At 39.3% G+C, this 72,089-nt stretch overlaps 2 protein-coding genes and 1 long non-coding RNA gene across 3 annotated transcripts; 2 read left to right on the top strand and 1 right to left on the bottom strand.

Moving 5' to 3' along the window:
* The first annotated feature begins 13,046 nt into the window (after nucleotides 1-13,046).
* On the top strand, nucleotides 13,047-13,345 carry LOC118485567. Its single transcript, XR_004876677.1, has 2 exons — nucleotides 13,047-13,136; nucleotides 13,277-13,345. It is a non-coding gene; the product is annotated as an uncharacterized LOC118485567 (long non-coding RNA).
* A 33,462-nt stretch (nucleotides 13,346-46,807) lies between these two features.
* Nucleotides 46,808-51,701, top strand: LOC110898918 (organic cation/carnitine transporter 4). Its single transcript, XM_022145767.2, has 2 exons — nucleotides 46,808-47,353; nucleotides 50,383-51,701. The coding sequence occupies exons 1-2, from the start codon at nucleotides 46,921-46,923 to the stop codon at nucleotides 51,537-51,539; spliced, it is 1,590 nt and encodes a 529-aa protein (XP_022001459.1). The 5' UTR covers nucleotides 46,808-46,920; the 3' UTR covers nucleotides 51,540-51,701.
* Nucleotides 51,702-54,248: 2,547 nt separating this feature from the next.
* LOC110898917 (organelle RRM domain-containing protein 2, mitochondrial) lies at nucleotides 54,249-60,597 on the bottom strand. The gene is made up of 4 exons (XM_022145766.2): nucleotides 60,356-60,597; nucleotides 55,141-55,209; nucleotides 54,949-55,055; nucleotides 54,249-54,570 (listed from the first exon to the last, which is right to left on the bottom strand). Exons 1-4 carry the CDS (start codon nucleotides 60,513-60,515, stop codon nucleotides 54,478-54,480), a joined length of 429 nt encoding a protein of 142 aa, XP_022001458.1. The 5' UTR covers nucleotides 60,516-60,597; the 3' UTR covers nucleotides 54,249-54,477.
* Between the last annotated feature and the right edge of the window lie 11,492 nt (nucleotides 60,598-72,089).

The following is a 72,089-nucleotide window of genomic DNA, read 5'->3' as shown; positions in this document are numbered from 1 at the left end:
GCATCCTTGATGTGGAAAAAGTAGTTCAACTAATTAAACTAAAATTACCCTAAATTAAGACTCAAGTAATAAAAATCTAGACTCTTTAACCTGACTAAACTACTCACCGGCAAGTGTACCGGTCGACTCTAGCACAGAAAAGTAAGTCCGGATGTCGAACCCACAAAGACTCTAATGAATTACGTTAACGACTCTATTTAGACTAGATACTGACACGATTAAACAATTGTTGTATTTTAGGGGGGGGGGGTTACTAAAATCCTAAAATTGCACTTAAAATGAAATTAAACTAAAGTACGAACGTAGACTAGGGTTTTAATTCAGATGAGATTAAGGACTACGTAGACTTGAATCCAGTTTAACTATGAATGGACTTCTAACGGTTTTATTGTTGTATGGAGCCGGGATCGTAAAGTACTAAACCTTAAGGTATTTCAATGCTAAGACTTCCCGACCCTTCTCAGGAAGAAACCTAGGAATCCTACAAGGCTGTTGTGTATACCGACTGTTAAACTTCCTCTCAGTCCTATAACGATTCTGAAAGTGCCCTAATACGACTATCTACCTCTCAGCGTGACAATCTAAGGCAATTCTAGGTTCTGACTTGGTTTACTAGACACAAATGCAATTAGGGAACTAATGTCGACTTCTCTCAAAATCTAATTTAGCTATATACTGCACCGCGACCTAATAACTAACTCGAGCCTCTCAGCGACAAGTTAAGCAGAATACTTACTTCTAATTATATTTTAATTACTGTTTCTAAGGCTATCGGACGATTCACCCAAAGATCACCCGAACCCGCAAGGATGCAAATAATCAACACATATCTATTATGTGAAAGACATCCACCAAAATCTATGTGAAACAGTAAACAATCCACAATCAAAAGTAAATACGCACACGCACCAAATCAAAAAATCTAGAACACTTTACTTTCAGAAGTCAATCCATAATCAATCAATAAAAACCGTTAAAAGATCCAAACATGAATTAAACCATCATCAAATCTAGGTAGTATCTTAAGTTTAGCCAGGAAACATGATGTTCAAAATAAACAAAGCAAGTTCAAAACAAGAATTCATCGGAAAGTATTGAAAGCACGAAATTAAAGAACACCGGGAGATAGAACCCGAACAATCTTCACTTCCACGATCCAAGCTTCAACCGATTGATTCCCGCAAGATAAAGCACTACAGAGTACTCAAAATCACCTCCGAAATTCGTCCTAGGGTTTCTTGATTCGTAATTAGAATTGTGTTCAGTTTCTTGGAAATCAATTCTTCAAAACCCTAATTTTCCCGGAGTTATAGGGCCTCGCGTGACGCCTAGGGGGGGTCGCGTGACGCGGCGCCTCCCTATTCAATTTTTATTATTTTTTTATTCAATTCAACTTCCAGCTTCTCCGACGCGCGTACGAATCCCGGTTTTCTTACAAACTACTCGATTTTACTCGTTTTTCATCACTTTAAGCTACGGGACCTGAAATCAAAGCTTAACGTCAGCAGTATCGAAGTTCTAACCTAAACTAGACTCTAAAGGACTGAAAACTGACCAAAATATACACTATAAACATATGTACTTTTCAAGACATCAATCCTCCCAAAGCAAAATAGAGAAGGCAGAAGACTGAACACGCCCCGTGCTCAGCCAGCACGGGGCCGTGCCCAAGAAGCAGCAGAAAAGACAAACCTATAGAAGCTTCTATTGCCCACCACGGGGCCGTGCCCAGTGAACACGGGGGCGTGGCGAAAGTACAGTAGGCGCATTAATTGTAATTGCGAATTACAATTGATGAAGAGAGAGAGTGTCAGACAGGCACGGGGCCGTGCCCAGCCTTCTGTTCAGCCTATAAATTGGAGTGCTTGGTTTCATTGCAACTCATCCCTTGGCACACCACCTCTCTCACACTTCATCCACCACCCACCATCATCACAACACCATCATCCACCACCATCATCCATTGTCCATCATAGAGTGTGTGAGTCGTCTCGGGATCCAAGATTGATCGTAAGAGTTCTTGACAATCAAGGCCATGTTTGCCTAAGTCTCTTACATCACTTGGTGAAGACAAGTGTTTAGTATAATACTTTTTATTTTCAATCTTTTGCACTTTTTATTTGGTTTTGTATTAATGACTTTAATAACTAGTTGCTTATGTTGAAGGTGATCTTTCCTTATCGTTTGTCCGTGGTGTCTTGGCATTATTTTACTGTCTATATAAAATAAAAGATTTTCACCATTCATATCTCCACGGTCTATATGGAGGTATGTTGGCTACCTGGTCGGGAGTTAAGGGAATGGTTTGGTAAGGGTCTTGCCCTTGTTCAACGTTTAGAGGTCCTGCAAGGGACCTGGGTCAAATTTAGTAGGATCTCCTTCAATGCCCATAGGTATTGGATGGCGGGGATCCAAACTCTTTGACCCCTCATAAGTTAACTACTATTAATACTATAACCCGGCTATTTAGGACTGTATCCCTGCTGACTCAGACTACTTAGTCGAGGGTAACGTCACCTCTAAAAGAGGGGCCTACCATAATTTGCATTAATAACTTAATTCATTATCTTTCAATAATCCGACCCTTTAGGATTGTATCCTTGCTGACTCAAACTACTGGGTTGAGGGTAACGTCGCCTTCAAAAGAGGGGCCTACTACAATAACTAAGATAATCTCTTAAACAAGTGCAAAAGTGCGAAAATCATCAAAGGTTATACTAATACACGAGTCGGATCCAAGTGATTCATCTTGTCTATCTGTTTTTATTTTTATTTTATTTTCAGCATTTATTTAGTTTTTATTTTCTTAGTTTAAAAATCTTTTCTAAAATTTTGATTTGGTTAGACGTTGAGGATAAACCGGTACTAAAAGCTCTTGTGTCCTTGGACGACCTCGGTATCTTACCAACACTATACTACGTCCACGATGGGTGCACTTGCCCATATGTGTGTTTAGTGTTAGTAAATATCGTGTTTTATAGATTTAAAACTTGGCTAAAAGTGTAAATAGGGCTTAAATATACATCTAAATTATATTACACCTAACGCACATCAAGTTTTTGGCGTCGTTGCCGGGGACACAAGGATTTTAAGAAAGTTAGGAATCAACGGCCTAATCATAGTTTTATTTTTCTTTTTAATTTTTTAGGATTTTCTTAGTTTTTCAGCTTCTTCAGAGCTCAGCACGGGCCGTGCCCGCTGAACACACCCCCGTGCTCAATAATTGAAACTGGCAATCCTGTTTTAAGTTAGACAGTAAGCTGAACACGGGGCCGTGCTCACTCAACACGCCCCCGTGCCCAAGATTCACTTACTGAAAACAGAACCGTTAGATCCCGGCGGTTGGTAATTTCTGACATAAACATGAGTGATAGTAATTCTTTTTACTTTCGGCACTCTTATGGTACGTGGTGTAAATTATGTGGAGGCGAACATAAAGAATTAGAATGTTACTTTCTAAATTATAGGCCCCACTACATAGACCCACCGATTCCTTATAACCTTAAGAGGGGCGAAAGTAAAAATCATCACTATCTCTCCCTCGAATGCGCCCAGCCAGATATTCTAGGAGAAATGCTATTTGACGAGTTATTTCAACTAGAAGAGCTAATTTTAAATTGGTCAAAAGAGCTTAGGAAGGATTTTATTGATCCACCCCAAGACGATGACCATGAAGAAATGTTGGGATCGCATTCCGACAACCTCGTTGCTCCCAAAAATACCTTCATACCTAGTGAAGACTTGGACGATAGTCGTCCCTGTGCCGATTGTTCCGTGAAGGACTCTCCATCGACTTCGTTCGGTGCATACATAGACCTGAGCGATTCGGCATACACCATCTTTAACGAGAGCCCGGGAAAGGGTTGGACTTGTCCACCTAGAATGAAAATAGGAATTACCCTGACCGACAACCTCTTGCGTTCTCGCGTTGGTCTAGGACAATTAAGGTATCTTAGGAACTTTGGGGTTGTTCCAACCAGTCAGGAGCCACCCGATACTATTAGATTCCTTAAAAATTAGACAAACTTCATAAAACAGTCTCTCGACATGGGGCAGTGTCTAGCCAACACGCCCCCGTGCCCACCAAAAGATTCCCTTCTGATCCTTACGTCAGAATACGGACAAACTGTGTCAGAATTCCATCTGCACACGGGGCCGTGCCCACTGAACACGGGGCCGATGCTGTCGTTTTCTATAAATGCAGCCAAGAATTCTGCACATTTGGACCAACTTGGGACAGAGATTTGAAGGAATCTTCTCTCAACTATCCTAGGTAAGTTCTAAAAGAAGGTTCCAACAACCCATCTTGTCCTTTCCTCTCTTAACCATTTCCTTCTTCTTCATCTTTCTCCAAGAACCTCCATTAAAGTTTGAATTTTTCAAGCTTTGTGGTAGGGATTGATGAGTTTTGTTCAAGGAATCTTAGTAAAAATATGTTGTATAACATTGTTTTAAGTTACTAATGTTTAAAAAGCCCCCACAAGTTCAGAAAATAACTTAAAACTTCAAGTTTCCTTGCTCCAAAACTCTGCAGAAAGATGAACACGGGGACGTGCTCATTGAGCACGGGGCCGTGTCCGGTCTACTGTGTCGGCAAATAAACTATCTTTAGTTTGTTTTTCGTAGAATGTCAAGTGAAAACAGCGAAACATCTTCCGTGCATTCGTCAGACAACCGAAGAGGAAGGAGGCCCTCCATTGAAGCTACACTTGTGCATTATGTAATAGCATTAAGGGAGGCTCTCGACGAAATGACGTCAGTAGAGGAGGTCTTAATCGACCGTATTAACGATCTTACGGTGGGACTCGAGAGTAGCTTCCAAGAGATTAACCTCTTGCACCAGAGGTTAAATATTCTTGTAGCACCCCCGATGGAACCGGTCCTCCCTCAACAGGATTGGAACCTGGCGCTCGGAGTTAACAACCCTACCGAGTGGGACGACTTTCCGGTGGAACCTCCCATGGAGCACCAACAAGAGATCCCGGTGGAAATCGCAACTCCTCAAACTGACGCTAATGAGCCCTCTTTTCTCCTTCCAAGGGAGGTGGAGGAGTGGCTCGCCGACATATGAGGAAAACCACACCCGGAAGAAGGAGTTCTATAAGGCCATATCTAACCAAGATTACTAGCTTCTTGGAAATTTTGCTAATTAAAATAACGTGTAGGCTAGAACTCCATGGTTTAATGCTTCTTTGTTTTCTTATCTAGCTTAATATAAATTTAGGACTATGTAAGATCTCTCTATGGTTTTAATGGAATGATGGTTTTAAGGTTTGGATGGTTCATAATAAATAAAACACAATCATGGTGGTAAAGGATGATAAGGGAAATGAGAAACATGGCCCCATGCACAAGAACAAGGCCACACGTCGACGATTTCTCCGTTACAGTAGGTTCAACACGGGTCGTGCCCAGCCAACACGTCCCCGTGCTGAACCCCCTGCAAGAAAATGCCCAGTTCAGGTAACTGGACACGAGCCGTGTTCACCAGACACGCCCCTGTGTCCAGGCTTCTGTTTCTTTTTCTTAATTATCGTTACTGGCACCTGAACACGGGGCCGTGCCCGGTCCCCACGGGGCCGTGTCCAGGCTGCCAGTAACATAAATTTTTGCTTTTAAACAGCATGTTACACATTCAATCAACCTAAAAAATTATTTTTGGGACACATTGAGGACAATGTGTAATTTAAGTGTGGGGGGGATGCTAAAACCTTGAAATTTTGCAAGTCCAAATAACAAGCCTTACACAAAACTCTATTGGAACCGCTAATCACCCCAAATTTTTTTCAAAAAAAAAATTTACTTGTCTAAAGTTTAAGTTGGGAATTCTAAGATTAATAAGGTTATATTTTTGCAAGTTTACAACCGATAACGTCGTGATAAAAAGAACTAACATAAGAAAATTATGAAACGGCATGACAAGCTTAGTTAAAATTCGATTATATATACTTGATCACATAGAAAAACCCATTCCCATAAAAAGTGAGTTTTGAGCCTTTATTGAGCATACAAATACACATCTTTAGACTAAATGCTCATTTTTCGTTTCTTGTGTGAATAGCCGCTTGGTTCTTACGACTCTAGAACTTGCCACGACGATTCATTCCCGGTCCTTACCAACTTAAACCCAAGTAAGTAAATGATGGAGGCATTAGGACTAACCCTTTTTCTTTCAAAACCATTATTTTTATTTTTCTTTTCACCTACCCAAAAACTCCCCCTAGTTAACCCCTTTGAGCCTAAACCTTTCATTTCTTTACCCTAAAACCCTTTTACCCACCAAAACCCTTTTTATTTTTACCCTTTATTTTAGTAACAAGCTCGGTTTTCGTGTGACTGAAAAAAAATGATGAAGTTAGAAATAAACAAACAAAGCTCTTAAAACAAAAGCTTGTTTGAAGAAATACTTCATTAAGAATAAAAAGTCACTAAAACAAAATGTTTTACGAAAACCGACGTCTTTTACGCTTTTCGCCCTTTTCTACTAACCACTAACCCAACTACCCACCTTTAGCCCAAGCCTTTACCCAAAAAGTCCTCTTGATATTTACAAAGGTAACAAGTTAAAAAGGAGGAGGATTGATTGCTTGGCAAGCCTATGGTAGGGATAAGTTCCACGCCGCTCTCGAGTGATTCACTAAAAATACACCTTCGGCCGAGTGTGAGTGATTTCTCCCGTGAGGTATGTAAACTTGTATATAAATGGAATTTTAAAAAGGCATGCTATGCCCAAATAAGTAATTTCTCCTATGAAACGTTCTAAATAAATGATAACGAATAGGATTGTAAATAAATAAAAATAAAACCAAAAAGATCTTGGATTCCCGACACTCTATGATAAGCCAAAACTTCTCTTCTACCCATTCCATTTGGGAGTGTAAGCCACGTATTAAAGAGTTTTGCTTGAGGACAAGCAAAAATTCAAGTGTGGGGGTATTTGATGTGTGTAAAATGCAACATATAAATTACATCAAATGAGGCATAAAACTAACCCTTTTTAAGTACTAATGTTGGAAAAAGAGTGTTTTTGTCTTCCTTTTGTATTTTCAGGATTAAATGAGCTCAAATTCACAAAAGAAGCAAAAAGACAACTAAATCTAACATAAATACAAGAAAAGGAACATAAGTGGATTGCCCGACCCCTCAACAGCATCCTCCCAAAGCAAAATAGAGAAGGCAGAAGACTGAACACGCCCCGTGCTCAGCCAGCACGGGGCCGTGCCCAAGAAGCAGCAGAAAAGACAAACCTATAGAAGCTTCTATTTCCCACCACGGGGCCGTGCCCAGTGAACACGGGGGCGTGGCGAAAGTACAGCAGGCGCATTAATTGTAATTGCGAATTACAATTAATGAAGAGAGAGAGTGTCAAACAGGCACGGGGCCGTGTCCAGCGGACACGGAGCCATGCCCAGCCTTCTGTTCAGCCTATAAATAGGAGTGCTTGGTTTCATTGCAACTCATCCCTTGGCACACCACCTCTCTCACACTTCATCCACCACCCACCACCATCACAACACCATCATCCACCACCATCATCCATTGTCCATCATAGAGTGTGTGTGACGTCTCGGGTTCCAAGATTGATCGTAAGAGTTCTTGACAATCAAGGCCATGTTTGCCTAAGTCTCTTACATCACTTGGTGAAGACAAGTGTTTAGTATAACACTTTTTATTTTCAATCTTTTGCACTTTTTATTTGGTTTTGTATTAATGACTTTAATAACTAGTTGCTTATGTTGAAGGTGATCTTTCTTTATCGTTTGTCCGTGGTGTCTTGGCATTATTTTACTGTCTATATAAAATAAAAGATTTTCACCATTCATATCTCCACGGTCTATATGGAGGTATGTTGGCTACCTGGTCGGGGGTTAAGGGAACGGTTTGGTAAGGGTCTTGCCCTTGTTCAGCGTTTAGAGGTCCGGCAAGGGACCTGGGTCAAATTTAGTAGGATCTCCTTCAATGCCCATAGGTATTGGATGGCGGGGATCCAAACTCTTTGACCCCCTCATAAGTTAACTACTATTAATACTATAACCCGGCTATTTAGGACTGTATCCCTGCTGACTCAGACTACTTAGTCGAGGGTAACGTCATCTCCAAAAGAGGGGCCTACCATAATTTGCATTAATAACTTAATTCATTATCTTGTAATAATCCGACCCTTTAGGATTGTATCCTTGCTGACTCAAACTACTGGGTTGAGAGTAACGTCGCCTTCAAAAGAGGGGCCTACTACAATAACTAAGATAATCTCTTAAACAAGTGCAAAAGTGCGAAAATAATCAAAGGTTATACTAATACACGAGTCGGATCCAAGTGATTCATCTTGTCTATCTGTTTTTATTTTTATTTTATTTTCAGCATTTAGTTAGTTTTTATTTTCTTAGTTTAAAAATCTTTTCTAACATTTTGATTTGGTTAGACGTTGAGGATAAACCGGTACTAAAAGCTCTTGTGTCCTTGGACGACCTCGGTATCTTACCAACACTATACTACGTCCACGATGGGTGCACTTGCCCATATGTGTGTTTAGTGTTAGTAAATATCGTGTTTTATAAATTTAAAACTTGGCTAAAAGTGTAAAAAGGGCTTAAATATACATCTCAATTATATTACACCTAACGCACATCAAGTTTTTGGCGTCGTTGCCGGGGACACAAGGATTTTAAGAAAGTTAGGAATCAACGGCCTAATCATATTTTTATTTTTCTTTTTTATTTTTTAGGATTTTCTTAGTTTTTCAGCTTCTTCAGAGCTCAGCACGGGCCGTGCCCGCTGAACACACCCCCGTGCTCAATAATTGAAATTGGCAATCCTGTTTTAAGTCAGACAGTAAGCTGAACACGGGGCCGTGCTCACTCAACACGCCCCCGTGCCCAAGATTCACTTACTGAAAACAGATCCGTCAGATCCCGGCGGTTGGTAATTTCTGACATAAACATGAGTGATAATAATTCTTTTTACTTTCGGCACTCTTATGGTACGTGGTGTCAATTATGTGGAGGCGAACATAAAGAATTAGAATGTTACTTTCTAAATATGTATATTGTAGAGAAAGAATATTTTAGACAAATGAATTAAAATATATTTTATTAAGTTGGACTTGATAATATATTTTTGGGATTATAAGAAAATGCACATGTATTAAAACCCCCATCCTTAGGAAGGAATATAATTAATACAAAATTACGAAGTGTAAACACGAAATAATTGTCTAACTATTTCCCAAAAACGTTAAACCTTAAGCCAAGACACGGCCGTCCGTCTAATAGAAGTTAGTACGTGTAGGTTGTCATGCAGCAGGTTGACTGGGAGATTACTATTTCGAGACGCACTTCAGTGAGTTCATGTCCCCCTTTTCTCTTAACTGTTTTCAGTTTTTATACTTCGAGGGTGAAATACATGTTACTATGATTTACGAATACTTTTTACATGGTATGGTTAGCGTAAGAAGGGTTACTACTTAGATCATGTGAGTGGGTAGGCGGGAACTGGAGGCCATTAATCCTCATTGTAGGACCGAGGGTCTTTAGCGGTAGATCTATATGGGTGTAGCGAGCCCAGCCCCAGGCCCAACAGTACGGACCTTGGGGTGACTTGGTACCCGGCGCAAAAATCTGCTAGGTTTGAGTCTTCCTACTGCACTTCACACATATCAATGGCCTTGCAAACCATTGGTGATCTCTTTTGTTTCCTTAATTGCTACATACCAGGGTTTTTATACTTACAAAGGTTTTACATACTCTCCTACACATGAACTCGCTCAACATTTTTGTTGATTTTTCCAATTTACATGTATTTCAGGGAATTAAGGATCTGGCACGGTATGCTACGTTTTCACGCTGCGTAAGAGTTATGGGGTCATCCAAGTTTAGGGGTTGTGGCTTTTACCTGGACGGGTCACAGTTCTTAAACTGCGTCTGTTTTATGTTTGTGGTTATGCTTTCTGAACAATGTTTTTATTTTGTTATGTTGTAATTCTGTTGCATGTGTCAACATTTTAAAATTATGTTGTGGTACTTTTATTTTAAAACATGAACCAATGGATGATCTGCATGGTTTTACTTTCATATAGCTTTGTTGTGATTTAGCTATGGTATTAAGAAGTCACACCATATAAACCCACGCTTCCGCAAAGCCAGGGTGTGACATAGGTAAAAAAGATAAACCAGTGTATTATCAAACAATTGAGGAGCCTGATATGTGGTTTACACCTAAACTGGTGTGGGAGCTACGAGGTGTTGATTTCACTAAACGTAACCCTTTTTGCAGGTAATTTTTTTTCTGTTTTAGTGGGATTGAATTAAAAAGGTTTATTCGATATGTAGTAATCTTTCATGAATCTCATTGTAGCATATACTAACTGAATACTGAATTACTGATAATAGGCATTTGTTGGGGTTGTAGTCATTGTATTCGTTGGTATAAGTCGTGGATATCTTCCAGCAACAAGGAAGATAAGGACACTAATCTACAGTATTTAGAAAATATCAATAAATTTCATAAAGTTAAGCAACCATTTCAAACTTGTGTAGAGATTTTGTACAACAAGTTCTTCTCTCTTTTGTACAGCAAATCCCCACCGATTCACTAAGCAGGTTCGATACTTTGTACAGTTTTTTATTTATTTAATTTCTCATTTATTATATGTTCTTGAGATTGTTTGGATTTTGTTGAAGATTATATGCGTGTTTCGAATGGACGTGATGAAATATTCCAGTTCCGATGTGGTGGTTTTCTTCAGAAATATTGGTTCTTTTACTGAATCTCTTTTGGTTGCTCAAGTTTCAGTTGCTAGCTTTGTCATTATAATTGAATTTGAATCATTTGTTATTCATTCTTAGATTTTGTGGGTTTTGATGGAAATTGTGCATTTGATTTGTTGAATTGTTGGTTTAATTGAGTGGTTTTGAAGGTCTAATAATTTTCAAAGATGACTATGACTTGATAAACATATATTATAACATATTATTTAAAGCAACTAGCCAAATATAACAATTAAAAGCTCCAACAAAGATAGTTAGCTGCTACTAGAATGAGGAGTTGATTTGGTCTCGAATCGATTAGTTAACATTAGGAACTTGATGGCTGGTGATGGTGTTGTCTCTTTATGATGTCTATGTTGCTCCTCTATGAGGTTGACTTTTTTTTCTTATGGCGCCCGCAGATGACAAAACTACCCCACCAAAGAAAGGCAAGAATCATGGACTAGGCTCGATGCTATAGCTTCAATTTGATGATTCACTTTTAGGGCTAGGATCGATGCCTTTTGGTGTATCGTTGTTGGCTGTGATCGTTGATGTGCGCAAAATGTAACATATAAATTACATCAATTGCGGCATAAAACTAACCCCTTTTTAGTACTAATGTTGTAAAAAGTGTGTTTTTGTCTTCCTTTTGTATTTTCAGGAATAAACGAGCTCAAATACACAAAAGAAGCAAAAAGGCAGCTAAATCTAACATAAATACAAGAAAAGGAACAAACGTGGCATGCTCGACCCCCCGACAGCATCTTCTCAAGCAAAAACAAGAGAACAGAAGGCTGAACACACCCCATGCTCAATGGGCACGGGGGCGTGCCCAAGTGTCTGCAGAAAAGACAAAGTTGTAGAAGCTTCTATCGCCCACCACAGGGGCGTGTCCAGCAGACACGGGGCCGTAGTCAACTCTAAGATTCGCAGAATCTGGGGAAATCTTGATAGTACATATACGCTTCTACACACAGGGTCGTGCCCGGCGGACACGGGGGCGTGGTCAACTAATGCAGACAAACTGCAATTAATGAAGAAAGAGAAGATGGGTGGACACGGGGCCGTGTCCGGGCTTCTGTGCAGGCTATAAATAGGGGTGCTTGGCTCATTTGCAAACTATCCCTTGGCACACCATCTCTCTCACACTTCACCCACCCACCACCACCATCACAACCCACATCCACCACCATCATCCATCATCCATCATCCATCATAGAGTGTGTGAGTAGTCTCAGGATCCAAGATTGATCGTAAGAGTGCTTGACAATCAAAGGCCATGTTTGCCTAAGTCTCTTACATCACTTGGTGAAGACAAGTGTCTAGAGTAATACTTTTTATTTTTAATCTTTTCGCACTTCTTATTTGGTTATGTATTAATGACTTTAATAACTAGTTTCTTATGTTGAAGGTGAATCTTCCTTATCATTTGTCCGTGGTGTCTTGGCATTATTTTGCTGTCTGTATAAAATAAAAGATTTTCACCATTCATATCTCCACGGTCTATATGGAGATATGTTGGCTACCTGGTCGGGGGTTAAGGGAATGGTTTGGTAAAAGTCTTGCCTTGTTCAGTGTACAGATCCTGCAAGGACCTGGGTCAAATTTAGTATGACCTCCTTCAATACCCACTGGTATTGGATGGCGGGGGTCCAAACTCTTTGATCCCCTCATATGTAAGCTGCTATTATAACTTTAACCTGGCTACTTAGGACTGTATCCCTGCTGACTCAGACTACTTAGCCGAGGGTAACATCACCTTCAAAAGAGGGGCCTACCACATTACACATTAATAACTTAATTAATTATCTTTCAATAATCCAACCCTTTAGGATTGTATCCTTGCTGATTCAAACTACTGGGTTGAGGGTAACATCACCTTCAAAAGAGGGGCCTACTACAATAACTAAGATAATCTCTTAAAAAGTGCAAAAGTGCGAAAATAATCAGAGGTTACACTAAACACGAGTCGGATCCAAGTGATTCATCTTGTCTGTCTGTTTTTACTTTTATTTATATTTTCAGCATTTTTAGTTTTTATTTTCTAGTTTAAAACATTTTTCTAAACTTTTGATTTGATTAGACGTTGAGGATAAACCGGTATTAAAAGCTCTTGTGTCCTTGGACGACCTCGGTATCTTGCCAACACTATACTACGCTCACGATGGGTGCACTTGCCCATATGTGTGTTTGGTGTTAGTAAAATATCGTGTTTTATAAATTTAAACTTGACTAACGTGTAAAAAAGGGCTAAAAATATACTTAAAAATATATCACACCACACACACATCAATCGTCGTGTGGTTTTTGTTGCTACCACATGGCTACCAGCAACAACCGAGTTGGTCATGAGATTTCATGTGGTACTGAGTTTCTGAGCCTCATAAGGTAACTTGGATTTTTTTATTAATTTTTATAACTATTGTTGACATGGATCTTTGCACTTTACAACTTATAGTTGTCTTTGATTTTTTTTATTTGAAATAACTAACTATCAATGGCTGCCATTGCTTTATACAATTTCACAGAATACTTGGAGAAGGCTTTGATGATTGGGTAGAATTTATGCAAGGATGAATTTTTATTGTGTTGGCGGCCAAAAGAGAGGGTCATTTGAATGGCTTTACCTTCACTTGGCAACCAATAAGTGTACAACTGTGGCGCTTTCATTCTCTTTGTTTCATTGCTTCTATGAGCCTTATTGTTCATTCTTCATGTCTTATGATGATGTACTGTCTACCCAATTTTACTCTTTTTTTAGTGGACATATGTAGTATCATGATAATGGGATTTCATTTTATTTAAGGGGCTATGATGATGAAATATTTTTATCTAATGTTGGTATTTAATTGTCTTTGCCTTTTTTATCTGTCTCTTGAGTATGCAATCAGGGTGGACTTATCCTCTTCATTTTGAAGATAAAGTATTATGCATTTTGGTAGGGCAACCGGTATGGTGCTTTTTGTTAGGGATCCTATACGTGTCAATCAGTGAGCATTTTTGCTGTTCACGATTGCTAACTTGACATATTCTTCCCGTGTGATTCGTTTTGCTGACAAAAGGCATTTGCGATGGTCATGTGATTGTAGTGAATTGCTTTACAATATTAGTAACTTGACGAAGGTTGGAGCAAATAGTCATGCTATGTTACTGGACTTGAATGCCTTTTCATGTGAATCTGTTTCCTCACAAAAGGCAAGTCTTGGCAGCTTAGATGGTCATATGATATCACATGGCTATCGGTTAATTTATAATCTATTTTGAAAAAATTGACTGCCATGGATTTTTTTATTACTATTTGTATGTTTTTAACAGCACTTGTATTAAGAAAAGAAACAGGGCAGGGGCCCTCCAGCTATGAGTTGGATTACAAAACGAGAAGTAAAAATAAACACATTACAAACATTGATTTAATTTTTAGATTTAATTACACAAATGGGTCTTGTGGTTTATATCTATTTTCGCCTTTGGGTACTAACTTTTTTTTAATAGGTTTAGGTTTTATGGTTTCTGTAACACCCTTGTTTGTTTTATACAATATTTTATATAAGTTTCGTATAAATACATGTTTATACGATTACACAAACGTATGACAATACGAGTTTACTAAAACTTTTACAGTTTAAAAATAGTACAACATAAGGTAATTGAGTTCGTCGTTTAAAAGTTATGAAGTAACGTCGTGCGGAAGCTTTTATCTCGTGTGTTCGGTTCTTCTTCGAGCTTGATATTCATCCGGGCACTCTTGCCTATCACCTATGACCAAAACCAACTTAAAAGTTAGCTTTGATAGTTAAATAACAAGTTTAAACAAGTTATATGGGTCAAACAAACAAAAATTAAACAATTTTCGGAATTAGGGGGCTAGGCGCTACACCTAGCCCCTTTTTTGACAGCAAGTTACTTAATTGCTGCTGCAAAATTCCCAGCCAACCCAAGTTTCACAAAAACGTACATAACTCATTCGTTATTGATCCGTTTTACACGATTCTTTTTCCTACGCATCCGTAATTTAATTCTCCATCACATGGAGTTAAAATCCGACATCTGAATTTATAAAATTTTAGGTTTCAAGTTCTCGGCTTGAAATCAATTATTACTCTTTTTGACCCATTCACGATTTTATCAAACAACTTGTGTCCAAACCATTTTAAAACCCTGGTTTACTAGTTATTTCAAATCCTTGGCTCGTAAACATAGCTTTTATGAAATATGTGACTATTACACAAGCTATACGCATAACCCATATTGACCCGTTTTGGGAATTTAACAATTTAATCTAACACTTGCTCTTTTCTTTTGACACTTCAAGATTCTATATCAAATTAACTACATATATTCCACCACAACTATTTTGTGATGGATTTAACATAATGAACCCCTTCTTCTCAATTTTACCCTTCGGCTAGTCCTTTTTCGCAAATGTCTATTTCTAGGCATCCGTCCCACCGATGTTTTTGCCTAGAACATTTATACGCATCTAAGGGTTACGAAATCATAATATAAGTTTCTAAACAACCTCTAAGGGTTGTGTACCCGGTTTACCCATCAAGGGCTTAATGGTCATTTTTAATCCTTCATTCTTTTACGATGAAGGACTTCACAAATATTCGACCTTACTTGCACTTTTAACTATAAATTCATATAAGCGTACCTGGCCCGGGTCAAAAAATAGACTCGATTTATACCTCGCTTTTATTATCACACAATCTATGGCGACGCAATTATCCGATTTGCTAATCGCTCCTGTCAACATAAGACTTGACAACCACATTAGTCGATATTGTCAAATGATGTTAACACCATCATTCGACCCGTTTGGCCTATATGCCCAACGTTACCTATTTAATCCAAAAACGTGGTTTTTGATTTCCAAATTCATACATCCATCCCATCCCGGATTTTTATTACCCAATCCTTTTTCCTCATTATTAGATTACTCTACAAGGTAATCTTAACGGAAATCCGTATTTTCGACATTATCGCTATCGCAATTATAACACATAGAATAAACAAGTATTTTACATAACTGTGTAAGTTTCACTTACCTCACATCCAAATTACGCTTTTCTTTTCATACTTGCTTCGATCGACCCGCTTTCTCCCCAAGCTTCACCTAGCTTGTTAAGCGCCAACTATCATTCATTATTCACAAGGTTGTTAGAATAATCATTCTTGATCATGATTTTCACACCTTATGAATCTTTGACTACTTTTCTTATTGAACTAAATCATAAGTCAAGAGTTTAATTCTTGTGTCAAGACCCACTTTTAATCAATTATGAACTCTTAACAAAATCTCTATTTTGTTCAAGTAGTTCATTCATATGAGTTAGTATGATGTTTATAAACACCAATACAACATCAATTTCATTAAATCATCAAAACCCATTTTTCTATCATGCAAGAACAAGTACTAAATCATGTAATTTGTACAAGTGCTTATTTCTACTATCAAGTATGATGATTTTAAACATGTGTATATCATCATCTTCACTCCTTAATCAAAACCCACTTGTCTAAGTGTGGTAAATCATCAATTTATTCAAATCATAACAATTTTACTTCAAATTTCTACTTAGGGTTTGTTCCTAAGCAATCACACTTCATTAATTCGGCCATAGCCTCTACGACTCATACATAGATCGTATCATGCAAAGTTAACTAATTTTCACAACTTCATAAATATTAAAAATCTGACATACCTTACGATCCCCTCACTGAGGTGATCACTAATCCGTGCTTGAATTTCAATTTGGGTGTGATTTGCCCTTCCAATTTCTTGAATTTAGGCTAGTTAGGGTTTGAACATGAGAGCTCCCTGGCTCTTCTGGAAGTCTCGACCAGAACACACACTTAGGGTGTGTGTTTTGGTGTTAGTGTTTTAATTAAATAAAAACTAGTTTTCTAGTTTACCACTTTTAGTCCCTCAAGGTTTCAAGTTTTATAAAAAGTTTAACTAATTCATGTTTCCTTTATTACTTTAACCTCACTTGACTAACTAGGTTGATTATTCCTAGTTAACTTAATTTGTTCGGGAAGTTATACCCCGTTATATTTTAAGTCCCGTTACCTCGGGCCTTTTATAAGCTTTATTTTCTCAGAAGCTTTTATTCACTTTCTTATTTAATATTATGTTTATTTATCTAAATCCTAACATTCACCGGGTTTACTTTTAGCACTTACGGCATTTTACCCATTTATTTTCGGTTACTTTAATATAATTAATAAACCCGTTTTTGGGGTGTTACAGTTTCAATTTTGTAATACCTTTGGGTACTCAAAATTAGTTAATTAATGACTAAAATACATTGCATATTTTTTAAGTTTATCAATGTAACACATTTGGGTACTAACACTTAATTTTATTTAAATTTAAATCAATTTTACAAAATCTATTTATTTTTTTTCATTTTCATCTTTTTATTATATCTCTTAATTAACATAAAATTTATTTATTTTTTTTTATTTTCATATTTTATTAAATTTCTTATTTAACATAAAATCTACTTGTTACACTAGTATTTTTTTAAATAGATTTTTTAAATAAATCTACTAGCTATATAGTTTTATGTAAATTAAATTTCTTACTCGTTTTAAATAACTTAAACCTTACTCATCTTCAATTTTGGATAGATATGATTGCCCTTTGAAACACCTCCTGCGTTGATGATGATGATGATATCCTTGATTTCTCACTCGATTTCGACTTATAAATCCCCCTATGTTGCTGCGATGATGATCAATCGTTGTCTAATGTCTGATGATGATGAACGACGACTGAACGTGAATCCCACAGGCCCCAAGTCGACATTATGTTTTCCCATATAATTTTGAAAAACTTTTGTTTATTAGCCAATTGGGTTTTGTGGCTGGGCTTATTATTGTTAATTGGGTTTATAAAACTTTGGGCCTTATTTACAAAACTTTTAATTCGGTTTTAAACTTGTTATACAAAGGCCTTATTTATAAAAACATCCAGATTTCTAAATATAAATAAAAAATTTTAAAAAATTTTCAGGCCCTATATTCATTTGGGCCCTGATCGCAGGCCCACCCTGCACCTGCTTGTAGCCGGCCCTGTCAATCGGTGTTAAACACATGTCGATGTACCTATATGGCTATACCATACATAACAAACTAACTCATATAGACCGAAACCGAATTCCTGGTGCATCGTGGAGAATTCCACTAGCTGACAATAGCATACCATCAAACGGAATTCCTGGTGCATCGTGGAGAATTCCACTAGCTGACAATAGCACACCATCTTCTTCCATATCATATCTGCTTCGATCACCTTTATCATTTCCCGGTCATCAGATACAAACAATCTATAATCATATTCTTCTGTAAATTCAAAATATCTCAGATAATTAACATGAATGTTTAAATCAAGTATCACTTTCTTGAATAAAAAAAGGCTAAATTGCACTTTTCGTCCTTTATGTTTCAGGATTTCTGCAGGCGCTGTCCTTTAAGTTTAAAAATTACACTCTATGTCCTTTATGTTTGCAACCTATAACGGGCGGTGTCCTTTCTCATAAACCCAGTTAACTTTTAATGTTAAAACCCCTTGTCTCTCTCAACTTCAAACATGAGGGACCTGTTATGTAAAAACGTGAAACTACTATTGTCACACCCCAACCGATGGCGGAATCATCGGGGCGCGGCACTGAGCGAAACAGATTGTTCAAAGAAATTCCATAACAACTATTATTACCGAATAGTTTAAATATCACGTCCCATACCGTGACCCATAAGATAAATTTAGTTATTACGGACATAGGTATCCTTCAAACAAAACATGTTCCGACAACTCAAATTTAAACATATAAATATAAATTGTCTTGGTTTCTAGACTCTTTCCTAGCCTCGATTTCACAGCATGGAAAGCAAGTAAGCATCCTAAACACCTGTCACATACGTTAAAATAAAGTCAATACATATAATGTAGAGGTGAGCATACAAGTTTGATAGTAGCATATAGATTTCGAATAGTTTACACATAACCAGCACGTACACAGAGGAAAACGAAGCATGTTAATTATCGACATGGACCTATCGATACCAATGACTGCGGGTTGACCGTCCGAGACGGTTCGCAATACATGATTACCACCGTAATCCATGCAAGTAATTGTCCTTAACAACCCCCGTGTGAACGGGTGCTAAGTCCAAACTATAGTACTACGTCGTTAAGGCAGGTAGACAGCATTCCACGTGTAAACACAATCAACAAGCATTCATTAAGTCATGTAATACATGCATATTGGTTAGCGTTCAAATAGTTTGAGTAGTGTGATCGTTTGTGTTTTGATATAAGCAACGTATGTAACACCCAAAAGTGCTCAAAGCAAAAAGGGATCGAGTATACTCACAGTGATTGATTGTGGATTGAAGGGAGCGCTGAGAGTAGGGTTAGCCTGAATAGTTCGATAGCACAACAATGAATAACGTGGAAAATAAGACAAGTGTGAATGGATCGAATAGGCTAGTCGATCGAACGGCAGGATCGATCGAACGGTCTGTTCGATCGGCTGGTATATCCGATTGGACAGTCCTGTTCGATCGGCCGGTAGGCTCGATCGGCTGGGCCATTCGAGTGGATTGCTTCTTCCTCTGGTGTGTTTGTGTTTGAGGATTTGAACTTTTGAAGTTTTCGTTGTAGTATATGAGAACACAAAAATGTTCTTACCTTTCAGCGTATTCGATCGAACATCACTTCGTCAATAGCATACTTCATAAAATTCGAAAAGTGTGGGGCCATGTGCTAGCCGATCGGCTGGCCCGGTCGATCGGCTGGCATGTCCGATCGGCTGGGCTGTTCGAACAGCCTAGCCGTTCGGCCAGCAAGTCTGACCTGGTCGGTCTTTCGTCTAACTCTTGGTTGTTTAATTACTTGTCGTTAAATCGAGGTAGTTTTGATAACGAGCTGAACTATGATATCCTTCGTTCCTACTCGCTTCTTCGGCTTGGACAGGAATCACCCAAGTCCGGCCGGTGAACGGTTCGGAGCGTCGGTTTAAAGTTTAACCCGGAATCGGTGAACCTTGTCTATAGAATCCGAATCTTGAACCTCTTAATTGTTAGAATGGTTAGTTAGCCGGTTCAAGCTCCGTTTCTATCGGTTTGAAGGTTTTGAGTGTAAAAAGGTTGAAGAAAGTTGGAAATTATTCATAAAATGTTAAGATTTGTAAGAATCTTAGTTTGTTTATGTGGAAATCGGTCAGACTAAGCTATTCACGGTTGAATGAGGTCAAAGTTTGGTGTTCTTCAAGAACACCATGATGACATCAACCAAGAACACTTAGATCTTGGTGATTTCACGGTTAAAATCAAGTTTTGAAAGATAGAAAGGTGTAGAATCATGCAATGATCAAAATCGTACAAGAATTAGAGTGAAAACTTACCGGAGTTGAGAGAAATATGAGAAAAGGTGAAGAAGAAGGCTGGTTCGGTCAGAGCTTTCCAAAAATGGAAAGTGTGACAATGACAGCCCTATTTATAGGCTCCAAAAGAGGAAAGTGGCAGCCGATCGGCCAGGAGCTCCGATCGAATGGGCTGCTCGATCGGCTAGGAAGATGCTAGCCGATCGGTTGGCCTGTTCGATCAGGATGCCTCCTGTTCGATCCGCGACACACTTTGAGTATTTCGTGACGATTTTCGATGTTTCGATTTCGATGGACGGTGATACGAATACGATAGAGTTCCTAGTCAAATTACTTTCAGTCCCAATCACTATATCTACATACAAGCATATACAAGTCATGTTTCGATGTCGGTTTCGATTGAGTTCGATTGCTTTTCAAGTTTCGATTCGATTTTCGATTGATTCGCTTGAATACCACACTAAACATATAAATAAACACGCACAAGTAACACATAAGGCACACACACACACGTATAATAACACCAGAGTTCACATAATTCGAGTCTCGAGTTCGATTGTTGAGTCGATTAGCTTGATTATTGATTGATTAACTTTATCGCATTGTTACTTCCTACTATTCACAGTCGTAAATTGGTCGTATTGATTGAACATTTGATCATTTCATTTAGACAACACTTACTCCACATAATACAAAAAGTAAAAAGAACATTAGAAGTCAAAGAAGTCAAAGTTGACTTGGACTTGGACTTTGACTTTGACATTGACATTCGCAAACACGGGGTGTTACAACCTCCCCTTATTTAGGGAATTTCGCCCCGAAATTAGGTCGAAGGCTACACAACGCCGTGATTTACCAATTTGATGCTTCAGATCTATTTATTTAAACAACTGCGGGTACTTGGACTTCATGTCGCTTTCGAGTTCCCAAGTGAACTCCGCGCCTCGTTTGCCTTCCCATCAGACTTTCACGATCGGGATGCGTGAGCGCCTGAGTTGCTTGGTTTGGTAATCCATGATTTCGACAGGCTTTTCCACGAAGTTTAACGTTTCGTTGACCTGAAGATCGTCGAGTGGTACGATTAGATCATGATCAGCAAGGCATTTTCGGAGGTTAGAGACGTGGAAAGTCGGGTGGACGTTACTGAGTTCCTCCGGTAGTTCGAGTCTGTAGGCGACTTTTCCGATCCTTTCTGTTGGTGCAGTCATCTGTCGTCTTCGTCTTAATATCGAGTCTCGGGTTCATTGCGGTTTTGGATCAAACGTGATGTCATCATCTTTGATGATGACATCATATGATGACATCATCATTGCATAAGTCCCATATAAGACAAATCAAGATATGGTCCAATGAGAGTTCACATTTGAATGGTCCAATGAGAAAAGTCATATGTAAGGTCCAATCGTTTGAATATTGTAACTTCCATGCATGGCCGTTTGAATGTATGTCATCGTTTGAAGATAGTGGCCGTTTGAAAAGATGACCGTTTGAAAGGTTTCAAACGGATAGGTTACTAGTATAAATAGCTGTCATGTCTTTGTCATTTGTAACGGTCAGGACAAATTATACCGAAGTGCTGCCGGTATTTCCTCTCGCTGTAATCACTGTTAAATGAATGAACAAGAGGTTTAAAGTGTAGATCAAGCTGTTTACTAGTGTGTTTCTTAGTTTCCGCCTCTGAAACATACGAGAGCTCTTCCGAATGACTCATTCAGGTCGAAACCGATCCTACAATTGGTATCAGAGCTCAGGACGAGGAGTTCTTGCCATATTCAGCTTGAAAATCTCATTTTCTACACCTTCTTTCATAAAATCAATAGTTTTTACGGTTGAAATTGGCTGAAACTTACACAATGTGTGCGTGATGATAGTTTAACAAATCCTTGAGAATCTCAGCTTAAAACTCGAAGTAAAAGTGACAAAAATGGCTTAGAAAAAGGTGTCCGTTTGAACGAAGCATTGCTTGTCCGTTTGAAAATCACTTTCTGTCGTTTGAAAATGAGTTCCATCGTTTGAAAATGAGTTCCACCGTTTGAAAACTTGTTCCATCGTTTGAAAACAGGTTTCTATCGTTTGAAGGTTTGTGTGACAACTCGTAATTCGAACCCACTTTGTGTAACGTATGTGAACGTTGTACGACTATATGAACTTTGACAGATTGAATGCTTTGATGTATTGAATGCTATTATGAATGTATGTATGTCGTGTGCAATGTGCATTATGTGTATGTATGTATGATCCAAACGCACAACACCGCTCGATCGCACAAAGCCCATTTGGGCCACACCTTGTACGCGAACCCATAGGGCACCTGAGTTGGGTTCGGCCCACTTGTTTTCTACGCAAATAAACACCCACCTAGGGGTTGTTCTCTCATTTTAGTTTCAACATAATCACAACACACTAGAAACCCTAGCTTCCCTTCCTTCTCTCTAGAACTCGATCTCTCTCTCGTCCCTTTCTCTCTCGAATCCGACGGCACAAGACAACCAAGGAACATTCTTGTTCGGATCACTCTCTTGCCATCATTAACCGGTTAGTGTGCTTATAATTGTTTCATGATTGATTGATTATGTTGTTAAATGAATTGTGTACTAATAATCGGCCCACTTGTATGCATTGAGTGATGTTCTTGTGAATTGATAATCGACTGCCATGTATTTGATTCGGATTGTATTTGATGATGATTGGCCATTATGTTGCTAGATTGAATGTTGTTAGTCGGCTGAAATATGTTCTTGTTCCTGTGATCGTTGGGTTGCTAAGTTGCATGCTAGAACTCAGATTTATGAGCCTGTTCTTGTAGTTAACATTATGTTCTTGTTCATGCTTTGATGTTTACTAAGGTTCATACGAATTCATGATTTATTTGCTTAGTTTGATCGATATTTGGTTAAGATGAAACCGGATTGATGTTAATTGGTAATTATGATTTGATATGGAAGCCGATTATATGGATTGATTGATTGATATGAAATAGGAAACTTGTTGCATGTTGTAACCAATTGAACATGAAATTCGGAACTTAGTTACAGCCGCACAAGATCAGTCACACAAACTGATCTAGTCGCACAAACCTTCTCATCGCACATGATGACCACTCGCACAAGGTCCCCTGGGTCGTACAAGCCCTCACTGGATCGCACAAGTGGATCCAGTCGCACAAGCACAGTCTGGTCGCACAAGGCTCACTATTGACGGACCACACTCGTGGGCCAAACCTGTCTGGGCCGAGTATATATGTTGGATTGGGCCAGGCCTGTCACACAAGGTCCTTCGGATCGCACAAATTGTATAATTGCAAACTGTTGGGCCATAAAGCCCAAGACACAATCGCACAACTCGAACCGGACCGCACAAGTTCACTATGTGTTTTATAGTTGGGCCGCATATGTTATTGGATCACTTGCACTATTTGGGCCGGTACATGTTGGACCGCACAACAAGTTGTGGATCGCACAACGTGTTGGGCCGGTTACTTTTGGGCCAATGTTTTAAAACGCACAAGTATGAATGCATTGTACTCTTGACTGTTTACGTGCTACGTGTTTGCTATGATTCTTACGTGCATCACTTGATGTCAAAACCTGACTTGTGTGGTAACCCTGTTAGGACGTGGTTGACCACTTTAGTTCAAGAACCGTTTATTGTGTATCTGCCGAGCAACCCAAGGTGAGTTCACACCCTTACTAAGGCATGGGATTCCCAAGGGCTTGGGAATGGGATTAAAGGAATGAGATTGATTAGATTCGTACATACGCTGTTACTAGACTACCATACCATCGTCCTCGGTTGTGCAGGACACATACGTAAAACCTACGTATAACTAAGTTACTCGCTATCCTCGGTTGTGAAGGATACTCATGTAAAACCTGCATAAACGGATATTCACTACTGCCTCGGTTGTGTCAGGCACTTACGTAAAACCTACGTAAACCCCCACGTACCCTATCCTCGGTTGTGAAGGATACTTACGTAAATCCTGCGTAAACTTGTACGTATTACTGTTCTCGGTTGTGAAGGACACTTATGGTTATGCATAGTCTAGTGGATTAATAACATGGGAAGCCCCCACCAATAGAAACCTATATTGGCCCAGTAGAGCCACTTGATATTCATGAACTTACGGTTATGCATTTACTTTCTGTGAACTCGCTCAACTAGTTGTTGACTCTCTACTGCATCCCTTGCAGGACCTTAGGTACTAATGGAGCTTGCACAAGGAGGAGCAGGTCGTTGTGGGTAGATGGATCGTGATTACTTATTAAACAATTATGACGTTTCAAACATTAATACTTATGTTGGGTTTTACATAAATGCTTCCGCTACATTTACTTATGTTGGTTTTGATAAACACCTTTCGTATTGATGGATAACTTTTACTATTTAATTACATGTTCAATATAATGGGTGGCTTGATCCTGGTCAGTCACGCTCCCAAGCGGTGATACTCCGCACGTGGATTTTGGGGGTGTGACAGATTGGTATCAGAGCCATTGGTTATAGAGAACTTGGTTTTAATATGGGAAAACGTTTTTTTAAAACCAGACTATAACCAGAACAGTGCTCTCAAACGATCCACAACGACGCTTCGCTCCACGTGCAAGACTCGACATCCTAGGTAATAAGGTTTATGTTTATTGCCTGTATGCTAGAACTATATAGAACTTTGCTCGCATTACGTTTAGATGCACATAACTTTATTACATGAGAATACCTACGTGCTTACGCTTTTCTGTCATCGCCCTACTCGCGAACCACTCTCACTTACGTTACTTTTACTATGAAGATCATGTCTGGACGAATCAACATGACTCAAGCCCAGCTAGAGGCTCTCGTTCAAGCTCAAGTTGCTGCGGCACTTGCAGCTGCTCAAGCAGGTAGTACACCCTGCAGTATAGACTCATACTAGGATCCTTAGATCCTGCATTAACTCTCGTATTTAATCTCGTCCTATTCGTACACAATAGGTCAACACGCGCAGCAACCTGTCTGCACTTTCAAGAACTTCATGGACTGTCGTCCGAGTACCTTTAGTGGCACTGAAGGAGCAGTTGGACTCCTCCACTGGTTTGAGAAGCTCGAGTCAGTTTTCGAAATGTGTGAATGCCCTGAGGCTCGCAGGGTGAAATACGCCACTGGCACGCTGGAAGGAATAGCACTAACTTGGTGGAACGCCCAAGTTCAGATCTTAGGGTTGGCAGCTGCTAACGCCACACACTGGAATGATTTCAAGGAACTGATCAAGAGGGAGTATTGTACTCGGGAAGACATCCATAAGCTGGAGGATGAGTTTTATCATCTGAAGATGACTGGATCGGAAATTGAAGCTTACACCAAAAGGTCAAACGAACTGGCAGTGCTATGTCCAACTATGGTGGACCCTCCAATTAAGCGCATTGAGTTGTATCTCAAAGGCTTGGCGCCAGAGATCCAGAGCCACGTTACTTCGGCTAATCTTGATAACATCCAGGATATTCAACGCCTCGCTCACCGCATCACAGACCAGGCAGTAGATCAGAACAAACTGCCTAAATGCATCAGCGCCACTGCTACTGCTACTACTTCAGCTACTCCTGCTACTCCCAGTGACAGTAAGAGAAAGTGGGATGGGGATTCCAGCAAGGGATCAGCTTCAGTTCAGTCTCAGGCCCAGCAGCGAAAGACTGACAGTTATCAGAGTCCCAGTCAACACTCTTCAGGTAACCACAGGCAGGGCGGATATCGAGGGAACCTCCCAAAGTGCAACAACTGCGGTAGACACCACGGTGGCCAGTGTAACAAGGGTCGCTGCCAAAGATGCCTCAAGATGGGTCATGAGGCTAAGGATTGTAGAAGCCCTCGTCCTGCGAACCAGAGCCAGCAGCAGCCACAGGCACAGCAGAATCAGCAACAGGGCAACAAAGGATGTTTTCATTGCGGCGCAGAAGGGCACTTCAAAAGGCACTGTCCTCAGCTGAACAGGAACAATAACAACAACAACAATAACAACAATCAGGGAAATGGCAACAACAACAACGGGGGAAACAACAACGGCAACGAGGCAAGGGGTCGTGCATTTGTGTTAGGGCAGGGTGATGCCAGGAATGATCCAAACGTCGTTATGGGTAAGTTTCTTCTCGACAACATTTACGTTACTGCTTTATTTGATTCGGGTGCGGATACAAGTTACATGTCTTTGAAAATGAGTAAATTGTTAAAACGTACATCAACACCCCTAAACACCAAACACGTCGTAGAACTAGCTAATGGTAAGAGCCTAGAAGCCACGCAAATAGTCAAGGGTTGTAGTATCGTCTTAGCCGGTCAAGTTTTCTCCATCGACCTTATTCCCATAGTCTTGGGAAGTTTTGATATCGTCATAGGGATGGATTGGTTATCCCAACATCAGGCAGAGATCTTATGCAGTGAGAAGATCATACGTATTCCACGTTCTGGCCAAGAACCCCTCGAAGTTCAAGGTGACAGGAGTGGTGCAGTGGTAGGCATCATCTCTTTCTTGAAGGCTCAGAAGTGTCTGCGGAAGGGTCACACCGCAATCTTGGCACTCGTTTCAGATGCATCAGTGAAGGAAAAGAAACTGGAGGATATTCCAGTTGTACGCGACTACTCTCAGGTGTTTCCTGAAGATTTACCTGGTTTACCGCCACATCGCCAAGTCGAATTTCAAATCGAGCTCGCTCCAGGAGCAGCACCCATAGCTCGCGCACCATATCGTCTAGCTCCATCAGAATTGGAGGAACTGTCAAAGCAGCTACAAGAGCTCTTAGAAAAGGGCTTCATTCGTCCAAGCTCTTCGCCATGGGGAGCTCCAGTACTATTTGTGAAAAAGAAAGACGGTACGTTCAGAATGTGCATCGACTACCGTGAACTGAACAAGGTAACGGTGAAGAACCGTTATCCTCTTCCACGCATAGACGACTTATTCGACCAGTTGCAAGGGTCGTGCTATTATTCGAAGATAGACCTGAGGTCAGGTTATCATCAGCTGAGAGTCCGGGAGGAGGACGTCTCCAAAACCGCATTCAGAACTCGCTACGGCCACTACGAGTTTCTTGTCATGCCGTTCGGGTTAACGAACGCACCTGCCGTATTTATGGACCTTATGAACAGGGTGTGCAAACCCTATCTTGACAAGTTCGTCATTGTCTTCATCGACGACATTCTGATCTACTCCAAGAGTCAGGAGGAGCACGAGCAGCATCTACGCCTTATTCTGGAACTTCTACGGAAGGAACAGCTGTACGCTAAGTTTTCGAAATGCGACTTCTGGCTTCGTGAAGTCCACTTTCTAGGCCACGTAGTGAACAAGGATGGGATCCATGTCGATCCATCCAAGGTAGATTCGATCAGAAACTGGCCTGCACCACGTACGCCAACGGAAATACGCCAATTCTTGGGTTTGGCGGGTTACTACAGACGGTTTATTAAAGACTTCTCAAAGATTGCTCAGCCGCTTACACTACTGACACAGAAGGGTGTCACCTACCGTTGGGGCAACACGCAGGAAACTGCTTTTCAGTACTTAAAGGATAAACTTTGCAGTGCACCTATCCTCTCTTTGCCAGAGGGCACAGACGATTTCGTAGTATATTGTGATGCATCCATCCAGGGTCTTGGGTGTGTATTGATGCAGCGCGACAAGGTTATTGCTTACGCTTCACGCCAACTTAAGATTCACGAACGGAACTACACGACGCACGATTTAGAGCTGGGAGCTGTTGTTTTCGTGCTTAAGATATGGCGACACTACCTGTACGGTACCAGGTGCACGATTCACACCGATCACAGGAGTCTCGAGCATATCCTTAAGCAGAAGGATTTGAACATGCGCCAACGGCGATGGGTCGAGTTACTAAACGATTACGAATGCGCTATCAAGTACCATCCAGGCAAGGCCAATGTTGTGGCTGACGCCCTCAGTCGGAAAGACACTTTACCTCGGCGCGTGCGAGCGCTACAGCTTACGATTCAGTCTAGCCTTCCAGCACAGATACGAAATGCTCAGGTAGAAGCATTGAAGCCCGAAAACGTCAAGGGTGAAGCCTTACGCGGCTCACGACAACGATTAGAGCAGAAGGCAGACGGCGCCTACTATGTAACGGGGCGTATTTGGGTCCCACTTTACGACGGTCTACGCGAACTTGTAATGGATGAAGCTCACAAGTCTCGCTACTCAGTACATCCAGGGTCGGACAAGATGTACCACGACATCAGAACTACTTATTAGTGGCCTAGCATGAAGGCCCACATCGCTACATACGTTGGAAGATGCTTGACCTGTGCGAGAGTCAAGGTTGAATACCAGAAACCAGCGGGACTACTTCAGCAGCCTAAGATACCTCAATGGAAATGGGAAGAAATTTCCATGGATTTCGTTACGGGCTTACCTAGATCCCAGCGTGGGAATGATACCATATGGGTGATCGTGGATCGACTCACCAAGTCTGCACACTTCCTAGCTATAAAGGAAACGGATAAGTTCTCCACTCTCGCAGACGTCTATCTTAAAGAAGTTGTTTCGAGGCACGGAGTGCCCACTTCCATCATTTCGGATCGGGATGCACGATTCACGTCAGAACTATGGCAAGCGATGCACAAATCTTTCGGCTCACGGTTAGACATGAGCACAGCATATCATCCTCAGATGGACGGGCAGTCTGAGCGAACGATTCAAACTCTTGAAGACATGTTTCGGGCATGCGTTATTGATTTCGGCAACGGCTGGGAAAAGCACCTTCCTTTGGTGGAGTTCTCATACAATAACAGTTATCACACCAGCATACAAGCCGCTCCATTCGAGGCATTGTATGGACGCAAATGTCGGTCACCTCTCTGTTGGGCAGAGGTGGGGGATAGTCAGATTACGGGTCCAGAGATTGTAGTGGACGCCACAGAAAAGATAGCACAAATACGACAACGCATGGCGGCAGCACGCGACCGTCAGAAAGCCTACGCGGACAAGCGTAGAAAGCCATTGGAATTTCAGGTCGGGGACCGGGTTTTACTTAAAGTCTCACCCTGGAAGGGTGTGGTTCGTTTTGGCAAACGGGGCAAACTAAATCCGCGGTACGTCGGACCATTCGAAATCATAGAAAAGATTGGCAAAGTAGCATACAAGTTGAACCTACCAGCTGAACTCGGTGCAGTTCACAACGTCTTTCACGTGTCGAATCTGAAGAAGTGCCTATCAGATGAGACCCTTATCATTCCTTTCAAAGAACTCACTATCGACGAGCGGTTGCAGTTCGTCGAGGAACCAGTTGAAATCACGGACCGGGATGTGAAGGTCCTCAAAAACAAGAGAATCCCTCTTGTTCGAGTACGTTGGAACTCCAAACGTGGCCCAGAGTACACCTGGGAACGCGAAGACAGGATGACAGAAAAGTACCCCCAGTTATTCGGAACCAAGGCAACCACTACTGAGGCTGAAGCTACTACTTCGGAATTTCGGGACGAAATTCCAGATCAACGGGGGGTGGATGTGACACCCCAGGAAAAACCAGTGAACGATTGAACTTACCTAGCTTCCTCAGTGAGTGCATACCAAATTTCGGGACGAAATTTCTTTTTAGTTAGGGATAATGTGACAACTCGTAATTCGAACCCACTTTGTGTAACGTATGTGAACGTTGTACGACTATATGAACTTTGACGGATTGAATGCTTTGATGTATTGAATGCTATTATGAATGTATGTATGTCGTGTGCAATGTGCATTATGTGTATGTATGTATGATCCAAACGCACAACACCGCTCGATCGCACAAAGCCCATTTGGGCCACACCTTGTACGCGGACCCATAGGGCACCCGAGTTGGGTTCGGCCCACTTGTTTTCTACGCAAACAAACACCCACCTAGGGGTTGTTCTCTCATTTTAGTTTCAACATAATCACAACACACTAGAAACCCTAGCTTCCCTTCCTTCTCTCTAGAACTCGATCTCTCTCTCGTCCCTTTCTCTCTTGAACCCGACGGCACAAGACAACCAAGGAACATTCTTGTTCGGATCACTCTCTTGCCATCATTAACCGGTTAGTGTGCTTATAATTGTTTCATGATTGATTGATTATGTTGTTAAATGAATTGTGTACTAATAATCGGCCCACTTGTATGCATTGAGTGATGTTCTTGTGAATTGATAATCGGCTGCCATGTATTTGATTCGGATGGTATTTGATGATGCTTGGCCATTATGTTGCTAGATTGAATGTTGTTAGTCGGCTGAAATATGTTCTTGTTCGTGTGATCGTTGGGTTGCTAAGTTGCATGCTAGAACTCAGATTTATGAGCCTGTTCTTGTAGTTAACATTATGTTCTTGTTCATGCTTTGATGTTTACTAAGGTTCATACGAATTCATGATTTATTTGCTTAGTTTGATCGATATTTGGTTAAGATGAAACCGGATTGATGTTAATTGGTAATTATGATTTGATATGGAAGCCGATTATATGGATTGATTGATTGATATGAAATAGGAAACTTGTTGCATGTTGTAACCAATTGAACATGAAATTCGGAACTTAGTTACAGCCGCACAAGATCAGTCACACAAACTGATCTAGTCGCACAAACCTTCTCATCGCACATGATGACCACTCGCACAAGGTCCCCTGGGTCGTACAAGCCCTCACTGGATCGCACAAGTGGATCCAGTCGCACAAGCACAGTCTGGTCGCACAAGGCTCACTATTGACGGACCACACTCGTGGGCCAAACCTGTCTGGGCCGAGTATATATGTTGGATTGGGCCAGGCCTGTCACACAAGGTCCTTCGGATCGCACAAATTGTATAATTGCAAACTGTTGGGCCATAAAGCCCAAGACACAATCGCACAACTCGAACCGGACCGCACAAGTTCACTATGTGTTTTATAGTTGGGCCGCATATGTTATTGGATCACTTGCACTATTTGGGCCGGTACATGTTGGACCGCACAACAAGTTGTGGATCGCACAACGTGTTGGGCCGGTTACTTTTGGGCCAATGTTTTAAAACGCACAAGTATGAATGCATTGTACTCTTGACTGTTTACGTGCTACGTGTTTGCTATGATTCTTACGTGCATCACTTGATGTCAAAACCTGACTTGTGTGGTAACCCTGTTAGGACGTGGTTGACCACTTTAGTTCAAGAACCTTTTATTGTGTATCTGCCGAGCAACCCAAGGTGAGTTCACACCCTTACTAAGGCATGGGATTCCCAAGGGCTTGGGAATGGGATTAAAGGAATGAGATTGATTAGATTCGTACATACGCTGTTACTAGACTACCATACCATCGTCCTCGGTTGTGCAGGACACATACGTAAAACCTACGTATAACTAAGTTACTCGCTATCCTCGGTTGTGAAGGATACTCATGTAAAACCTGCATGAACGGATATTCACTACTGCCTCGGTTGTGCCAGGCACTTACGTAAAACCTACGTAAACCCCCACGTACCCTATCCTCGGTTGTGAAGGATACTTACGTAAATCCTGCGTAAACTTGTACGTATTAATGTTCTCGGTTGTGAAGGACACTTATGGTTACGCATAGTCTAGTGGATTAATAACATGGGAAGCCCCCACCAATAGAAACCTATATTGGCCCAGTAGAGCCACTTGATATTCATGAACTTACGGTTATGCATTTACTTTCTGTGAACTCGCTCAACTAGTTGTTGACTCTCTACTGCATGCCTTGCAGGACCTTAGGTACTAATGGAGCTTGCACAAGGAGGAGCAGGTCGTTGTGGGTAGATGGATCGTGATTACTTATTAAACACTTATGACGTTTCAAACATTAATACTTATGTTGGGTTTTACATAAATGCTTCCGCTACATTTACTTATGTTGGTTTTGATAAACACCTTTCGTATTGATGGATAACTTTTACTATTTAATTACATGTTCAATATAATGGGTGGCTTGATCCTGGTCAGTCACGCTCCCAAGCGGTGATACTCCGCACGTGGATTTTGGGGGTGTGACAGTTTGTTACCGTTTGAGTTGTCGTTTGAAGTTGATCTGACCGTCTGAGACACATCACATCGTTTGAACATATAATTAATAGCAAGCTGATGAAACAATAAAATTGATAGTCGCTGCTGTTGTAATCAAAAGATCCTCTAAAGGGGACCCACCTAAAGTCGAAGCCGTCATCTCTCTGCGTATACGGAAGTATCGACCTGAGCTCTCACGGCCCTCACACATAACCCCTTTACAGATATCATCTGTGGTATACTCACCTGTAAGACTGAATATTGGGATCTGGATACAGGAGTATATTCGAGTGGAGTGATACACAATTAAGTTTAAGTTTCTAAAACACTAATATCGTATCTCGAATCGATTGAAATTTGTGTGAAAATTTAAAGTGGACCAATATACTGACAATCTAGGTAAATTGTTTAGAACTGAATATGAAATCAAGCTTAATGGTGTTAGTGATTTGTCAAAAACTGATATGATCCTCTTACACAAACTCACAAAAATATTGTCTGTAAATATTTTGTTTTCTCTGCATTTCATTTTTATACATTCAAAAATCCAAAAAGATTTTCAGTGTGTTTTAGCATAAATTTGTGAAAAATACAAAAAGATTTTCGACAACTGATATTGAAAAGTTGATTTTCAAAATTCCGAGTGCTAAACATGATGAACAGATGGTTTGGGAGAATGTGTTGTTTTGAAAATAAAAATGATATATCTTCAAGTGGTTCTTCAAAGATTAACATTGTAAAATCATTCTTTGAATGTAAAATGTCTGCAAGTGTCTCATTAGATCTTTATATGTTATCATCGGAAGATTTATTTTTGGGTAGAGGATGTGCAGGTTTCAAAGAGATAGAGATCCAGGTTCCGATACCTGAATACTTTGTGATTTCAACATGCCAGACTGCGATCCCAGCATATCGAAAGGGGGAGTCTGAAGACATCCAAGTAGAGATTATTTGTGAGGAGTCTGTTGATGATGATGAAAAGAGAAGAGAAAGATTTGAGGATGCTTTCACTGATAAAGACTGAAGTCGTTGAAGACTCGACACTTAAGACTCGTCAACATCTGAGGGGGAGTCTGTTGGTGCAGTCATCTGTCGTCTTCGTCTTAATATCGAGTCTCGGGTTCGTTGCGGTTTTGGATTAAACATGATATCATCATCTTTGATGATGACATCATATGATGACATCATCATTGCATAAGTCCCATATAAGACAAATCAAGATATGGTCCAATGAGAGTTCACATTTGAATGGTCCAATGAGAAAAGTCACATGTAAGGTCCAATCGTTTGAATATTGTAACTTCCATGCATGGCCGTTTGAATGTATGCCATCGTTTGAAGATAGTGGCCGTTTGAAAAGATGACCGTTTGAAAGGTTTCAAACGGATAGGTTACTAGTATAAATAGCTGTCATGTCTTTGTCATTTGTAACGGTCAGGACAAATTATACCGAAGTGCTGCCGGTATTTCCTCTCGCTGTAATCACTGTTAAATGAATGAACAAGAGGTTTAAAGTGTAGATCAAGCTGTTTACTAGTGTGTTTCTTAGTTTCCGCCTTTGAAACTTACGAGAGCTCTTCTGAACGACTCATTCAGGTCGAAACCGATCCTACACTTTCCAGAATCCTAAAAGGTCCAACATATCGAGGCGCGAGTTTCCCTTTCTTGCCGAATCGGACTACACCCTTCCAAGGTGATACCTTTAGGAGTACGTAGTCACCAACTTCAAATTCAAGGGGCTTGCGTCTTTTATCGGCGTAACTTTTCTGTCTGTTCCGAGCTTTCACCAGGTTGTCTCGAATCTGGTGGATTTTGTCAGTCGTTTCTTGTAGAATCTCGGGATCGGTTAGTTGCGAGTGACCGATCTCGTGCCACACAATAGGCGATCGACATCTTCTACCATACAAAGCTTCGAAAGGTGCCATTTGAATGCTGGCATGATAGCTGTTATTGTACGAGAATTCCACCAATGGCAGGTGTTTGTTCCAACTACCACCAAAATCTATGACACACGCTCAGAGCATGTCTTCAAGAGTACGGATCGTTCTTTCAGTCTGTCCGTCGGTTTGAGGATGGAATGCAGTACTCAGATTAAGCGACATACCAAGGGCCGCTTGAAACATTTCCCATAATCGCGAAGTGAACCGAGCGTCACGGTCTGAAATGATGTCACGAGGCGTACCATGATTACGAATGATCTCGTCGGTGTAGATTTGGGCTAGTCGTTCCACCTTGTAGTCTTCCCGTATCGGCAAAAAGTGGGCTGATTTCGTTAGACGATCGACTATGACCCAAATACTGTCGTGACCTGATAGCGTGGGCGAGAGTTTTGTTATGAAATCCATAGCTATACTCTCCCACTTCCATATAGGTATCGGCGGTTGTTCGAGTAAGCCAGAAGGTCTTTGATGTTCAGCCTTGACTCTTGCACAAGTTAAGCAACTTCCAACGTACAGGGCGATATCTCGTTTCATGCCCGGCCACCAGTACTTGTAGCGTAGGTCCTGGTACATCTTATTTGCACCGGGATGAATAGAATACCAGGATTTGTGGGCTTCATTCATGATAATCTTTCGCAATTCAGTCCGCCTTGGGATCCAAATTCGGTCCAGAAAATAGAATATCCCATCTGATTTGCTTACCAACTAAGCTCCATCGTGATAGATCCTTTCTTTCTTCAGTGTACGCTCGTTAAAGCAAGCATGTTGAGCTTCGCGGATAAGGGTCTCGAGGTTGTGCTGGGCTTGGATGTTTCGGGTACTGAGCACGTAACTCTTTCTGTTGAGCGCATCGGCAACTACATTCGCCTTACCTGGGTGATAACGAATCTCATAGTCGTAATCGTTGAGAAGTTCTACCCATCGGCGTTGACGCATATTAAGCTCTCTCTGATTAAAGATGTGTTGTAAACTCCTGTGATCAGTGTAGATCGTACACCTAGTGCCATACAGGTAGTGTCGCCAAATCTTCAATGCAAAGACAACCGCGCCTAGCTCGAGGTCATGGGTTGTATAGTTCTTCTCGTGGATCTTGAGTTGACGAGATGCGTAGGCTATAACCTTGTCTCGCTGCATGAGGACACAGCCGAGACCAAGGTTAGAAGGATCACAGTAGACAATGAAGTTGTCGCTTCCGTCGGGCAGCGTAAGAATCGGTGCATTGCACAGCATATGCTTGAGGGTTTGGAAGGCAGTCTCTTGTGCGTTTCCCCACACAAAAGGCTTGTCCTTATGAGTAAGAGCGGTAAGTGGCACAGCGATCTTGGAGAATCCTTCAATGAATCTTCGATAATAGCCCGCGAGTCCGAGAAAAGAACGAACTTCTGACGGGTTCTTAGGTGTAATCCAGCTTTTGACAGCTTCAATCTTCGTAGGATCGACATGGATACCCTGACTATTCACGATGTGACCCAGAAACTGAACCTCCTCCAACCAGAATTCGCACTTGGAGAACTTGGCATAGAGTTGGTTCCCCTGAAGTAACTCGAGAACCATACGTAGATGTTGCGCGTGTTCGGCTTTCGTTTTGGAATAAATCAAGACATCATCGATGAACACGATGACGAAACGGTCAAGATAAGGCTTACACACGCGATTCATCAGGTCCATAAAAACCGCGGGTGCGTTGGTTAGACCAAAGGGCATAACAACAAATTCGTAATGGCCATAACGGGTTCGAAAAGCGGTTTTGGGGATGTCTTCCTCTTGAATTCGTAGCTGATGATATCCTGAACGCAGATCGATCTTAGATAAGCATGCTGCACCTTGTAACTGATCAAACAAATCGTCGATTCGAGGCAAGGGGTATCGGTTCTTGATGGTTAGCTTATTCAATTCCCGATAATCGATGCACATCCGGAACGATCCATCCTTCTTTTTGACGAAAAGGACTGGCGTGCCCCAAGGAGAGGTGCTTGGGTGAATAAAGCCTTTTTCGAGTAATCCCTGGAGTTGGTTCGAGAGTTCCCTCATTTCGGAAGGTGCGAGTCGGTAAGGAAACACCTGAGGAAATTCACGAACCACGGGGTTAGCTCCAGGAATGAGGTCGATGCGGAAGTCGATATCACGACTGGGTGTTAGTCCAGGAAGATCGTCAGGAAACACCTGAGAAAATTCACGAACCACTGGAACGTCTTTGACTTCAACTTTCTTTTTCTTTTCCTTCTCCGCCACTACAATGTTGGCCAAGAAGGCTCAGTATTCCTTGCGGAGATACTTGCTGGCTTGAATACAAGACATGAGCTTGAGACCTTTCGACGCCGTTTCACAGTACACACACAATATATCACCATTCGCGAGCGAGAATCGAATCATCTTTTCGAAGCACACAACTTCAGCATGGTTTTCGTGAAGAAAGTCCATGCCTATTGTGACGTCAAAGCTTCCGAGTTGCATTGGAATAAGGTCGATTGGGAAAATGTGATTGTTGAGTTCGAGAGTACAATCACGGAGTACTGAATTAACGGCAATAGTTCTTCCCGTAGCGACTTCGACTTCAAATGACGAGGACAGATAAGAGCACTTACGATTAAGGAGCTTCTCGAATTCAAACGCCTAAAAGCAGTTATCGGCTCCAGTATCAAACAAACATGATGCATAAATACCATTCACAAGGAACGTACCATTAACCACGTTGCTATCCGCCTGAGCCTGACGGGCATTGATGTTGAAGGTTCGGGCATGGGCTGTTTGCTGCTGTTGCTGAGGCTGCTGTTGTGGTTGTTGCTGAGGCTCTTGCTTAACCACCCTGTTCGGGCACCTGTTTGCAAAGTGGTTAGGGTCACCACATGCAAAGCAGACTCGAGCATTGACTGCTGGTGCTTGAGCTGCTTGTTGGCCTTGACGGGCGGGAAGTAGAGCTTGGTTGACAGTGGCTTGAACTGGGGCTTGACGGGGACCATAGCGACAGTTCGTAGTGAAATGACCGTAAAGGTTGCAGTGAGCACAGAAACGACAAGCCAGACCCATTGGGTGATGATAAGAGCACGTTGGGCAGAGTGGGTGAGGGCCTGTGTATGCACGCTTTGCTGGCGGTGCATTGATCACTGGAGCTGAGCGGTGCTATTGCTGCTGTTGAGCTGGTACAGCTTGTAGAGGAGCAGCAATGGTTGCGGCAGCACAGCTCTTGTTGCTGGAGCTGTTGTTGCTGTGCTTCTTCATCCTTCTTAATGTCTTGGAGGGTTGAGCAGTGGTGTTGTCGGTGGATGCTGTTGTAGCTTGGTGCAGAGACTTGGTTTGCTTATCCCAGAAACCAGACTTAACTCGCTTGTCGTTAATCTCAGCGGCTAACAGGTAGGTTTCTTCGATCGTTGCTGGCTTGGAGGCGTGAACAAAATCTGCTACACAGTCTGGCAGAGCTCGGATATACTTCTTGATGGTCATCTCTGGAGTCTTGGCTTGATCGGGACAGATGATACTGAGCTGCTTGAAGCGAGCAGTGAGAGCAGCGTTGTCTCTGTCTTTCTGCTTGATGACCCAAAATTCATCCTCCAGCTTTTGGCGTTCATGAGGAGGGCAGAATTCATCGATCATAATTGCCTTCAGTTCCTCCTATGTCAGCTCGTAAGCTGCATCATTCCCACGCTTGTTTCATTCAGCAGTCCACCAGTCTAGAGCACGGGACTGGAAGACGCCAGTAGCATTGAGAGTGTGGAGATTTTCGGGGCATCCGCATTGTCGCAGAGTGACTTCGATTGAGTCGAACTAATGAAACATGGCGGTAGGGCCATCCTCACCGGTGAACTCCTTTGGTCCGCATGCTTTAAACTGCTTGAAGCTAAAAGCAGTCTTGCTTGAATCCTTAGGGTTCTCAGCTCGGGATTCTTCAGACGTTTTGCTGGCATTTTCATACACCTCACTCACGGCTTTCGCCACTTGTTTGGAGATGATAGCAGCGAGGCGTCTGTCTCTCTTTTCTTGGTGAGTCAGACGGTGACGTAATCCAGACGACGACATGGTCTGCAATAGACATCGTCACAGGACTCAACACAACGTAATCGAATCTCACCTCACACGTCTACTACTATCTAAAGCTTAGAATCACGTCGAATCACGTAACATATAAACACAGATTCGCAGATATACCTAATCATGGAGCACAGAAGCACATAGAGCACATAGGTCACAGAAGCACATAAGCACGTAGAGCACAAAACACAGAAGCACATAAGTACCTAGGCATTTAATCACAGATACAGTCAGAAAACAGAAACCTATCCTTCAAAGCTCGCGTGTCGTTCGAATAGTATGTCGAATAGCATCGTATTAGCCTAACTTGGTCGTATAGCATAACATAGTACGATATCGTCTAGAGTTGCGACAACTGGATGTCGAATTGAGATAGGACAGCAAATGCGAGTCGTGTGTGTCGATTGAAATGGCAGCGAAATCGAATAATATCCAAAATATAAACACGTAAACAGATAAAGCACGCAAAACACATAAAATCAACGAATCATCCGAGTACGCGGTTGCGGTTCTCAGAATCGAAACACATAAAATCGAGAGATAGATTGTCTGCGGCTACTAGACATCGACTACCCAAGGCAACTCGACTATTCACTGTAGACTTGTCATCATTTTCGACTCTAGAGGTCGTGTTTCTGCCTCGATTCTTGGGCATTCCACACGCGTTCCTTAGGTCATACTTGTGAGTTCAGGTCGTTGGAGTCCGTCGAGGCCTTGGTGAGATAAGTAAAGTCCAGAACAAACTGCCAAGGTTAGGGTTTCACCCCTTGGCTTAGCAATCTCTTCCTTGTTTTAAGAAAATTCAAGGAGAAATTTCGTCAAAATGGGGGTTTCACACCTGTTTTGGTATAATTCTCCTCGTTTATTTTGGAAAACAATGCGATAAGCATGAATAAATAGATGAAATCAGCGTTAGTCAGGCAATTTGGTCAGGAGTTTGCGGCTTTCACACCTATTCCTTGACTGAATCGCTTGACTTTAATTGAAAATTCGAGTGCAGTGATGGTGAAGAATTGCAGAATAAGGCACATAAACTGGGTCTGTTGGTTCCTAACTATAGTCTAGGTCTCTAAGACAGCGACCTGGACTAGGCCGTGTCTAACCTAATTCCCTATAGTTATGGCTCTGATACCAATCTGTCACACCCCAACCGATGGCGGAATCATCGGGGCGCGGCACTGAGCGAAACAGATTGTTCAAAGAAATTCCATAACAACTATTATTACCGAATAGTTTAAATATCACGTCCCATACCGTGACCCATAAGATAAATTTAGTTATTACAGACATAGGTATCCTTCAAACAAAACATGTTCCGACAACTCAGATTTAAACATATAAATATAAATTGTCTTGGTTTCTAGACTCTTTCCTAGCCTCGATTTCACAGCAGGGAAAGCAAGTAAGCATCCTAAACACCTGTCACATACGTTAAAATAAAGTCAATACATATAATGTAGAGGTGAGCATACAAGTTTGATAGTAGCATATAGAGTTCGAATAGTTTACGCATAACCAGCACGTACACAGAGGAAAACGAAGCATGTTAATTATCGACATGGACCTATCGATACCAATGACTGCGGGTTGACCGTCCGAGACGGTTCGCAATACATGATTACCACCGTAATCCATGCAAGTAATTGTCCTTAACAACCCCCGTGTGAACGGGTGCTGAGTCCAAACTATAGTACTACGTCGTTAAGGCAGGTAGACAGCATTCCACGTGTAAACACAATCAACAAGCATTCATTAAGTCACGTAATACATGCATATTGGTTAGCGTTCAAATAGTTTGAGTAGTGTGATTGTTTGTGTTTTGATATAAGCAACGTATGTAACACGCAAAAGTGCTAAAAGCAAAAAGGGATCGAGTATACTCACAGTGATTGATTGTGGATTGAAGGGAGCGCTGAGAGTAGGGTTAGCCTGAATAGTTCGATAGCACAACAATGAATAACGTGGAAAATAAAACAAGTGTGAATGGATCGAATAGGCTGGTCGATCGAACGGCTGGTTCGATCGAACGGTCTGTTCGATCGGCTGGTATATCCGATTGGACAGTCCTGTTCGATCGGCCGGTAGGCTCGATCGGCTGGGCCATTCGAGTGGATTGCTTCTTCCTCTGGTGTGTTTGTGTTTGAGGATTTGAACTTTTGAAGTTTTCGTTGTAGTATATGAGAACACTAAAATGTTCTTACCTTTCAGGTCGATCGATCGAACGGTCCGTTCGATCGGCCGGCTTGATCGATCGGCTGGGAACCTTAAAGTGATGCTCAACAGGATGTCGCTCGATGGAACGGACTGTTCGATCGGCTGGCATTCCATACTACGAACGAGTTGTAAAAACGATTAAGTGTTGAAGCATAGTATCTCATGATCCGAAGAGTAATGTTTACCAATCGAGTAGCGTATTCGATCGAACATCACTTCGTCAATAGCATACTTCATAAAATTCGAAAAGTGTGGGGCCATGTGCTAGCCGATCGGCTGGCCCGGTCGATCGGCTGGCATGTCCGATCGGCTGGGCTGTTCGAACAGCCTAGCCGTTCGGCCAGCAAGTCTGACCTGGTCGGTCTTTCGTCTAACTCTTGGTTGTTTAATTACTTGTCGTTAAATCGAGGTAGTTTTGATAACGAGCTGAACTATGATATCCTTCGTTCCTACTCGCTTCTTCGGCTTGGACAGGAATCACCCAAGTCCGGCCGGTGAACGGTTCGGAGCGTCGGTTTAAAGTTTAACCCGGAATCGGTGAACCTTGTCTATAGAATCCGAATCTTGAACCTCTTAATTGTTAGAATGGTTAGTTAGCCGGTTCAAGCTCCGTTTCTATCGGTTTTAAGGTTTTGAGTGTAAAAAGGTTGAAGAAAGTTGGAAATTATTCATAAAATGTTAAGATTTGTAAGAATCTTAGTTTGTTTATGTGGAAATCGGTCAGATCTAAGCTATTCACGGTTGAATGAGGTCAAAGTTTGGTGTTCTTCAAGAACACCATGATGACATCACCCAAGAACACTTAGATCTTGGTGATTTCACGGTTAAAATCAAGTTTTGAAAGATAGAAAGGTGTAGAATCATGCAATGATCAAAATCGTACAAGAATTAGAGTGAAAACTTACCGGAGTTGAGAGAAATATGAGAAAAGGTGAAGAAGAAGGCTGGTTCGGTCAGAGCTTTCCAAAAATGGAAAGTGTGACAATGACAGCCCTATTTATAGGCTCCAAAAGAGGAAAGTGGCAGCCGATCGGCCAGGAGCTCCGATCGAATGGGTTGCTCGATCGGCTAGGAAGATGTTAGCCGATCGGCTGGCCTGTTCGATCAGGATGCCTCCTGTTCGATCCGCGACACACTTTGAGTATTTCGTGACGATTTTCGATGTTTCGATTTCGATGGACGGTGATACGAATACGATAGAGTTCCTAGTCAAATTACTTTCAGTCCCAATCATTATATCTACATACAAGCATCTACAAGTCATGTTTCGATGTCGGTTTCGATTGAGTTCGATTGCTTACCACACTAAACATATAAATAAACGCGCACAAGTAACACAGAAGGCACACACACACCTATAATAACACCAGAGTTCACATAATTCGAGTCTCGAGTTCGATTGATGAGTCGATTAGCTTGATTATTGATTGATTAACTTTATCGCATTGTTACTTCCTACTATTCACAGTCGTAAATTGGTCGTATTGATTGAACATTCGATCATTTCATTTAGACAACACTTACTCCACATAATACAAAAAGTAAAAAGAACATTAGCAGTCAAAGAAGTCAAAGTTGACTTGGACTTTGACTTTGACTTTGACATTCGCAAACACGGGGTGTTACAACTATGACTAAATGTATAAAAATACTTGAAATTTCCACAGCCGCACACCTGCACACATTCTTCTCCCACTCCGTCAGATCTGACCGGAGCCGGGTACGGCCGGCGCTCCGGCGTCTGTTTCTTCTCCGACAAGCACCTCCGACTTCCACCTGCACACAATCTGGATCAAGAGAGAGTGAGGATGGGAGAGAAAGAGACAGAGAAGAACGAGGGTGAGAGAGAGAGAGTCGGCGTTGACCGCCGGCGGTGAAGATGGTGGTGATACGATGATGGAGGAGCGGCTCCGGTGGGTTTCACAGCAGTGAATTTCGTTCATCCTGAATTTCTTGATGTTTCTCTGGTAAACCCCTCAAATCCTTTCTCTTCCTCTTAGTTTAGTTTTTTTTTTTTTTTTATAGATTCGAGCTCTTTCCGTCGAGTGGTGATGTTTCAGGTGATAATGATGATGACGATGAGATGATGGTGATGATAACGGTGGCGATGCCGGTGACGGTGTTCGGGGTGGTTGTTGTCACGGGTCTCGGGTCAGATTCATGTGTTTTACGGACTGATTGTTTCAGAACAAAACGCATGTTGCAGGTTTGGGAAAAAACGCATCACGTTGAATTTCGTTCCGGATCTGATTCGAAATTAAAAATGTTGTTTATTATTGTTTTTGGTTGAGTTTTGAACAAATTGTCCGATCTGATTTGTTTGTGTTCGCCTGAATTTGATAGATTAGAATAAGCAATTGCAGGTTTTTGGAGTCAGTCGGTCGAGTTGCAGGTTTGGGAAAATTAGCTTCAGCTGTGATATTGTTTGGTGAAGAAGATTGTTGATTTAGAGTGTGTTTTGGGAATGGTGGAGGCAGGTTTGTGAATAAACAGGGGAATAAACATGGGAAGAAGAGTTGCCGGAATCCGGCGAAATTGCCGGCCGGATAAACGTAGAAGATGGTTGCTGATGCTTTTGTTTTGTTTTTGAATGTTTAACTTTTTTACATAACAGGTTCCGCATGTTTGAAGTTGAGAGATACAAGGGGTTTTAACATTAAAAGTTAACTGGGTTTATGAGAAAGGACACCGCCTGTTATAGGTTGCAAACATAAAGGACATAGAATGTAATTTTTAAACTTAAAAGACAGCGCCTGCAGAAATCCTGAAACATAAAGGACGAAAAGTGCAATTTAGCCTAAAAAAAGAGAAAAATGCCCGGATAGTCCCTGTGGTTTCACCTTTTTTCACCTATAGTCCCTATCTTTCTAAAACTACTTGAATAGTCCCCAAGGTTTTCCGTTTTGTTCTCGGATAGTCCTTGGGTCTAACTTCAGTTACTTTTCTCAGTTAAGTGGGTGTTGAAATGACCAAAATACCCATTCCTTAAAAGGCCAAACCACAGGGACTATCCGGGCACCTTCTCTTTATAAAACTCGCACACCACTACAACACCCCTCTGCTCTCTTCTTCTTCTTCAATTACAACACTCTCCTGTCGGCCACACTCCCCAAATCCCCAACCTCTGTCATCTTTCTCTCCCTACTCCGATCACCGGAGTAATTTCCGGATGCCGCACCCCTGGTACTCCTCTCCTTCTCCGGCTACACCACCACATCCCGAATCTCTGATTAGAGGAACGACCGACACCCCACGGTGGCGGCGGTGGTACGCCGACGGCAGCGTACGGTGGTGTCGGTGGCTGGTTACCGGCCGCTGTTGATAATGATGATGATTTTTATGTGACGATGGTGGTGCTCGACACCTGACAGTGGCAGTGGCTGTGGGGGTCCTCGATAAAACATCATGTGGCCGACGATTTGGTGGATATCAGCGGCAATAGTGGCGGCGGAGGTGACGTCCGGTCACCGTGAACGGTTTCCGACGACTCTTAGGTTCCCTTGATTTCCATTTATGTAGCTACAAATCTGAATCAGCTACAATTTGCAGCTGTGAGGATAGTAGTGTGGTGGGGCTGGATGTTTGGATTGGAGGGTGATTTTATCGAGTTGATGGATGTTGATGTGACGGAGGTGGATGGTGGTATCTGGCGGTGATGTATGTTTGGTGTGGCCGATGTGGATGGTTGGCGATGATGGTGGTTTGCCAGCGGTAATGGATATTGGTAGGGCGGGGGTGGGTGTTTGGACTGGATAGAGATGGTGGTTTGTAATTGAGTGTGCCCGGTAATTGTCGATGGTGGAAGGGATGGAAGTTCGTACGAGCGCCGTCGTGGGCTATAGTGGAGTCTGGTTATGTGTGACGTTGATAGGGTTTTTCTCCGGCATATTGTGTGTTGTTGCTATGTGGCGGCAGTGGCAGATGGGTGGTTGTGGTGGCCGGTGGGGTAAGTGGTGGAGGTAGGGTATTTAGGAGAGAGATGGACGGGTTTGTGGAGTTTATGGAACAGCAACAGTAGCAGCAGCATCAACATAATCATCATCATCATCATCTCCATGCCCCCGGATAGTCCCTATGGTTTGGCCTTTTAAGGAAAGGGTATTTTTGTCATTTCACACCCTCCTTAACAGAGAAAAGTAACTGAAGTTAGACCCAGGGACTATCCGAGAACAAAACGGAAAACCTTGGGGACTATTCAAGTAGTTTTAGAAAGATAGGGACTATAGGTGAAAAAAAGGCGAAACCACAGGGACTATCCGAACATTTTTCTCCTAAAAAAATATGGGAAAATCTCCAAAATAGCTATAAACTAGTCTAGTCTAAGAGCATTCACATTCTATCTATCAAAAAATGTGAGGGGAAGTTTTTATATTATAAAGGGTATAAAAAGTGGTTGTGAGTGGAGGAGAGAGAAAATGTTATTGTTCATCTGTATATTTGAGGGGACACTGTTCACCCAGTATAATTTTTTTAATATATATTGAAAGTGGTTGTGAGTGAAGGAGAGAGAAAAATGTAATGATAATATTATTTAATTGAAAAAGAAATAGAAAAAGTATTTGTTTTTAGTGAAAATATATTGATATAGGAGTTGTTTTTTAGTGGAATGTATGTATAATTTGATGGATTGGATGTGAATGCTCTAAATACCACCTTTATCCACGGAATAGGTTTATTCCCTTAGCCATTCTCATTCCTTTGGTATCTGCAAATTTAGTCCAGTCTAAATACAACTTTAGCACAAGCTTATTTTTCGAACACAAGCTATTAAGCTAATAATAAATAATCATATAAAAGTTTAAGATATATATGTGTGTGTATTTGAATACAGTTTTTATTCAATTTTAATCTTTCTGACTTCGGTTTGGTTTAGACAAAAGATTTTTTTTTAGAATTTTTGTTATAATATTATTTTATATTTCCCATCATTAACATTGTGAAAATTATTATTATTCTACTATAGCTTCCTATTTTTAACTTCTATTAATTGTTTCTATAAGCATGATAACATTACACCAAAAAATTCACAAAGCCCCGACTATACTTTGTTATAAGTTTAATAATGTAAAAAGCAACTTGTGCTAGACATGATCTTCAAGAGGTGAAAACAACTGGATTTGTTTTTTTTTTTTTTTTTCAAATAAGCAAAATAATCTTATTAGATTTGATAATAAGACAAGTGGGATCTAAATTTCGAACTAAGTTTTGCTAGATGTAATCATGCACTAACTCTTAACCTTAATTATCCTCAAACTAGGAATGCCCCATGAGATATCTTAAGCTGTTTGTGAAGTGTGTTAACACTCCTCACGTAACAAATTCTCCTCATATTGAAGCTTACAAGAATCGTCTATTCCTAAAATGAAACAATAACAAAAACAACATCCGCAAATCGCTTTCCATTGGATTGCTTAAGATAACAAAAAATAAATACATGAGGTCCACATCAAGCAAATTTATTTATTTATACATGTTAAAAATACAACAATGTCACATGTAAAATAGGTCATATAAATTTGTATGATAAATGATTACTTAATACTAATTATATATTATATTATATTATATTATATTATATTATATTATATTATATTATATTATATTATATTATATTATATTATATTATATTATATTATATTATATTATATTATATTATATTATATTATATTATATTATATTATATTATATTATATTATATTATATTATATTATATTATATTATATTATATTATATTATATTATATTATATTATATTATATTATATTATATTATATTATATTATATTATATTATATTATATTATATTATATTATATTATATATTATATATTATATATTATATATTATATATTATATTATATATTATATTATATATTATATATATTATATAGTTTACAAAAGACAATGAATAGTAATTTTATTTTTAAAATAATATATAGTTTTATATATTTAACATATTATAATAATTTATTATTATACTTACTTTTAATAACATATTTTTGTTTTTTTAAACCATATATTTCTTTTACCATTTTTTAATAATTTTTTTTTCTTTTTTAGAACATATATTAATTTATCAAATAATTTGATTCTTCTTTAATAATTTACGTTTATAACTTTTTTCTAAAAACTTAAGTACGTAGTTTTGTTTGATTTTTTTCACTCGACATTCCGTTATAAGCTTTGTTAAAAAACGAAGTTGTACTCAAAATAAAATATTTATTTGATATCATAAAACGCTACAATGATAAACGAAGTTGTACTTAAAATAAAATGTTTTATTTTCAAATCACGTTTGTCTTACGTTATAATTTGCTCGATTTAACTTTAAAAAAAACTAGTACACTTAAAATGACACCATAGTATTTTCATATTATCAAATTGTAAATAAACAAATAAATTGTAATTCAAATTGTCTTCTACATTGATGATATATATCCACATGGATGTGGATGAGTAACAATGTACATATCTATGTCTTTAATATTATTTTATTTATTTTAAAGTAAAAAACTCAAGTGGTATATCCCCCTAACTTCAAAGATCTATAATATTCCACAATGATACCACTCCTCCCCACAACAAATAATAATAGCACACTCCGGCGACTCCTATGACCACCAACACCCCCACCCTATCCTTGCCGGACGATCTCCGGTCACCCCTCATCCCACCGGATGATAAAAACCGCCTCGACGGGCACCATGAACCGCCCGTCGAGCGCCTTTGCATTGACGTAATGCTACGCAAATATTGCGGTGAATTCGGGTATTGGCAATTTAAACACTTTGTTCTAACATCTATGGCTTGGGCTTTGGAGGCTTTCCATACCATGGTCATGATTTTCGCCGACCGGGAACCAGACTGGAGTTGCGAACCGGGTTCGGACTGCGTAGTGACCTCGGACGTTTGCGCGCTTCAACCGGGTACGTGGCGGTGGGACGGTGGCTCCGGGATGAGTACGGTGGCGGAATGGGGATTAGTTTGTGGCCAGAAATATAAGGTGGGACTTGTTCAATCCTTGTTCTTCGGTGGATGCATGATTGGTTAGTCTCTAATTTTTTTATATTTTTAACGGTTAAATCAAACACCCTGTATTTCTACACTAAAAGGTTATTTGTTTAGCTCTTGACGGTACTCTTAATGATTCGTAATGTTCTGTACTTAATGATTCAGACTGTTTGTTTCGTAAGCAGATGTTTGAATAATTCAGACAATTGCTTCTGAATTATTAAGCATTATACTGAGTCTGAATGGTTAAGATCTCTTATCTGAATTTGTCAGACATTTGACTTTTTGAACGATTAAGTATTATATTATCTCTTACTGGTTCAACATTTTATATTTTAACATACGTTATAGGAATATTGTATTTTATTTAAACCGTTAAATGATACACCTTCTATATCTGCATTTAACATTGTATTTTATTTAAACCGTTAAATGAGACACCTTCTATATCTGCATTTAACGTATGTTACTGGACTAAAACCTTCAACCACTATTTTAAGGCCACACTTAAGGCCACACGGGGCACATGCGTGATGACAATATATCACGCGTTATACATGTTCGTAACACCGCCGCCGGTGTTTTTTCCACGCGTTGTAACTTTAACGCGTTACACAGATCACGCGTTAAACTTTTGAGTTTTGATAGGTATGACTTGTACATTGTGCATTAATACTTGTACATTGGAATCCTCATCACTAGTGATACCACCCCCACTACATTTCTATCACTATCACTAGAATATTGGGTGCTGACATGGCATGATTTGATTGGGTGCTCCCATCACTAGAACCCATCACTAGTGAACCACACCGTGTGGCCTAATAGTGAATTACTAGAAAATTAGAAATGAAATCTTGGGAGATGTCGCCGGCGATTTTGACACGTTGGAAATGTCCGGTGAGTCATCGGTGGTATTGATTACGTTCAGGCGTGTGTAATTCCCCCATGTTTCTTTTCTGACATCTAGTGCACAAGTTGGATAACTTTTAAAGGACCACAATCTTTTTTTATTAAAATAAAATGAGATGCAAAGTGTTCGTAGGCTATCTATAACAAATTGTTATGAGTGGGGTTCTAAAGTGAACACTAATGTATTTGTGAACTGAGTGAACAAATCTTGGCTATTAATCTACACACGTGTATGGCTAGGATCTCATCATCAAATCGTAAAATACACTAGTGTATTTCAAAATCAAATTCTGGTCATTGATCTACACACATGTATGGCTAGGATTAGTTCACTTAATTCGCAAGCTACACTAGTGTTTACTTTTGAACCTAATCCTTAGGTTTATAGTAGATATCGGTGTAGATTTATAACTTAAACAACTGAGAAGAAAATATACATATTGATCGGATTTAATAACAAACCAAGAAAAGACAATCATATAATTATTTATATATAGTGTTAATAATGAATAATGATTTATGTGTATATACTGCTAACAATTTTTACGTTTTGATTTTTGTAGTATATCGTGATGTGTTCATAATTAATCATTTTTCTTTTTTTGATTTATGTGTTCATTTTATAAAAATAATATCGTGAAAACTGCAAGAGCCGCAAGATTTATTGATACACTATATGTATATATCTATATTTTTTATGCAAAAAAGTTTAAAATACAGAGAAAAGGTAGGAGAAATAAATCATTTTATTCAATATTACCTTTTATATCGTAGTGTTAGGTACGAATAAACCGGTTCTCCACATTTTGAAAATAACGCATTTATATATATAAAAAACATCAACTTAATTTTTTATTTTTTATTTTTTAATGACAAGTTTAAAGTAGTTTGACTAGATGTAACTAATGAAGTGAGCCATGTTTTATTAAAGTAGTTTGACTAGATGTAACTAATGAAGTGAGTCATGTTAAGAGGGATGCTAAGGAATCTTCGAATATATAGATCCGATCCGTATTTTTAATATAAATAATAATATGTAAATACTTTTCACAATAAAGTTGCATTTAATATTAAAATATTAATTTTAATATTTTGATTTCTTTTTATCTTGTTCTTTTTATCATGGTTGTTTTTGTTGGGACAGGATGATCTGTTAGGTGGCTTTCATATTGTACTTTCTCGAGCTAGATCCGTTTATATTATCTTTCTTCAAAAAAAAAAAGAAAAAGAATTTTGGCAAACTATTAAATACTTGATACAAAATTTTTAAAAGTTATCATCAATCATCTTAAGGTTATTATTAATTATTTATTTATATAAGGCATATTGAATTTTAATTAATAATCCATACTACTAATGTAAGTAATGATACACCGAACTTTCACCTTTGTTAACAAGAACAATCTCACTCGCATAATGAGCATACATTCATACTTGATTTCTACATGATTTCACTCACACAGATGATTGTGAGCAACATGTGGGAAACGTAGATTCCTTCTGAGCGAAATCAAGTGTAAATTGAATGTAAATCTATAATGTTTATGTGACTGGGATTGCTATTGACAAAGAAAATGAAACTTAGAAGTGTCTTTAGTTAAAGTGTCGGTATAAGATTATTATCCGTAAAAGGTCATAGTTTAGATTACTAAAATCTGATTTCCTATTATAAAAAATGTGTTTTTTACTCTGTTCCCGAGTCTCATTTAACAGGGGGATGGGAGGGAAAAAGATAAAAATATGAAAAAACTATGTTCCCAAGTTTCATTTAACAGATGGAGGGGAAGGAAAAGGGAAGAAAATGTGACTATATATATTCATCCTTCCAAATTGGGGAGATTAGGAGAGAAAATTTTCCTTCCCCTCCCCCTGTTAAATAAGACTCGGGAACATAGAAGGATAAACTATATATGAAAAGACAACAAAAGGAATTAAGGATTAAGGATAAACTATATATGAAAAGACAACAAAAGAAAACAAAATGCGGATGAGCATCACACGACACTAAGATTCTGATCCAAAGACGCCATTGCGGACTCCATTTTACATTTGGTTTTAATTCATAACAAGTTGTCTAATTTTCAATATATTTTATTTTTTTGTAAAATAAAATTCTACTATCTTAATTTTATTATTATATGATTTTTGGTAGGGGCCGGAATATTTGGACATCTATCGGACTCGAAGCTAGGTAGAAAAGGATCGTTAACGGTTGTGTGCATACTTAACGCGCTCTTCGGTCTGTTAACTTCACTCTCGCCAAACTACCTCACATATGTCCTCCTCCGCCTTCTCACCGGTTTTAGCACGGGTGGGGTTGGTCTATGTGCATTCGTTCTCGCCACCGAGCCGGTGGGACCGTCTAAGCGAGGCATAGCCGGAATGTCCACCTTTTACTTCTTCTCGAGCGGGATAGCATTGCTCTCTGGGATAGCTTACGTGTTTCAAACGTGGAGGTCTCTCTACATTGCATCATCCGTGCCGTCGATCCTTTTTGTGTTTTTGATCCTACCGTTTATTTCTGAGTCCCCTCGGTGGTACTTGATTAGAGGACAAACGGATAACGCTATGAGTATCATGCGGGCAATTGCGGCCACAAATGGGAGATGTATACCGGAAAATGTGTATGTTGCGCGTGACGAGGAGGTTAAAGATAATGATCAGAAGAGCTTTGAGGCTAGGTCAAAAGAAGTCATAACCGGATCGGTGGTGGATGCGCTCAAATCACCGTTAACACGGATCCGTTTGATTCTAGTGGTTGGAATTAACTTCACGTGCTCGGTTGTGTACTATGGTCTTAGCTTGAATGTGGTCAACCTCGAGACCAATTTGTATGTTAGTGTGTTGGTTAACGCGGTGGCGGAGATGCCAGCGTTTTTTCTCACGGCAGTGTTGATTGATAGGTTCGGGAGAAAGCCACTAGGTGTTGGGACACAATGGTTTAGTGGGATATTTTGCATTGCCGGGAGTTTTATGGGAAACGAAGGGGCGTGGAAAGTGATAAGGATGTTGTGTGGTGTTTTGGGGATTTTTGGGATGGCAGGGACCTATAACTTGTTATTTATATATGCAATGGAGTTGTTTCCAACAGTGGTGAGAAACACCGCCCTTGGTTGTGCTACTCAGGCAGCACAACTTGGGGCGATTTTGGCGCCTTTTGTGGTGGTTATGGGCGGTGGGATTCCGTTTTTGGTTTTTGGGGTATGTGGAATCGTGGGTGGGCTTCTGACCTTTTACTTGCCGGAAACTTTGAACAAGCCGTTGTACGATACCATGGATGGAATGGCGGATGGTGAGAATGAAGCTTAAAGGCAGAGATGGTAAACTTAAAAAAATGATGATTGTACTCGCCAAATAGTGTGTATTTTGTGAGAACTTGTTTACATATTAATTGTATACTTTTTAACAAATTGTAAGGGGTAAAGAAAGTTATGTAACGGTTGATTTTTAATTTAAATCTAGTTTCATCAATTTGATCTCAAATCAGATATTGTAAAGTATTAATGTACAATGACATCTCTGAAATTGTACGCTTGTACATCGCATCTTCCACACTGTTCATGTATCCGGTGCTCTTATTACTTTTTTTAAAGCAATCTTACACATGGAGACAATGTACTATTCATAAGCATGTGCGATCATCAAAAAATGGTGGTCACACCCCAAGTACAATGACATTTTTTGGGGTATTAGTAGAGAAGGGGTAAATGACTGTGTTTATGATAATTGAAACAAGAGGACAAATAAAGTATAATAGTGGTGGGCAACATTGAAGTCTTGTATTTCTCAAAGAAAGTAGATATTATTCTCACTAAGAAAAAAAATACATAGTTATTAGCATAGCTGAACTTAAAAATAAATCATAATAATAACTGAACTTGACATTTGAACAAGTCGTTGTATGATATATCATGGATGGAAAGAACGAAGCTTAGAGTCAACATAGTGCCCATAAAAGTTGATGATCATGTTAGCTAAATAATGTGTATTTTGTGATGAGAATGTGAAGAAAATCATGGGCGGAGCTTAGTGGAAACCGCGGGGTGCACCCGCCCCCGAATGTTTCGGTTAGAAGTGTAAAATTTTCAATTTTTCGTCCGAAAAAATTTAAAATTATAAAGGATTCCCCCAATTATTTTGCCTAACTATTTATACAATATATAAATTGGGTCTCATAACTTTCCGCCTCCCAGAACTTTTGGTCCATTGAAGAAAATTATGTGACATGTGATGGTTGGCATTTTACCTAAATCTAGTCCAATCAATATCACACAATCAATTAGATGTAAGGGTTGATCCATTAAACCATATAACTGGATTATTTCTCAATTTGGTGATCCTATTGGGCCATCCTGTCATACTTGTTACTATGTTTATACGTGAGATCCCTCATACAATATTATATTGACTTGATCGTCGAAAGGGTGTTCTACAATGTTATGGTCTCGGGACCTTTTCTAATAGGTTCCTATGAGGTTTACAGCTCTACTCACACATTAGCATCAGAAGAGTCTCCTTCGCCGCACTACAACAGAGCTACAATATTAGCTATGTGGACTTTGGCAGCAACTTTTGGTCTTATCCGTGGGACGACGTACAAAACATGTCTCATGCTTTCACTAAATAAGGAATGATAGAATAAACTTCTTGAAGCATGTTACTATATACGATTATAGATTTGTGGATTTTTGGAAATCTATCTATGCTTGCGTGTCCGTGTCCAAATATTGTATTTTCTAATTAAAAAGGTATGGATTTGTACCTCGTATACTTTATCTCTATCTAGTAAGTAAATTACACGGATGATCACTTTGACAAAGCGAAATTTCACTTTTCGTTCCTACTCCTATGGTCTCTACTATTTGCTAGCTCGTCACTCTTTTGATCCTTGACATGGATATCTGTTAACTTTTCTAAAATGACCATTCTACTCAAACTAAAACAAAAATCCAAAAATTACAAAGCAACTCCCTTCCCTACTTTTTCCAAAATGACCATTCTAATCCAAATTAAAACAATGATCCAAAAATTATGAAGCAACTCCCTTCCCTCATGAATCACAGGCAACTTTTGTCGGCAACGCAATCAAAGCAAAATGGGGCCACAATCAAAGCCAGCCAAAATGGGGGAAATCTTGTGTACTCCGTTCATTCGTATCAAGAAGAAAGTTAAGGGCAGCTCACCTTTTTTTCTTATCAAGGTTAGAATGATTATTTTACATGAAATAAAGATCATTTCAACCGCTTTCATGTCAAGGATGATATTTGTATTTACTCTTTTAAGGTATCTTTTGAGACTTGACACCCAAATCTTTATGTTTAAAATAAAAGATTTATGGTTTATCTACAATTAAAATACAAGATCTACGGTTTATCCCAAAGAGAACATAATCTTTATGACACAAATACATTGTACTACTTGCAAGCATGTGAGCTTATCAAACTGTATGACCACACCTTAAGCACAGTGACATCTTTTGGGTGGTATTAGTACAAAGATGGGTACACAACTTTGTGTGGCAATCATGAAACAAAAGTATAAACTGTTGCTTAATCTTGGACTTTTGGGCATTTCTCTGAGGTTTAGTATCTAAAAGTACTCCTTAAAAAAACTAATTCCATCCAACCGACATACTTGCATAGGATTAAAAAAAGTCAATAAGGTATGACCCCACTGTTGTAAGAAATAGTCATGCATTTCTCATATTTTTATATACAGCAGACAATGGTTGAATTTGATTATGCCATATATGTCCACACATGTCCAGATGCCACCTGGCATCGTGACTAACAGCCGAAAGGACAAATATAGCAGGTAAACACACACAAACCAACTCATTTTGCCTGTTTTTGTTAAGCTGCGAGTTTAAATTTGAACCTAATTTGACCTATCATACAACCCGACACGCCTGTATTACCACTCTTACGGTGTTTGCTAGGGGTTACCAATTTACCATTCAAGCATCTATAGGTAAGGAGAGCTCGTAAAAAAAATCACCCACCGACACTTCCATGCACGTAAAAAAAACCTTGGGAGTTCTATTATTAATTATAGTAATGTAATCAAACTGTTGCAAAAGTTTGGGCATTACAAGCGGTGACTAAATTTAACATAAAAATAGTCTTCCAACAAGCAGATTGACCGTTGAAGCATATACTAAATAATGATATTAGGCGCACACAAGCATATCATAAAATGATGTTTCATATAATACCATTAAATCAAGAATCAGATGCAGAGCTAGAAGTCATTGGCGGTACCCACCATAGGAAGGAGGTGATGGAGGAGGATTCTCTCTTGGCCTGGCATACTCTGCAAATATAACCCAACCATCCAAGAACTGCAACAAAGACACATTAACATGATGGATCAAGACTTGCGTTTTAAAATCTTGCCTAAGGCGCGAAGTGATATGGAGAACACCCCAGGGCCTACTATGCACATCTCGGTCAAATTAAGGTCCGTAAAATTATGAATGGTTTACTTGATAAAAAGGTTGATACGTAAATACGATGAGAGAGATAAGGCTTCTAGTTGTGCATAAAGCTTATTCGGTTATACCCAAAGCAACGCCTTCCGTCTCGGCTTTCTATGCCTCAAAACGCCTCGCGATTTTTAAAAGATTAAAATACTAATGACACACCGCAATAAGTACACAAGAGTGTGCATAATTAATTATATGTGCTAATTAGGCACTTAATGGTGTGTATGTAGTTACCTTCCCGTCCATGCCCTCAATTCCAGCAGCAGCCCCTTCAAGTGTAGAGTACCGTACAAATCCAAACCCTTTTGACCAGCCTGATGCGCGATCTTTTACTACTCTAGCTGTAGAAAGTAACCAAGAAACAGAAATTAGAAATCAAATAGCATGCTCATGACCCAGAATTAAGATTTGGGAGAAGAAGCAAACCATGGACCACTTCACCAAACTTTGCAAAGCACTCTCGAAGTCCTTCATCAGTTGTACGCTTGCTAAGACCTACATTTAGCAGCAACAAGAACTCACTATATCAGTCCTGAATGCTGAATTGACCAAAACAGAGCAAATAGCCATGATCCTTGATCAAACTCTGAAAGACAACATACTACACCCAACATGCTGCCTATAGCGGAAACTATGTTGTCAAGACGCAAAACACATTAGCCTATCCTGAAAAGCCTGAGCGCCAGGTGCTTAAAAAACAAGAGGTTTTTTGAACTACATAGTATAAAATACCATTTTGGGTGTTTTAGACGTGTTTATGATGTTTTAGGTTGACCTCGGGCTTACCTAGGTTGACTCCAGGCTTATTTAGGGGTTTTAGAAAACTTCAGGCCTGAATCTACGCCTTAGCGCCTAAAATCGCACCATTCCATTCGCAGCCCTTTCACTGCGCTTCCGCGCCTAGGCGCGTGCCTTGAGCGCTTTTGACAACCATGGTTTTAAAAAACGCCAGAAACATACGCCTTGAGGCGGAACGGCACAAAAATGTATCTGAGGCGGCGCCTCACCTTCTCTAATTAAACGTACGCCTCAGTGTGGTGAGGGGCCCGTTTCGAATCGTTCCATATTAGCCGAGGCGTATGTTTGTTTTTTGGGCGGCAGAATTAGGGTTTTAGGCGGCAATCTATTTTGGAGGGACTTTTTTATCCACTAAAAAGTAGCGGGCATTTTTAATCTATTTAAGTATGCTACTACATCTTTCAATCATAAATCCAAATCGTATCTAAATAACCATAAATCCAAATGGTTCCTGTTTAAGAGCCCACAGCTGCCCCATCTCCTCTTTTTAATCTGTATTGCTCAATCTCATCTTCCAAATTAATTTTAATCTGTACTGCTCAATCGCTACTTTGTTTAATATTTTATTGCTACGGTTTATTATTGGTGATTAGTGAGATTATTATGATGATTATCAATCTATCAGTTTATTATTGGGAGAATCTGTTTAATATTGTTGTTTGATGTATATAATCTGTTAACTGTTTAATATTGCTGTTTTTAACTGTATAGAATATGTTTTAATATTACTTTTTTAACTGTTAAATGTATAGAATCTGTTTTAGTATTGCTGTTTAGATATGTTGTTAACTATTTTAATTGTATAGAATCTGTTTTAATATTACTTTTTTTAATTGTATAGAATCTGTTTTAGTATTGTTGTTTAGATATGTTGTTAACTATTTTAATTGTATAGAATCTGTTTTAAGCAGTTTGCTGATATGTAATGTGTAAGTCATTTTTAGGGATTTCTAGTAAAAACGCAAACAAAGATCCTTCTTGGTAGTATGGGGAAGAAATTCAAGTGTCGAATCAGAAAAAGGGGTACAAATATATAAAATGCAACTTCTGTGGTAAAGTGATAACCGGAGGAATTAAGAGATTGAAGGAGCATCTTGCTTGTACACACAAAGATGTCGCAGTTTGTTCTTAAGTGTCCGCTGAAGTGAAAGAAGAAATGACACAATGCTTGAAGGAATTCAAGAATATTAAATTTGCTGCCCAACGCAATTTTGAAGAGAACGTGGGAAGCAGGGCGTATTACACCAGTAGTAGCGCTAGTGTCAGTGATCGGGGTGTTAGAGGACCAATGGATCGGCATTTGGTGAATGAAGAAGGATCACAACCGACCAAAAAAATGACACCGGTGAGTGCTAAAGAGCACCGAAACCAAGTGTCGATGGATATTGGGAGATTCTTTTACGAGAACGGAATCCCATTTAACGTAGCAACTAGTCCTTCGTTTACTAGTATGCTACATTCGGTTGGAAACTATGGACGAGGATTGAAGCCCCCCTACGATGCATGAGTTAAGGACTTGGATCCTTAAAGAAGAAGTTAAGCCAACCACCGAAATGGTGAATGAGATAAAAGCAGCTTGGAAGACCACCGGGATTGTCATTGTTATCGGATGGTTGGTCAGACATGAGAAATCGTAGTCTAATCAACTTTTTGGTCAACAATCAAAATAGCACAGTTTTTTTTTTTTTAAACGGTTGATGCATCAGATTGCGTTAAAGACGCTAACAAAATTTTCGAGTTGCTTGATGGGGTAGTCCAAGAAATCGGGGAAGATGTAGTCGTTCAAGTAGTAACCGACAATGCAAGTGCATAGAAAAAAGCCAGGGAGTTGATGAAGAAGAGAAAAAGTTTGTATTGGACCTAATGTGCCGCCCATTGAATCAATTTGACGAGCCACCACCTCTAATATCATTTTCATTGCCACAAATAAAAATGATTTGACCATGGGCGGCACATGGGGTCGTCAAATCGATGCAATGGGCAGCACATGGGGTCCAATACAAACTTTTTCTCTTCTTCATCAACAACTCCCCGGCTTTTCTGTATGCACTCGCATTGTCGGTCACTACTTGAGCGACTACATCTTCACCGATTTCTTGGACTACCCCATCAAGCAACTCAAAAATTTTGTTAGCGTTATGCATCAACCGTTTTCAAAAAATTGTGCCGTTGACCAAAAAGTTGATTAGACTACGGTTTCTCATGTCCGACCAACCATCCGATAACAATGACACCCCGATGGTCTTCCAAGTTGCTTTTATCTCATTCGCCATTTCGGTGGTTGTCTTAACTTCTTCTTTAAGGATCCAAGTCCGTAACTCGTGCATCGTAGAGGGCTTCAATCCTCGTCCATAGTTTCCAACCGAATATAGCATACTAGTAAACGAAGGACTAGTTGCTACGTTAAATGGGATTCCATTCTTGTAAAAGAATATCCCAATATCCATCGACACTTGGTTTCGGTGCTCTTTAGCACTCACCGGTGTCATTTTTTCGGTCGGTTGTGATCCTTCTTCGTTTACCAAATGCCGATCCATTGGTCCTCTAACACCCCGATCACTGACACTAGCGCTTCTACCGGTGTAATACGCCCCGCTTCCCACGTTCTCTTCAAAATTGCGTTGGGCAGCAGATTTAATATTCTTGAAGTCCTTCAAGTATTGTGTCATTTCTTCTTTCACTTCAGCGGGCACTTGAGAACAAGCTGCAACATCTTTGTGTGTACAAGCAAGATGCTCCTTCAATCTCTTAACTCCTCCGGTAATCACTTTACTACAAAAGTTGTATTTTATATATTTATACCCCTTTTTTCTGATTCGGCACTTGAATTTCTTCCCCATACTTCCAAGAAGGATCTTTCCTTGCGTTTTTACTAGACATCCCTAAAAACTACTTACACATTACACACCAGCAAACTGCTTAAAACAGATTCTATACAACTAAAATAGTTAACAGCATATTAAACATATCTAAACAGCAATACTAAAACAGATTCTATACAGTTAACAGTTAAAAAAAGTAATATTAAAACAGATTCTATACGGTTAATAGTTAAAAACAACAATATTAAACAGTTAACAGATTATATATACGTCAAACAACAATATTAAACAGATTATACAGTTAACAGATTATATACATCAAACGGCAATATTAAACAAATTATACAGTTAACAGATTATATACATCAAACATCAATGATCTCCCGATAATAAACTGATAGATTGATAATCAATAATCTCCCAATAATAAACTGATGGATTGATAATCACTAATCATCGATAATCTCCCAATATTCACTAATTATCACTAATCACTAATCATCATAATAATCTCACTAATCACCAATAATAAACCGTAGCAATAAAATATTAAACAAAGTAGCGATTGAGCAATACAGATTAAAGCTAACCTGGAAGATGAGATTGAGCAATACAGATTAAAAAGAGGAGATGAGAAACTCGGCAGTTGTGTGCTCTTAAACAGGAACAATTTGGATTTATGATTGTGAAATTAGATACGATTTGGATTTATGATTGTGAATTTAGATTGAAAGATGTAATAGCGTACTTAAATAGATTAAAAAAAAGCCCGCTACTTTTTAGGGGATTAAAAAAAGTCCAGCCAAAGTAGATTGCCGCCTAAAAAACCCTAATTATGCCGCCCAAAAAACAAATGTACGCCTCAGCTAATATGGAACGATTCGAAACGAAATGGACGCCTCACTACACTGAGGTGTACGTTTAATTAGAGAAGGTGAGGCGCCGCCTCGGATACGTTTTTGTGTCGTTCCGCCTCGAGGCGATTTTGGTGTTTTTTAAAACCATGAAAAAAACAAATACTGAATTGATACCACCCGAAAACACAACTTTATTTTGTTAACTTCGACCGTCAAATGTCCATTTTGGTAATTTTCCCTAGAGAAGCATCTGCTGATCAGAACTCAATTTGTTTATCAACTTGAATCACAAAATCATTGCATCTCCAAAGTCAAAAATAATATCTCAACATACCAGTACCCTCACTCACAAACATCTTCAAGCATTTAAATCAAGTAAAACAGCAAAAACAAGTTCACAGGCAATAACCATTATATAAACCCTAACCCCTAATTTAAAAAACACAGTTTCCAGATCACAACAATTCATTCACATCTTTAATACTATATCAAAAGTTAAAAAGACAAATCTCAACAGACCAGCAAGCAGTCGGTCCTTCGTTTTATAAAGTGAGCCTGAGGCACAAAGCGACCTAAAGTGCATGCACTCTCACTTTTCACAGGCACAGGAGGCTGAGCAAAAAGTGCACTTAATACGCAAAATGTACACGAATTAGTGGCATGAGGCACAGTCTTGAGGCGGGCCTCTTGTATGTGGAAGGTTTTGTGCATCAAGATGCTGTACATATATGTTACTTATGTACTGAATGATTTTGCTGATCGAGTACAAAAGGTGATGTGCTTCACGCCTAGGCCTCGCTTTCTAAATTTTAGCGGTCCCAAACATCTTAATAATATAAATCAAGTAAAACAACAAAAATAAGTTCAGAGTTATTAATAACCATAACATAAACCCTAACCCCAATTTTAGAAAACACAATTTCCAAATTAGGGCAAACTCATCAGCAACATAACTCAACAATGTGCAAACGCATTTTAGCCGTTCATCATTATAAAATCACAATGCTTAACAGAACACATAACCATCTAAACCAATTAACCTGCTATTATTGCTAGTACAAGAAAAACACATTCATATAGTATATCGATGCAAATAATTAAACAGTGATGCAGATTAGCTTCTATAAATGAAAGTGATGACGTAAGAGAGAGAGAGAGAGGTGCCTGAAACGAAGAGATTGGTTGAAGGATCAGCCTGTGGTCTCTGTGGCTGATTGGCGGCAGGTTGTGATGGAAAGGGGAAGTTGGTAGAGAGAGTGGAGAAGAGTGATCGGAGGCCGCGGGGAGCGGCGGCCGCCACCGTTGTCGCCGTCTTCATCGCCATTATCTCCGTCGAGGGTTTTGCAGAGTCGGTGGTCTAAAACCTCCAGAACTATCTAGGGTTTATTAGAACTATTCGTCTAAAACACTCGACTTGGGTCAGAGTTTTTGTATTTTAACTCTTTTACTTTTCTTAATTTCTAAATACAACACTCGACTTGGGTAAGTTTTGTATTTTAACTTTTTTACTTTTTTACTTTTTTTTAATTTCTAAATAAAGTAATTGTTATAAACAAGTGGAAGTTCTCTCACAAGATCCAGTTCGTTAAGGAAATAAATATTACAAACGGTTCACAAACACCCATCAAACGAGAGTGTTCACGAACGGATCACGAACACAAACGAAAATAAATAAATAAATTCAGCGAACGCGACGAAGGCTACATGTGGATGGCGAAGAGAACAGCGCTGGAACTTGAAGCTCTAATCGTGGAACGAAGGTGATAGCATTCGTCGATGTGAATAATGAGAAAGTAAACGAACAAAAAATATAAAAGTTAAAAAAAATATAAAAGTTTAGATTAAATTAATATATTAATAAAAGTTAAAAAAATATAAAAGTTTAGATTAAATAAATAAAAGTACAAAAATAACACAAACAAACGAATATGAACAAACATAAACGAACAAAAATGAACGAATGTTTATGAACACGTTACCGAACGTTCACGGACACAATTGGACGAACGAGACATTTGTTCATGTTCGTTCATATAACTAATCGAAAGAAATTTCTTGTTCATGTCCGTTTGTTTATTAAACGAACGAACGTAAACAGACTTCCCGCCAAACGGTTCACAAAATGTTCGCTGAATGTACGGTTCGTTTACAACCCTACACTTATGTATTACAAAATTGTAAACCCAATATTATATCGGTATTAGTATTAACTATGTAAAAGTTGTCTCGTCTAACAAAAAAAGTCGTGACATATCTAACAAGATATCGAAACGTGTTTTACATTGATTGGAAACCATAAAACAAGTACGTTTTAGTAAGATTTCAATAATTGTTATAGTTTATAATACCAAAGAATACTTTATTTTGAATAGAACTTTGTTTAATGAAAGTTATATCTTCACGTTAACAATGAAAATAAATTATTTGGTAGTAGTACCAAAAATACGAAACTGAAAATGAGTAAAACACAAATTTGACTTCTTGGAATGTTAGTGAAGGGATGTTTTACTAATTACTTGCATGGTTTTAGGGTTTGATTTGGTAGTAGCGACGGACGTATGTTTTTTATGTCATGTATAGTATAGTGTTGTATTTGTTTATTTTAGGGTTTTTGTTATTTAGTTATAGGGTTATTGATAAGTACTGTACATGATGTTTGAAATGATATGGATTGTTACTGAACCCATTAAGGTATGAGGTACTTGCTATAATTTTAAGAATTAGGAGTAAAAAAATAATAAATGAAATGCTACAATATACCAAATATAGTTGTGACAAGAAACAAATGGAACTTACGTTTTGGTCATGAAGTATGCGAAACAATAGATTATATGTAGCAAAGAACTTCTTGCGGATTAAAGAATGGATGGAACTATATTGTTTTGTTCTATCAGGGCCGACTCCATATGCATGCCAATCTAGGCACGGGCCTAGGGCCACTATAAAATAAGGGCCTTCAAGTTTTTATAAAGTTTTACATATAGTATATGTATTAGGCCCAAATAAATGCGTTTACTTCAAAACTAAACTAGTTTTTCATTGAAGAAACCCAAAGTATATATTGTTTAGTAAAAAAAGGCTCAGTTCAAAACCAATTTCATATTAATTTTTAGCTATTACAACATAGCAACAACCATCGACCTAATAATCATTATTCAACGGCCTAAAGGCCCTAAAATACAGCCGCAATCATCGTTCCCACTTCCCATCATAACCTGCTTTCAGTTTCTAGGCTATAGGCTATCACTAGATGAAAAAAGTAACGGTAATCATCCATGGCGACAGGTCCACCGGGATTGGAGGAGAGTTTATGGACGAAATTAGGGCCCCCACTTTGTAGTTTGCTTAGGGTCTCTAAAAAGGTTGGAACGGCCCTGTGTTCTATTCACGGAGATGATATGAAAATTGGTCATGATGGTCACTATCCATCTCATGTAGATAACACTCATTGGAAAATGAAGAAACTATCGGGTACAATTTTAGTTGGTGTTAATATTGAACAATTTTAGTGACCTATTTGGATTTCCTAGTGACAAGTTGGAGAGAAGTATGAAGACTTTTACAAATTAAGGATATGCTTAAGACATAGCGGGTTAGACATGGTCACATGGTTTGTTTAATATGGTATGAGATGAGATTAGTTGTCAAACAGGAATACGTATGCAAGGTGATCGTTTATAAAATAATTCAAGGTTTACATAAAACCGGGGTGTTAAGAACATTGCATAAAAAATCCAAAGTTAGAGATGATCGTGAAATGTAGATTTATAAAGAGATGATCGTGAAATGTAGATTTATAAAGAGAGAACTTTAAAAACATATCAAATAGCTAGGATTATTTATAAAACTAATCAAAGGTTATAAAACTAATATATTAATCATGCAGTGGCAGTGTAAAACATAATATTCTATAAGACCTGATGAAACACAGAATAACACCAAGGTTAATCTGCCAGGTTGTTTCTCTTGAGGGTTCAATCTCTTATCTTACTCGTAGAAATGACCTGGATCCTGCAAAACAGCAACACCGTTAGTCTCGTTAAGAGGGGAATATGGGGGTTTCCCTCTTAACCAGGCTCCGGCGTGAGAATAAGTACTGTTCTGAGGGAGAATAAACAGTGTGTGTTGAGTGTGTGAGTATAGAGAGCTAAGATGATCAACCTGAATGATGAAGGTATTAGACTATAGGCCCACGGGCTCCGTTAGGTTTCTAGGATTACTCGTAGTCCCTATATATTGTAACCTACTCATTCAATAATAATCATTCAGTCTTTCATAATCTTACATGGTATCAGAGCCAACCTATGCTCTATATTGTTTCCGCTGCGTCACATACAAATAACAAAACCCTAGCCGTCACCACTTGAGAAAAAAACCCTAGACAGGGCGGCGTGCCGCCACTGCCGCCCTGTCCGGTCTCTGTTCGTTTTCCGTTTCCGTTTTTTTTCTTCAGTTTTGTCTTCAAATAAAGCTTCGACTTCGGTTCTAGATTCACCTGTTTTCTTACGGTTTCTTACCACACAGATGATGCTACGGCTCATCTTGTTGATTTCGCATCTCCGTCAAGCCGCCCCTTGTTGCCGTGTTGCCGCCACTCATCAGACTACGGTCTTCTGCCGCGCCGCCTGCAGGATTACGATCCGCCGTCGCGCTGCTACTAGCTGCCGCTGCACTGTCGTATTGGTTGCCTCTTATAGGATTACGAGATCATTCAAAATTGTGGATCGAAGATTATGGATTGAAGATTATGGAATTTTGACTGAAATCGAAGACAATTTTTTAGGGTTTATTATTGTTTTTGTTTTCAGACTAAGCTTCTAGTTCCATCCGCTATGACTGCGGGGGAGTATTAGACTATAGGCCCACGGGCTCAGTTAGGTTTCTAGGGTTACTCGTAGTCCCTATATATTGTAACCTACTCATTCAATAATAATCATTCAGTCTTTCATAATCTTACAGAAGGGTCCTATTTATAGCCGAAGAGTGAAGAAGGGAGGAGCAGCTATGCCAGCTGTGGTTGCGCGCCAGCTGTCCGACCAAGAGGAATATCCTCTTGGTCTCCTCTGCCATAGTCGGTGTAGTGGTACACGTGGCGCGCTTACGTTTGTCCATGCTGGAAACCTTGTACTGGCGTTGTCAGCTCTGCCCCCTGATTTGAATACAATTGTTATATATTGTATTCAAACACAGTAATAATTTCACATTATATAAATACTATATATTATACTAGGTTATAACCCGTGAATACTCACGGGTTGTCAATCTATTTTTGTAACCAAATAAATATATACATATATATTAATAAACGAAAAATTCTATGATGAATAAGGTGTATGAATAAACATTTAAAAACTATTAACCATAACAAAGTAAATATATATCATACGAAAACCAAATATCCAAAACGTAAATGTTAAACAACTAATCACTACTCTTTTTTGGTGAGGTACAACCAACTCAACATTCAAGACTTGATGAGTTTCATCAAAAGAAAAGTGAACCGTATCACACTCGTTAATGCGAGCACGTTTCATGAATCTGGACCATTTGCATAACGCATAACGCCAACCTTCTCCTCTCTTTTCACGTCTGGTACGGTTGGTAAACTCCTCTTGCTCAGGCAGATGCAAAAGTCTGACGATCATAGGTTTTAAATCAGCACCAAGTTTAGCCATACTCGAAACCTTATCAGGCAGTCGCTGTATTGTTATTAAAATAAAATTAATAAGAAGAAGAATATAAAAATAATAATTTATTTGTATTTGAATAAAAAAATATGTAATTTTTAATGTATAGTACTTCCTAAAAAATATTAAAACTTACAAAATCTTTAGAAGCCATACGACTAAACTTATAAACACGAACATTTTGTTGTTCATCAATAGCTGGCTCTTCAACTGCATCAATAGGTGCAACTACAGTCTGAAAATAACATGCAACATTTATTAGAATAACAATATAGTAATTAAATATATAAAGAAGCAAGCAAATGTATACTTACCTCATCAAGTTGTACATCAGCATAATTAATTTCAACACCATTTTTTCCAAGAATTGTTAAATAGAAATAATTTCCAAAACCTCTTGTGAATATTAAATAACAATCGGCCTCCAATTGAAACAAATTAACAATAACATCAAAACCAATGGAGAAACCAACTTTACCAAAAAGCGTTTCAATCTTGACGTGAAAGATTTGTTGCCTACATCTATAATGGAAATTATCTCATCTGACGTATAATCATAGAAATTGGGCAGTATAGACTCAGGAATGACCTGTATATATAATTAAAAAAATAATAAAAATGCTCCTTTTGTAATCAGTTCATAAAACCTAAATATATTAATATAAATAAAATGAAAGGAAAACTAATCTTACAATAAAGTTAGATGTTGTAGATAACAGCGATGTCCAGAAGGAGCTTTGAAACACACCATCAATGAAATGTGTTAGTTTGAATATAGATAAATCGACAGGATTGAAGAGCACCAAACATCCTTTTTTGAGTTGTAAATGTTTCACAACATTTAACCAACCATGGAAAAAGAAATGTTTTCCTTTGGCTTCTCTTAAAGAAACATTAAATTTTCGGCCATCTTGACTTTGTATCATAACATTTTTGGGTGCTTTATCGTTACCCCACAATTTTGATGCAGCGTCTGAAGGAATCGCCTGATAAAGCAAGGAATCCAAAATAACTTATATTTATCATTATAATTCTAATTTATAAACCATAAGATAATTTGAAATTGTATTTCATGATAAGAATAAAAAAGTATAATAAATGTCTGAATTTAGAAAACACCAGTAAAACTTCGTCCGCTCCATTCATGTGTCTACAAAAGAAAGGTTCTCTAATACAGATTGAAAAACATAAGATATTAATAAAAAATAACTTGTTAATTGATATTATGCGCAACAAAGTCTTAACATTAAAAAGAAAAAAAATACCTGGAAGAACTTTCAGCCATATTTAAAACCTACAAACACATGTAACGCAGACAAAACAATTAAGAATATATATATTTTAAATTATCAAATTAATGAAATTAATTTTTAATTTTAGTCATAATATATGCTGATTACTTCAAAAACATATATGAAATAAAATGAATTGTGATAATATATGATTACTTGAAAAACATAAATGAAAACACATACGAAAACCATGTGATAATATATTTTTATTAGTTTAAAAACATGTTACATAATCCATGGTGATTAGTTAAATAAACAACAATGTAATGGAGGTGTTATAATAACAGTTTGTTATACATTAATAGGTTTCATTAATATACAGATTTTAAGAAACGTACCTTGTAGTTTTGCTTCACGATCAACAGATGATAGCTTGATTTTTATTCGGAAAAACTTAGATACATAAGCAAACTGTTTTGTTATGATACAGACAACCGAATTGGAGAATATATATATAGATTGGTGACATATAGTAAAATAGAACAAATAAATGTTATTACAAATCTTTTAAAAATTTATATAATAATTAACGATACACATTTCAAAATATGTATTGATAGAAATCAAATTTAATTGATTCCTTATAATTTGTTACAATTATGTGGAACATTCCAAAAATATCATATCAATACAAAAATAAAACGATTGTTGAAGAATCATGATAAAAGTCAAAATGTTAAGGAAATTTAAAAAACAGATTCTTCATAATCAACAATATATTAAGATTTTACTTATTTATTTTCTATTATATAGGTTATATGGTAACAACAACTACATTAAACACTAACCACATCATAAGCATATCCACAACAAAAACATATTACCAAAAGACTTGTCTAACAAACCATAAATACTATCACCAAGTATCAAAACAAACCAACCATAAAACCACAGTTAATATTCATACTTAACCATCTAACATAAACATAATAATCAACATTCACGAACGGCGTCTTTTCTTTGTGATCTTGGGTAGGACTTTGGTCAACATCAAACGCTTAGAAGACTTCACGTACGTAAAGAAAAGAGTAGAGCCAAAGTCGATGTAATTCAATGTCAAGAAAGCTGGCCACTTTTTAAAACCATACCTTAAACCCTTCCCAGACTTCTCGCCTCTTGTGCCCAACTTAAGGAGTTCACATTTTTAATTCTGAACTGTAACACGGTGCAAGTTGTCAAGAGAAAGACACAAATGGCTTGAAACATCAGTCGGTAAACGCTGAGAAAAAAATAAAAGGATTAATTACCTTATTGATTAAAAAAAAGAGTAGAGCCGAACTGTATTATGTGCTATTAGAAGGAAAAAAAATTATAAAGTATACCAATCTGCTTTCGGCTTTCTTGGTTAATTTAATTACATCAGTTTGTTTTAACTTTTTTGATGTAGAGCATTTACGGCCAACTTGAAGGGCGGTTGATGTTGTGGATCTGAATGACTTAGACTTTGGTTTAGCATACATAATTGAATAAGACACAATAAGTGTAAAAATCATATACATAAAATTGTACAACAATAAGATACACGGTCCTTTAAATAATAAAAGTAACCATTCATGTAACACCCCGTGTTTTCCAAAATGTCAAAGTCAAAGTCAAATGCTGACTGTTATTGGAATTAAAGTTATTTTTATTTTATTTTATTTTATTATGTAGAGTAAGTGTTGTATAATCAAAACTAATCGATCGGTAATCTAACCGCGAATCGACGATCGACTGTGAATAATAGGAAGTAACAATGCAATAAAGTTAATCAATCAGTAATCAAGCTAATCGAATCAATCATCGAACTCAAATAATGGGAATCTGGTACTTTATACGTGTGTGTGTGCCTTACGTGTTACTTGTGCATGTTTATTTACGTTGTGTTGTGTGGTGAATCAATCGAATCAAATCGAAACTCGAAGGTTAATCAAACTCAATCGAAACTGAACCCGAATTGTGGTGTAAGGATGCTTATATGTTAGATATAGTGGTTAGGACTAAAAGTAATTTGATTAGAAACTCTATCATACTCAAATCATCATTCATCGAAGTCGAAATACCAAAAATCGTCACGAAACTCTCAAAAAGGAACATCCTGATCGAACAGGACCACCGATCGAACAGGCTAGCCGATCGAACATGCTGTTCGATCGAGCAGCCCATTCGGTCAGGAATCCTGGCCGATCGGTTGGGCCTTTCCTCTTTTGGAAGCCTATAAATAGGGCTGTCATTGTCATTCTTTCTACTTTTGGAAAGCTCTGACCGACCAGCCCCTTGTTCTTCACTATTTCTCAGATTTCTCTTCAATCCGGTAAGTTTCACTCTAAACCTTGTACGATCTTGTTCATTTAATGATTCTACACCTTTCTATCTTTCAAAACTTGGATTTTAACATTGAAATCACCAAGATCTAGGTTGTAACACCCCCAAAATACCACCTGCGGAAACCCCGCGAGGCGTGTTACACATCAGAGTCTGAGCCACCAATCACATTGAACCAACGATAAATATTTAAATAAAACATGTCATTAATTGCCAAGATTAAATGTCAAACATAATATCATTTCACAAAGAGTTATATAGCGGAAGCTTATGATAAGTCATTTAGCAGTTGTTTCATAATAAAACTCAAAACCAATGTATCAATTATAAGTAATCCAATAGTTTCGATCCATGACCACTCCAGCACTCCCAGATAGCAAGTCCATGTTCCAAGGTTAACGACCTACAAGCATGCAAACAAGTGTGTCAGACTACGCTGGTGAGTTCAAGGTTTTGCTAACATGATTTGTTACCAGATGTATATTAATGCGATTCAATGTTGCGTTACGATGTTGCTCATGTTAGATACCCTAGGGAGTGTGCCCATAAGTATCCGGGGAGTGGGTACCCCTTATCGACCGATGCTATGTTGCCTTCGTTAGATACCCTAGGGAGTGTGCCCATATGTATCCGAGGAGTGTGCCTCTAACAACCATAGCCATACCCAGATAATTAGTTCACGCCCGTCCTTACGGCCCGGTGTGAGGTTTCCCACCTAATAGCGCTATCAACTAATTACCCCCATTGCCCTCCAGGCAATCCGATGATAGATTCCATGTTCAATAACCAAAACCGATTAAGTTGTTTACCCAAAGTTTCCCTTCCAAATGTTTACCAGTTGTCCCAAACCACCGGGACGCATGCTTGAGAAAATGCAATGAACTCACCTGGGGTTGCTCGGTATGATACACGAAGAGTTCAGTTAAGCTACAATGTGATCAACCACGTCCTAGCACGTTTATCATACAAGTCAGGTTTGGTTCACGTAAAGCACGTATGGTTACATAGAGTTAACAAGTTACAAGCATATATAGTTCATGGCACATACACAATTGTCAAATATATCATCACTGATTTATGCGGTTCATAAGAATGGGCTCGCACAAGTCTTAGCAGCCTTGTGCGAGTCACTCGTTGAGGCCCAATGATACTCGGCCCAAATAGCTAAGATTGTCCAACAGATATACACGGCCCAATCACTAAACAGGTAAGTCAAACTTGTGCGGTTCATACACCTTGTGCGACGGAGGATCAGGTTGTGCGATTGGACTGAGTGGTGTGCTAGTGATTTGGGCTTTTAAGGCCCAACAGTTAAACAGACCTCAACCCATGTGCGGTCCAGTAACCCAAGTGAAAACACCTTGTGCGACTGACAAGGCTTGTGCGATTAGGGAGCTTGTGCGGTCGACTAGCTTATACGTTTGGGCTCTTGCGCGATCCAGTTGCCTTGTGCGACTTGACACTTGGGCTGTCCGGCCCAACCGTAACATTTATATGTGACCTTGTGCGATTAGGGTCCCCTTGTGCGACTGTATTTAAGTTCCGGAAATTATGTTCAATCGGTTACATCATGCAACAAGTTTCCTGTTTTATCTCAATCAATTAACATAATTTCCATCTATTTGATTAACATTCTTTCGATCAAACAAGGTTTTTGTTATGTGTTTCTTATGAACCCTAACCGGCTTAATCAAGAACAAACATCCTAATCATTCTATTCACCAACCCAATTCAACGATACCCATTCAACAACCCACTCAAGTTCACGTGTAACATGATCGATTAGTTGATTAATTTAGCAATCAAGTATCAATTCATCATATAAATCACACACAACATATGGCCAGTTACATGCATTCCTTCGGTTCTTAGATGGATATTATGGGGTCCGATTTACATCAATATCAACACATAAACATCATTCAATCTATCATACACCAAGTATCAATCATACTAGAATCAAGTAAGGATATAACACTAACCGATTGAAATCAAACAAGGGGAGGTGAGCCGAATGAAAGGCAAGATCTTCGATCACCAAGAGTTGTTGCCGTCGGGTGTTGAGAGAGAGAGAATAAGCACTAGGGTTTTGTGTGAATGAGTGTTGTAACAAGAAATGGGAGAACAATCCTAGAGGTGGGTGTTTGTACGTACAAGAGAAGTGGGCCGGCCCTCACTTGGGCTGCCCCTTGTCCGATTACTAGTGCAAAGCCCAATCGGCTTGTGTAGTTGTGTGTAGTGTTGTGTGATTGGTTCATGTTGTGCGGTTTCGGTCAAGTAACATAATCACATAATCATAACACAACACATACAAAATAACATTCCATTACACACAATACAAAATCATAACAATCAATAATTATAATAGTTCACATAAGCATGTATCGTTACACAAAATAGGTTCGAATTACGAGTTGTCACAGTATCCCCAACTAAAAGGGAATTTCGTCCCGAAAAATTTGGTACGCACTCACTGAGGAAGCTAGGTAAGTTATATCGTTCATTTACTGGTTTTCCCGAGGTGTCACATCATCCCCCACTTGAATGGGAATTTCGTCCCGAAATTCACTAGTTGCATCAACACTGGGTTTGCTAGGTTTTGACTGGTCTTCGGGGAACAAATGTGGATACTTAAGTTTCATCTGGTCCTCGCGTTCCCACGTGAACTCTGGACCACGTCTTGAGTTCCAACGAACTCTCACAATCGGTATACGGCTGTGTTTCCGAACTTTAACTTCCCGATCCATAATCTCAATTGGTTCTTCGACAAACTGCAATTTGTCATCTATCTTCAGCTCTTGAAATGGTACAATAAGTGTTTCATCAGCCAAACACTTCTTTAATTGTGATACGTGAAACACATCATGGACATTACCCAACTCAGCGGGTAATTCCAACCTGTAAGCCACCTTTCCAATCCGTTCCAGAATTTTGAATGGCCCTACATAGCGAGGGTTTAGTTTGCCGCGTTTCCCAAAACGCACCACACCCTTCCAGGGTGAGACTTTTAACATAACGCGATCATTAACTTCGAATTCCAACGGTTTACTACGCTTGTCAGCGTAGCTTTTCTGGCGGTCGCGAGCTGCGGCCATACGGTTTCGGATCTGCACAATGCTTTCTGATGCCTCAAGCACAAACTCGGGCCCTGTGATCTGACTATCACCCACCTCATGCCAACAGAGAGGTGAACGGCATTTTCGTCCGTATAGTGCTTCGAACGGGGCTGCCTTAATACTTGAATGGTAGCTGTTGTTGTAGGAGAATTCTATCAACGGTAGGTGCTTCTCCCATCCTTTCCCAAAGTCGAGTACGCATGCCCGAAGCATATCTTCAAGTGTCTGGATGGTGCGCTCGCTTTGACCATCTGTCTGCGGGTGATAAGCGGTACTCATGTCGAGTTGGGAACCGAACGACTTATGCATTGACTGCCATAACTCTGAAGTGAAACGCGGATCTCGGTCTGAAATGATAGAAGTAGGCACCCCATGCCTAGAAACCACCTCCTTAAGATACACTGCTGCCAGCTGAGAAAATTTGTCTGTTTCCTTGATTGCCAGGAAATGTGCTGACTTCGTGAGGCGATCAACAATCACCCAAATAGTGTCATTCCCA

This window comes from Helianthus annuus, chromosome 13 (genome assembly GCF_002127325.2).
Source record: "Helianthus annuus cultivar XRQ/B chromosome 13, HanXRQr2.0-SUNRISE, whole genome shotgun sequence".
In the NCBI taxonomy this organism is placed as follows: domain Eukaryota; kingdom Viridiplantae; phylum Streptophyta; class Magnoliopsida; order Asterales; family Asteraceae; genus Helianthus; species Helianthus annuus.
This window is presented reverse-complemented; position numbering and strand designations above follow the sequence as displayed.

Coding starts and splice junctions, on each gene's coding strand:
- LOC110898917 (XM_022145766.2), bottom strand. CDS start 60,515: ATGGCGATGAAGACGGCGACAACGGTGGCGGCCGCCGCTCCCCGCGGC. Junction 55,056..55,140: donor GTTTGGTGAAGTGGTCCATG/GTTTGCTTCTTC, acceptor TACTTTCTACAG/CTAGAGTAGTAAAAGATCGC. Junction 54,571..54,948: donor TTGAGGGCATGGACGGGAAG/GTAACTACATAC, acceptor TCTTTGTTGCAG/TTCTTGGATGGTTGGGTTAT.
- LOC110898918 (XM_022145767.2), top strand. CDS start 46,921: ATGACCACCAACACCCCCACCCTATCCTTGCCGGACGATCTCCGGTCA. Junction 47,354..50,382: donor CTTCGGTGGATGCATGATTG/GTTAGTCTCTAA, acceptor GATTTTTGGTAG/GGGCCGGAATATTTGGACAT.